The sequence below is a fragment of the Triticum aestivum genome, chromosome 7D, assembly GCF_018294505.1.
Source record: "Triticum aestivum cultivar Chinese Spring chromosome 7D, IWGSC CS RefSeq v2.1, whole genome shotgun sequence".
Taxonomy (NCBI): domain Eukaryota; kingdom Viridiplantae; phylum Streptophyta; class Magnoliopsida; order Poales; family Poaceae; genus Triticum; species Triticum aestivum.
Window position 1 is genome coordinate 58,576,495 of NC_057814.1, and position 71,692 is coordinate 58,648,186.

At 46.2% G+C, this 71,692-nt stretch overlaps 3 protein-coding genes and 2 non-coding genes across 5 annotated transcripts; 3 read left to right on the forward strand and 2 right to left on the reverse strand.

Annotated features, from left to right (window-relative positions):
• Window positions 1-16,091: 16,091 nt before the first annotated feature.
• LOC123171706 (small nucleolar RNA Z279/snoR105/snoR108) lies at window positions 16,092-16,197 on the reverse strand. The gene has a single exon (XR_006485376.1). It is a non-coding gene; the product is annotated as a small nucleolar RNA Z279/snoR105/snoR108 (small nucleolar RNA).
• A 243-nt stretch (window positions 16,198-16,440) lies between these two features.
• Window positions 16,441-16,513, forward strand: TRNAA-UGC (transfer RNA alanine (anticodon UGC)). Its single transcript has one exon. It is a non-coding gene; the product is annotated as a tRNA-Ala (tRNA).
• A 7,461-nt stretch (window positions 16,514-23,974) lies between these two features.
• LOC123166694 (uncharacterized) lies at window positions 23,975-25,369 on the forward strand. Its single transcript, XM_044584490.1, has 3 exons — window positions 23,975-24,278; window positions 24,628-24,707; window positions 24,783-25,369. Exons 1-3 carry the CDS (start codon window positions 24,183-24,185, stop codon window positions 25,033-25,035), a joined length of 429 nt encoding a protein of 142 aa, XP_044440425.1. The 5' UTR covers window positions 23,975-24,182; the 3' UTR covers window positions 25,036-25,369.
• A 673-nt stretch (window positions 25,370-26,042) lies between these two features.
• On the reverse strand, window positions 26,043-28,248 carry LOC123169992 (uncharacterized protein At3g49055). The gene is made up of 5 exons (XM_044587842.1): window positions 27,587-28,248; window positions 27,267-27,343; window positions 27,043-27,154; window positions 26,834-26,950; window positions 26,043-26,499 (listed from the first exon to the last, which is right to left on the reverse strand). Exons 1-5 carry the CDS (start codon window positions 28,127-28,129, stop codon window positions 26,125-26,127), a joined length of 1,224 nt encoding a protein of 407 aa, XP_044443777.1. The 5' UTR covers window positions 28,130-28,248; the 3' UTR covers window positions 26,043-26,124.
• Window positions 28,249-35,698: 7,450 nt separating this feature from the next.
• Window positions 35,699-37,328, forward strand: LOC123167188 (GDSL esterase/lipase APG). The gene is made up of 4 exons (XM_044585020.1): window positions 35,699-35,984; window positions 36,081-36,211; window positions 36,331-36,564; window positions 36,649-37,328. Exons 1-4 carry the CDS (start codon window positions 35,723-35,725, stop codon window positions 37,108-37,110), a joined length of 1,089 nt encoding a protein of 362 aa, XP_044440955.1. The 5' UTR covers window positions 35,699-35,722; the 3' UTR covers window positions 37,111-37,328.
• Window positions 37,329-71,692: the final 34,364 nt, after the last annotated feature.

Below are 71,692 nucleotides of genomic sequence, written 5' to 3' on the forward strand. Positions count from 1 at the left end.
CATTCCTGGCCTTAAGAAGATAGGTCTCCCTAAATCGCGGTATGATGGGAGACTGACTGGAAAAGGCACGCTAGGACCGGACTCAATAATATGCAGGGACGGGCATTTTTGGTCTCAAGCACACTACACAGTTCTACAGAACTCTACCTTGGTGACCCCGTATGTCGATGAACACAAGAACAGTCTGCGCTCCAAACTCCCGGAGTAGTGTGACGACTGGATTACATGTGAACACATCAGGACTTTCAGCAGTTGGTTGGAAACACGTCTCAGAGGTGACAACACTGTTTGTGATGAGCTGTACTCGTTGTCCAGGGGACCATCTTGGACTATATTGACTTACAAAGGATACAAGATAAATGGGAATACATTTTAGACGATCGCCCAAGATCAAAAGAGCACCAACCAAAACAGCGGTGTCCGCTTTGATGCAGCAACCGAGAGGAGAAAGGACACATATTATGGTTACATAGTGAACATGTGGGAACTTGACTATGGACATGGTTTTAAGGTCCCTTTGTTTAAGTGCAAATGGGTCAATCTGTCAGGAGGCGGGGTATAGGTAGACCCACAGTACGGAATGACAAGAGTGGATCTGAACAATCTTGGGTACACTGACGAACCGTTCGTCCTAGCCAATGATGTGGCACAGGTTATCTATGTGAAGGACATGTCTACCAAACCGAGAAAAAGAAAAGATAAGGAAGCGAAGACATCATACGATGAGCCAAAGCGCCACATAGTTCTTTCAGGAAAAAGGGACATCGTGGGAGTGGAGGGCAAGTCAGACATGTCTGAAGATTATGAAAAGTTTCATGAAATTCCTCCCTTCAAAGTCAAGGCTGACCCAAGCATCCTGATAAACGATGAAGATTATCCATGGTTACGGCGCAATAAGCAAAGCACACAAGCGAAAAAAAGTGAAGACTTTCTCTCCACAACTATTATGATGATACCATGCCAACTTTCAACCTTTTCGTAGTTCATTTGAAATGCATGTTGTAACAGACGAGTTTCCGTATGAAATCCTAATACTTCTGCACAGATTGTCCGTTTTATACACAAAGTGCATCCAGTTTTTGCCGTAACCCTCTCTACTTTCTTGCACATGCTATGTGAGTGAAATGCTGATACCATGCCAACTTTCAACCTTTTCAGAGTTCATTTGTAGTGCTTTTCAATTTCATGGTCTTATAGCTCAAAATAATCAGTAAATGCATGGAAAATAACAAATGAAGTCAGAAATGGTTGAAAATTGATGACGTGGCTTTGAATGGTGCATTTTCAACACAGAAAAACTATGAAGTTCAAATAAGTTCTAAAAAAATGAAATCCCTTTGTAACAAACGAGTTTCCGTATGAAACCCTGATACTTCGAAAGAGATTGTTCGTTTTGTACACGAAGTGCATCCAGTTTTTGCCGTAATCCTCTCTACTTTCTTGCACATGCTATGTGGGTGAAATGATGATACCATGCCAACTTTCAACCTTTTCAGAGTTCATTTGTAGTGCTTTTCAATTTCAGGCTCTTATAGCTCAAAATAATCAGTAAATGCATGGAAAATAACAAATAATATAAAAAATAAATAAGTAATTAGAAACAGAATAAAACAAACTTTAATAAAAATATATAAGTAGAAACAAAATAAAATAAACTTTAATAACATAAATAAAATTTATGAAACTAAAATTATCAACGTATTTTCTGTTCAAAACATTATAAGCAACCTCTAGTATTACTAAAACTAAAATTATATAAAATTTATGCAACTAAAATTATCAAAGTTTTTTCTGTTCAAAATCATTAAAAGCAAAAAGAATTTTCATAAAGAACGTTTTTTGTTAGAAACTTTAATAGCAAAAAGAATTATCATAAAATAAATAAATAAGTAATTAGGAACAAAATAAAATAAAATAAATAAGTATTTTGTTGTAAGTAGAAACAAAATAAAATAAATAAAGAAAAAAGAAAAGAAATAAACTGGGGAAAAAACGCACCTACTGGGCCACCACGGCCTGAATACGATTAGAAACCCACCCATGGACCAGGATTCAGGCCCGTAGAAGGCCCAATAGGCCCACAGGCACTTACAGTGTGTTTAGACCCGAAAGCCTGCATTTGAGAGGAGCTCGAGAGGGCAGCGGGAGTGGGGTTTATAAACCACTCTCGAGCTCCCTCAGCTAGCGAGGTGGGACTAAATTTTCGTGCCGCGATGCGGGCAACACAAGGCCTTTAGTCCCGGTTGGTGCCACCAACCGGTACTAAAGGCATACATTGGTACCGGTTCATGCCAACAACCGGTACCAATGCGCACCCTTTAGTCCCGGTTTGTGCCACCAACCGGGACCAAAGGCCTCTGATTCCCGCCCTTTGGGCTGCTGAAAATCGACCTCTGGTCCCGGTTGGTGGCTCCAACCGGGACTAAAGGTGTGCTTTGGTCCTGGTTGCTGCCACGAACCGGGACCAAAGGTCTGTCTATATAAGCCACACTTGTGAAATTTTCGGTTCAGTTCTTCTTCCCACTGCCCCGACGCCGTCGCCGCGCGCGCCCCTGCCCGCGACGCCGTCGCCGCGCGCCGCCCCTGCTCTGACGCCTTCGCCGCGCCGCCCCGCGTCGTCACCGCCCCAGTCCGCGCCGCCCCGCGTCGTCACCGCCCCGGTCCGCGCCGCCCCTGCCCCGACGCCGTCGCCAAAGCCGCCCCCAGTGAGCCCCGACCCCCGCGCCCCTGCCCTGCCCCCCGCCGCCGCCGCCGCCGTGGCCGCCGTAAAAAATATATGATTAGATGATTTTTTTTGTTCATAGATGTGATTTTTTTTGTTCATATATCATATGATGTTTTTATATTGTTCATAGATGATCGATCATATTTGTTCATATGTATGCAAGCGAAGTCGTTGTAGTTAGTTGTACTGTTTAGGGTTAGGGTTGTCGAGGAAAGAAATTAAGGAAAGAAGAAAAGAGGAAGAAAAGAGGAAGAAGGAAGAAGAAGAAAAATAAGAAGAGGGCGAAGAAGAAGAAAAAAAGTGGAGAAGGAGAAGGAATAGAGGAGAAGAAAAAAAAGATTAAAATATATTTTTTCTTCTTATCCTTTTTTTCTTCTTCTCCTCTTTTTTCTTCTTCTTCTTCCTCTTCTTATTTTTTATCGGGTATGTCGTTGTCGATATACCCCCTCCCCGATAACTTCGACATGAGGGGGTAAGTGCTTAGTAGTTGAACTAGTAGTAAGTGCTTAGTAGTTGAACTAGTTGATTTAATAAAACTAATTTATTTTACTATATATAGAAGTAGTTTATTTTTAGTAAGTACTACTTTATTTTATTTATAGTAATTGCTTAATTAGTAGTTGAAATAGTTGATTTAATAAAACTAGTTTATTTTACTATAGAAGTAGTTTATTTTTAGCAAGAAAATTAATGGAACTAGTTTATTTTTTTAGTTAAAGAAATTATTCCCGCATCAACGTCGACGATGCCTATCCCGCATCCTCGTCGTCGACTCGGCGGAGGAGGCCGGCTTGATCAGAGGGGCCATGTCCGGGACTGGGCTCCGCCGGGCTGGTTTTGGGAGGTGCTACCTTACGGGGGGCGTAGGTTGGTGAGGAGCCAGCCCGTCGTTGATCCGATCCTTGTTTGGTGGCGGTCGCGTGGGCCAGTGACGGTGCCGAGGCTTCCGGACACCGCGGAGGTGGTACGTCACCGTGTCAGCGAGGAGGACGAGCATGTCTGTCGCTACATGGTTGCGTTTGAGGGCAGGTTCGACAATACCTGGCAGGTTCGACAATACCTGGCAGGTTCTTCAGGGATCTCACTGGAGCTATGATCCTGTGATGGTTCCTTCCCTTTGGGTGTCCACCGCCCGCGTCGATACCCGTCGGGCGCTACGGTTCTAGCTGTACTAGCGATGCTATATGTATAATAGTATTCGAGATAATATTCGATGATGTACGGACGCAAGAGATGATGTATTGGAAAACTACTCCTACTTTGAATGCTAAAATTGGAGAGCACTATGCAAGGCGTATGCATATGATTAGTTGATAGCTTATAGGGTTTTTGTTTTTGCAGAAATCTAGGAGCCCCCCTCCATCATATATCCCCGCCGTCATCCCCGTCACCGACCCCCTCCGACCTCGAGGTGAGACCAGCCACGAACCGGTTTTAGAAAGATAATTAAACAATATTTCGGGTTGACTTTAAGTCTGTTGAGTCTCCACCATATATGAGAGGACGAAGAATCCCGACTGTTGTCGTGGGGGTAGCTTCTCCTTCGTTCCCGTGTGCTAGACAATTTGGTGTAATGCACTCGGGAACGAAAGGAGGAGCTACCATCACCGACGGTCGCAAATGTCAGAGAGGAATCAGTGAGGGAGAGTTCCACCATATATATATATATATATATATATATATATATATATATATATATATATATATATATATATATATATATAGAGGACGAAGAATCCCGACTGTTGTCGTGGGGGTCGCTTCTCCTTCATTCACGTGTGCTAGACATTTTGGTGTAATGCACTCGGGGATGAATGGAGGAGCGACCATCACCAACGGTCGAATGTATACACCACGTGAGCTGAGAGTTTTGAAGAAAAGACTCGACAGACCGATAGTCAACCCGTGATGAATAATAATGATCTAACTTAAGTTTTTTAGTACATATATTTAATTGTAGACGTTTAATATTTGAATTATGAACATAGGAAATGTCGTACTCGGACGACGAAAGTCTCTCGGGGGAGTGCGACTGGTGCCACGACGACCGAGGTCAGTGCGACAGGTTCATTGAGCTGGACGAAGATCGACGCTTCAGCATTAAGCTCGAGGAGACCTTCGATGTTGAAACAGTACGCAACGACGACAAGTGTTTTTTCGTAATTAAGCACGACTTCAACTATATATTTCAACGTGTACTTATCATCTTTTACAATTCGACTAGCTTATCCCATGCTATGCAAGACACTATGTCTTGGAGAGGATGGGTTTTGAAGACCATGAAAATTTTGAAACAAAGAAAATTCACCTAAGGACCCATCATGGTATGGATTTCGAAGTAAAACTGTACAATGTTGTGAGCGTAACCCATTTTGGTTGCAAAAATTGGGAAGCACTTTACAAGATGTATGATTTTCATGAGGATATGCTTGTCACCATGGATCTTGGTGATCCTGAAATCGAGCAAAACAATCTGGACATTTGGGTCCTTATTGATACGCCTCCAATTCTACCGCTATGTGAGTTTCTCAAACATAGTTATTAACTAATTTACTAGGACTAGTAGACTGCCCGTGCGTTGCCACGGGCTTTTCATAATTTGTATTGGTTGCATGTAAATTTCATATAGATAGAAAATATAGCCAAAGTAATTGTAATGTACTTCGCTTGCAATGTATTTCAATAATAAAATGTAACTCTACCCTATACACAAAAGGGTTATCATATCTGATGCACAAAATAAAGGTGGTACACAAATATTGACCTCTTTATTGTGCATTGCATTACAAATGATAATAACACTTGAATGTTTTTTTATGCTTAAGATCGATTGTCTCGTGAAAGCGTGTGCATTGCTATTCTCCTTTAATTAAAATTAACACATGGATGATTTTGTTCCCTTTTAAAAAATGTTCCAAGAAGTTACAACCAGAAACTTAATTGCAATGTGCAATTGGCTGGCAAACTATTGCATATGAACTTAGGCACTTGAAACCATACAATTTACCATTTAGAAACTGCTGCAGCAAAACACATCTTCTAGAACATGCTACTCCCAGCTATCTCGGGAGAGGTAGATACATCAATCTTTGATGACATTTGTTGATTAAAAATTTATTGGCATTTATTTATATTTTTATAGTAATTTTTAGTTTTGTTAGAATTATGTAACTTCAGATTTGGTGTATCGGCTCAAAATGAAATTCACATAAGACTCAAAAGGAAATGTGTGTGTTGTACTATGAACTATGATGTAAAGGGAAGCGACCAACTCCTATTCAAATACCAACCGGAGAAAAACCCTAATTATACATACACTAAGACATTAAAATCAAAAATAAGGGTGAAAGGGCGATTGCCATGCAGCATCAATTGTGAATAAGCAGGTTAAAACTTGCCCAGAGAATATTGCTCACGACTCACAAGTTTACAACATACTTTTTTCTGTATTAGCACAAAAGTCGAATAATATATGGTAGGATTGAGGAGGAGGAGGTCTATAATATTAGTCTTATCGATTGTTCATTATTCTATTAGCAACTAAGAGAGAGGGGGGAGGGAGGGAGGGAGAGAGAATCGGATCATCAAATTGTCTCCATGTGTCTACGCTATCTGAAAACCGCCATATGTGAGAAGTAATGGGGTCAAGACGTCTCAGGGCAGCATGCTAGATCAGGCCGGATCACATCATGCTGGAAAAAAAATATAGTTTTCTAAAATATTGCAAGGCATCCCGAAGATATTGACGTTACAAGTTGCTACGAGCTTAAATGCTTAAAAAAATCAACCGAAAATACCAACATACTTCTCCATTTTGAGCTAGTCCACCTAACGAGGACTTCTTCATTAATACCCACAATCGTTCCAGATAGCCAATAGGAGATAAAAGTTAGTAAATGTTGTACTCCCTCTGTTCCTAAATATAAGTCTTTTTTGAAAGTTCAATAAGGACTACATACAGATATATATAGACATATTTTAAAGTGTAGATTCATTCATTTTGCTCCGTATGTAGTTCACATTGGAGTCTCTAGGAAGACTTATATTTAGGAACGGAGGGAGTACAAATACTAATTTCAGTTGAGTTGAAAGACTTAAATTAAAAACCAACAAATATATGCAGGGTTATTTCATACTGTTATTTTAATGGGCACCAATAACGTCCTTTTCAGCATCATAATATATAATCCAAAATCATATTAACAATTTTGGGGTAACTTTATACTACTTATGAGTATAAATAATATGATTAATTAACAAATCTTGGATTGTAATAGATCTGAAAAAACATTTATATGTTTCAAAGAGTCAGATGGTGTGAGTATCGTCTGAAAGCTTTCTGGATAAATAAGGATATATGGAGTTGTTAAGTTCAAGAAAACAGAATGGCTCTCCTTACACAAAGTCTAAGTTCACCACCGTTAGATTTATAAATCGGGAAAAGATGCTATGAATAAGAGAAACAAAAATAAAGATAGAAAGGTGTTAAGTTCACCACACTCTTTATTTGCTTACTGGGTTGAGTAGGTAACAATATGTTTTAGAAGATGATGACTTCCTAATACTTTAGCACATAACTGTACTCTACTGAACCGTGGGGGACGAATCGGAGGTACAGTAGAAGAATGAACAAATAGATTTTATTTATATTATCCACACCCTACATGTACAACACTGAGAAGCTCCTCGTGAAACAAGCTTACAACAGTGAGCATTGAACAATCATACTCTCTTCTTGCTAGCCGGTGCTGAGAACACTTGTGCAGCAATTAGTATATCAATGTCCTCGTAGATAGGTTGATGAAGATTGCCAGCAATGAAAATATCATCCAGTTCATAGGCCTGGAAATTTCACCACTGGCACTCATGGGAATTAGTTAGTACTAAAAAGAATGGTATAGCTCTCGCAAGAAATTACATACAACTCCATTGCTGGTTCTTCAATGTCAAAATTTCAGCATATATGTGAACATTAAAAAGACTTCACATACCTAAATAAATTATGAAAAACACTCATGCTGCAGTGCAGCTCCCGTGTCCTCGTCAGTTTTGACGCCCTACCACGTACTTGCAGCTTGGGGCGCGACCCCTACATCCTTGGTGGCGGCCACAGCGCCCACATCCACCTACATCCACGCTTTGGCAGGAACCATATAACAAAAAAAATATTGTGGACCAAATGTTCATGGAATTTTGCAGTATGATATAGACTACAAATGGATATGATAGGCAAGAATCCTCAAATTTCCATTATACCATAATGTCTAGCTTAGGGATTTTGTTCCGTATCTTCTTATTTGGCACTACACCAACATTTAGCATGACGTCAACGACCACATAACGCCTTCATCACTGGTCAGCGATCTGATCATGTCTCTTACTACCTGAAAGCACAAATATTAAATTCTATTGTTAAAGATATATTCTTAACATGTCAATAAGAGGGAAAAGCAATATGGCAATTCAATGTCTCATCGACCCTGCAGTTGGCAACATCCCAAGTGATGATCAATTTTAAACATAATATTTAACTACAAGAATGACTACAATACAATTCATCATTTCTTTGTTCTGGGCATTTTTGCCCCTGAATACATGATAATACAAGGACAAACTTAAAGTATGCTGATACGATGTAGTGCCATCAAGCATGGATAATTATGCAAGGACAAACTCATGTTCTAGGAATTTTTTACCCTAAACGATGCATGAAACGACCAATAATAAACAGATTAGAAAAATTGTGCATCTCTCTTTGTCCATAATAAGTTCTGTTGCTTCTTCCAAGTCAGTTTATTATTTAACCATATCGTTCGGCCACCACTTTGTCCATGTAGGGCGAGCGCTAGCATCAGTAGCATTTATCTAAACTCTGTTACCAGCACGTACAATGATTAACACGAATGTTGGTGCAAATAGAACTCACTTGTGGTGAGAAACTGAATAAGTGTTGTCGAAGGGTTGAGGGAGCTCGAAGGGGTTGGTATCACTGAACAAGTTGTTCGTCGGTACAGCCCCAAGAAAACTTTAGAAAGGATGTTTCTGTCCACCCACATAAATAAAGAGATAAATCTGTGATCGTGCAGCAAGCCTGATAAGCCACATAAATAAAGAGATAAATCTGTAATCGTGCATAAAGTAATTAACAAACCCGGTGTTGTTCTCTTCTGTCCACGGTCCGCCCGCTCCCCACCCCCGTTCTACCTCACGCCCCGTCCATCCGCTCCCAGCTTACTCCCTAGCTCCATGTTGCTCATGCTCGCCCATGTGTGCGCTGTCAGCCAGCTGGTGGCCCCAACTCGTACGGCTCCGTCCGCTTGGTGCCAGATGATTAGCACATGGATGCATCCGCCGGCCGTACCACCTGCACATCAATGAACAGTGGATTACTACGTCGACAGGGATAGAAAAATATAAAACTCACACAAACGGAATTTACAGATATCAGCAAACACTAATCTGAATACCTTCTAAATCTCACGTAGTGCAGGGGGTGCTCTGAAAGTCTAAATATCATTGTGTTACAGAAACAATGTTCCTTTCTCAGTCTACTGGGTGCCCTTAGACAGGGCCACCTCATTGTCAACCACTCCCGCATCCCTCACCCTGTCAAACCGGGTCGCAGCTTACTCGGAATTCACGAATGCCCGTGTGGCGTCATCGAAAGAGCTAAGCAAATTCTCGCCAACCGCATCGCCTTCCAGCAGATGGTCATTACGAAGGATCGATGCCGCTGCCCCTATTCCACTTTTAATATGATGCATCCAGATTCTTTTTATAATAATTTCTCACATGTTTCAATTGAATAATTTGATTATCCGAACCAATTAATGAACCAGAGATGGTTTTTTATTGCTACCTTTAAGTCATACTGTATGTTTCAGTGGTGCTGTTTTTTCTTTAGGCAGCTTGCAGAATGAATGATGAAGTTTTTTGGGCCTGCATCGCAAATGGGTTTGGCCAGATGCTCGACTGGTTTTACGACCAACTATAGAAGTGTATTCATCATTTCCATTGGCATGACCGTAATTTGTGAATCAGAAAAGATAGAAAAGCAAACTTTAATGTTAAATATAAAACGAAAGAAAAAAAGAATCCAAGTAATTAGATTTGTAAAAAGAAATACATTCGAGATGTTTCATCGATACAATAAGCACATCAGTAGGACATTATAATCATGGTATAAACTTGCTTCCTTTTTTATGATATAGATACACGCATACTGGAAAATTTGCAACAACAATAGATAACAAGATTATTTTTAGCTCACCTTCTGATTCCATTGTCGCTTTATCATCAGTTCATCAAAAGTGAAATTAGCCTACGAAGATAACCATGTATACTGAACACACAAGAAAAACACAAGTTTAATCCATTGGCTTTAGAGATCCTTGACAGATGCCATCAGGTTGAGAAATTTGATGTTATGAATAAGGCATGAAGAGAATTGTCTGTTGGTCAACATTTGCAGAAGTAAGCTGGATCAAGGATGAGTTTTCGCCATCGGTAAACAGGGACCTGTTCAAGTACAAGCTGTAGGAATAAACTTTAGCATTAATTACTGAATAGCATACAAAATTGTCTAATGTACTGCAAACTATAGAGCAAAATCACATCCCTGGTGTTGAAACACCAGTGGCACAAGGCACTTTGTCCAATTTGTGCTTCCAAGGGTAGTCTCCGAACTCTGACACGGTGGCACCATCACCAACTTACACTTGCTTGTCAGCGCAGCTGTGATGGCCCTTGCTGGGGCTCATACCTCCGAGTCGTGCTCCTCTTTCCAAAATTTGTCCAAGGTGCCTGAAAAAAAATACTTAATTAACCTCCAATGAAAATAATAATACAGCATGTCAGCATGGATAGCTATATGACTGTATTAAAAATTACTCTAATGTGAGACAATGGTTTGAGTTGCTAGATATTGTGGGTCATCTAGTTAAATTCAGGTCTTACTTCCTGCTTGCTGCACGAACTTCCTCGGTGGTAAGCATCGCAGTCGTCAGCATACAGGTTCACCACCTGAACTTACGCGCACAAGACATGACCTGATGCCCGATGTAGCCACATGCATAGCAGAACCACGGCAAGCACCCGTACTGAAGTTTAAGCCCCACCCTTGTTCTCTTTTCCTTGATCGTTGCTATCATCGCAACTGAAATTTCCAGCGCCCGCTATATACAGGAAAAGCAACCCGTACACGAACAAAGTTTCCTACCTACTCCCCATCACGTAGTTCAATTTGGAGGATTGTTCTCATGTCCTTGCATAGAGCACGTACCATTACATCTGTTCTCCAATTCATCGAGACATCAAGAATGTGTACCCATATCCACAGCCAAAGTGCACAAAGTACTTATTGCCTCCCAAAAACGTGAACGTCAGATCCTCTTTGTCCTTAGCCTCCAAGCATCTTCTAGCTCATCAAACAGAAAACATATTTGCAGCGAAAAGTGATTCAATATATGAGCAATTAGGACAAGATTAGTGCTTTGGGAATTGAGAGAGTTGTCCTCCCACTGGTAGAAAAAAGGCCTTTAGTCCCGGCTGTGCAATCGGGACTAAATATGCGCGACTAAAGACCCCCCCTTTAGTCGCGCCTCTTACGAACCGTGACTAAAGGCTTTAGTCCCGGTTCTCGTGGCTAACAGGGACTAAAGGCCCGTCCTTTAGTCCCGGTTCTCGTGGCTAACCGGGACTAAAGGCCTCCTCCGCAGGTATTTTTTGCGAATTTTTTTAATTTTTTTTTATTTTCAAATTTCTGAATTATTTTAACCTTTAATCTCTAATCACTCCCCCTCATCACTGCTCAATTTAACCTCTAATCTCTAATCACCCCTCATCATTCCAAATCATCTAACTTCCCGGACGGTCACCCATCCTCTCACTACTCCAGCCTGAGCACGCTTAACTTCCGGGTTCTATTCTCCCTCGTTTCCAAGTCTGCACTTGTTGTTTTCCTGACAATAGTAGGATGTCAATTCTATTAACCCTCAGGAATTTAGCTTGAGCATGAAGTGACACATTTCACTGTTTGAGTTTGAAACTATTGTTTTAAAAAACAATAATTATTTAGTAACACTAATATTTCTGGAATAATTAGTTTGACCATTGTTTGACCACTGTTTGACCATAGTTTGACCAGATTTGACCAAAATTTAAAAAAAACTGAAATAATTATTTAGTAACACTAATATTCTAGAATAATTAGTTTGACCATTGTTTGACCACAATTTGAAATTTTTTGAATTTTTTTGCCTCTCCAAATCTTAAAAGCACCGTATCTTTTTTTCTGTTAGGTTTTTGAGGATTTTGAAAATGTTTAACGGGGTTCCCCTGGTTAAATTCGGATGTAACTTTTCGAGTAGATGATTTTTCATATAAAAAACTTTTTCATCCGAGTTCGTATGCAAAAGTTATGCCCATTTGAAGAAATTCCAGAGAGATTTTGCAAATAAAGTCGAAATTCATATTTGTTAATTTTCCCAACAACTAGACCACATATCACATGGGAAACTTATTTTATTTTATTTTTTTTGACATTTCCATCATTTTTTTTTGTTTTTTCTAAAACTGAAAAGGCGATCCAAGGGGGGGGGGTAGAGTTTGAAAATGAGGCCTCAAATAAAGGTCCCGGTTGGTCTGGCCAACCGCGACTAAAGGCCTTGGCCAACCGGGACTAAAGCCCCTCCCGTCCGCCAACGCGCGCTGGGCCCAGATAATTGGTCGCGGGTCTCCTCCCGAACCGCGACTAAAGATCCCTTTGGTCGCGGTTCGATTATTTTGGGGACTAATGGGGGCGTATGGAAGCCTCTTTTTCTACTAGTGTCCGTACTCATCCTTATGATAACATGCTTTGGGAATTAGGCAAGCTCGTGATTCTGTGGAGATGTTCGATAACATGCTTCTAGAAAGCGTCATGTTACACCACGCCCATCCTAGACACCACAGTATGATGTGAGGTTGACTCGTGCACCACATTTGCCCCCTGGTCTGGCCGCCCTGCCAACCCAAGATTGTTCCAAGCCAATATTTCGCTCGGTGTTCTGAAGATCTGCAGAAGAGGTTGTAAAAATCATCAGGTGTGTAACCTACATACAGAAGAAAGATTGATACGTGCATGTAAAACTGAGAACCAGCAAATCTGATTCAAACACAAAAGGAAAAGGGCAAGCTTAATTATGCTATCCTGCTGAGCCACGGCCGGCACTACCCCTCGTTGTTTCAGGAGGAACAGGAGAGCACGAGCAGAGGATACGGATTCAGGGGATGAGAGGGGTGGGGTGGGGATCACGAGAGCTTATCCATGTCTTGGGGCGGCCATCCATGCCGAGCGGCAGCAGCGAGGTGCCATCGTGGTGGTGACGGGCGATGCATCCAAGGCGCCGGTGGCGCCGGCGTTCTCGTGATCCATGATGGCCGCGTCTGCCCGGATGGTCGTGTCCGTCGAGGTCGGACGGACAGGGCCGCACGGGCCTTTGTAGAGGGGGAGGGTAGAGGGTTGGCGGATGGGGAAGGGAAGTACCAGGGATGTGGTGCCGACTTGTTGGTCTCAGATCACCGCCGGTCGCCTGTATCCGAGTCGCCGCGACGTATCCGAGGCGCGGCGGTGAATCAGTTGTCAGATCGGAGCACGAGGAGCGGGAGGCAGCGGATCACCATTGAAGGCCAAGGAGTGGGACGGGTAGAGATGAAGGCCGGAGGGAGGGAAGAAAAAGGGGTGGGGGTGCGGCCGTGCGTGGAGGAAGATGTGTGGTAGCCATGGGTCATGGAGTTCGGTGGCGGCGGCGTCTTCCGGAGTTCGGCGGCAGGGACTGAAGCCGCCCTGCCCTGGAGAGGCGGCGACGGCATCTCCCGGAGTTCGGCGGCTGCGGGATTCAAACCGCCCTGCCTTGCAGAGGCGGCGGCGGCGGCAACGATAGATGGGATCGAGAGGACGGCGGCGGTGACGGAAGGGGATCGAGAGGAACGGCGTTCCTCATGCGGGGTGGTTTTCTTGGGTGCGTGCGTGGGGTGGGGTGAGGTGGGGTGGGGAGGTGACGAAAAAAACCAGTGAAAAAACCAGTCAAAAAAACCGGACGAAAGTGGGGGACTATTCAACCAACTCGTCCATTAGGAGTAGAGATATTGTTTATTTTAAAATAGTTGACAGCTTATTTCCATTGAGAGCTTATTTTCATTTTTCAAAGAATGTGCGGAAGATGGTAGACAAAACCCACTACGATGACTGTGAAATAACTTATCAGGAAAAAAATCATCTGATCGTATTTTGTACTGATCTTGAGAATTACAATAACTACAATCAAACTCCTCAACATTATGGTCAATACGTGCCACTAGTGCACGTGTTGAACAACAGTAACTTCCATGGAGATACCCTGGTAAGATTTTTTACTATTATGACATCCTGGCATCTTTTGCATACTAGCTTCTCAAACTAGTACATCATTGCTAACTACGAAGTTATTACTATGTTTTTCAACAGATAATCCCGAATGATTGTGTGCCTCGTCTAGATTTCTAAACCGTTTTTTCGGCCTCACCCAAAAAAAGATGGAATCGAGAAAAAAAAATGCGATAGATCAGCCCAGCCTCGACCCTTGTTAGCTCCTTCACTGAAATCCAATCGAATTGAAGAACAGTGCTGGAGAGTAAGAGTATTGTGGATGGAAGACCACAAGTAGACACATCACGGATGGATAGAATGCAGTATCCACCATGGCAGCGTACGTGGCAGCCACAAGAATGGTGCATCTTTGTGCCACACGACCATCATAGGAGATTTCAGTGAAAAATCCCAAAAAAGCATCTCTTTATTTATGTTCTATACTTTATTCGTGAATAGAAAACATGTTATTTTAATATTCTCAAATAAATAGCACATATGCAAAATAATAATCATGGAAAATGCATTTTTTAGGGGGGGCGGGGGACTTTTTCATACAAAATAATAAATGTTTAAAAATATAACTATAAATGAGACTGAACCTAGACACTAGCAATACATGTCTCTCAAAATGTAAGATAACTATTGTACAAGACCGAGCCACCTGCTCCCCAGCGTCGCCCATTAGAGCACAACCGAGACGGGGAAAGAGCATAATATGAATAAAATGTTTAACCCTTTTTGTGTGCATGTTGTGTGTTGAAAGCCTTTTTCATACATAATTGCATGATGAGGTGGGATAGTTTCATGTTGAGATAGATATGTTAGTGGGGATCAACTACTTAATTATATAATATTTTTGTCAGGCATTCATATCCCCTCTACTCATCTCACACAAGGATCCTGCGCTCTCTCTCTCTCTCTCTCATAACTTGAAGCCATTAACCCCACCTTCCCTCCTGCTCTGACATGTCAGTGCTGCAAGACCCAGGGGCACCACAAGCCCTTCGAGTCATCCTACGAGGCCATAGGCCATGGGCCGATACGAGCCTATCTCGGCATGCTACAATTAGGTTCACTGGGTGGCTACCGAGGCATTGTTGTAGGGGTGCGGGGTGGCGCTACATAGGGCTATTGTTGTTGTTGTTAGCTACTCGCTGGCCCTGGGATGATGAGCTCAACTGGCAGCCAGGAGATGATATGAGAACTAGACACAGCAAAGGCGAGCCATGGCGGTATCCACGAGATGATGCGGTCGTCGATAGCAGGTGTTGCGGCCGTCGATGAGACCTAGGGTTTGCTCTAGTTTGAGCCTATTATTTTTTATTTTTTGAATTTCCTGAGGAATAATGGCAAGTCTTGCAGAAATATCCATGGTTTTGACTCTAACTTTCTTCTCCCCCAAAATCTTCGTGTTGCGATTTCTTCCTGAAAATTGACTTGTGTGTGAGCTGATGTCATTTAGACTGGTTCTCGTGTGCTGAGTCGTAAGGTTCAAAACCTCTACTTCATCGACATTGCATGCACGGACGAGAGGCTTCTATTTATCACCCGCTTCGACACGTCGTCACTACAAGACCGTGGGGAGGGATGAAGGGAGGTTGGTGCATTGTATGCTCAAAGATGCCGTGAGTACACGGCCATGGGCTCCTACGAACCCATCTCGGCGCTTACCAACAGGGGAGGTGAGGCGGCATTGCATAGGGCTACTGTTGTTGCTAGTGAGCTACAATGGTATCCTGCAAGGTAGTTGCTCGCGAGCTATGATATGACCGTCTAACAACAACCTCGACAAGGGAGCTGCACCAGTTTTAGCCCAAGCTATAAAGAGAGAAATCAGCAAACAAGAAAAAATGAAAGAAAAATAAAAAAACTTGATTTTATAAAATAATAAAGTCGCTAAAGCTAGGCAAAACAAAACCAAGGATAAAAACAAGGGAAAATGTTCTTGAAATGAAAAACATTTTAAATTGTGTATTCAGGATCAGATGGTAAATCAGAGGGATGCCCGAGTGTCGTAACAGGCTAATTGGGGCAGGCACCCCTCTCGCAAAATCAAGCAAGCCTGTACCACTCATCATTTCCCTTTGATGCCTGAAGGATCATGATTTTACGACGACGCACCCCGTCTCGTCTTAAAGACCTCGCATCCATGCGCTGGCTCCCTCCAGCCGAGGTGGGACTAATATGTCGCTGAACCCTCCCTCCTATAGATAATTTTTTACGAGGCCGATGCTAAACCTGCCAGCTGCCACGGACAGGCAGGCTTATACAAGTGGGCTCGTCATCCTTGATTAGTTAAAATTACGGTTACCATTTGTATAACGGTGGGGATGTAGCTCAAATGGTAGAGCGCCCGCTTTGCATGCGGGAGGCACGGGGTTCGATCCCCCGCATCTCCACGTTTTGTCTCCTTTTTCCTCGGCGCAAATAAAGTCTCATTTTTCCTACTTATTGTTGTCATCGTCGATTTTCTCGTGCTCTTCCTATTTGAGAGCTGATGTTTCCAACACTTTTCCTTGGGGGTTCCCAATGGCAAGCATGATTCTATCTCTCCATCATGACATCCTGTATTCATACATAGGGTTTGTAGAACAGAAATCAAATCCACGTACATAAGAATGTAAGTTATATTTTGTTTACTGCCATCAACCTACTCATAGCTCAGAGGAACTAACATCCAAACAAGTCTTTTTTTTCGCCGGGGATAAAATTGCATTACTCAATCAAAATGTCCTTACAATCATCAGCAACTATCTCCATCAGAACTCCGGACCAGCCCCTAGCCAGGTCATGGTCCTACCTTGATTTCTAGCGAAAACAGATAAACTATCACTAGCTTTAATTTGGGTTCTAGATACATAAGCAATACAAGTTTGTCTTAGAGACATCAGGTGTTTTATCTCCTGCACAATAGGTGCATAAACTGAGCGATCGACGTCCTCACATGAAATCATGGCCACTGCCTCTAGAGAATCCAGCTCCACCATTATCGGAAGATCACTGCGATGAATTGCCAAGGAGAGACCCTCCATACATGCACAAAGCTCCGCTTCCAAGGCATCTCGGCAGGAAAACAGAGCTCTGCAAGCTGAGAAATTGATGGCCCCAAGGTGATCCCGCAAAATCATTCCAGCTCCGGCTACCTCCGAGGAGATAAAGGATCCATCTGTATTAAGTTTATTCCATCCCAGAGCCGGAGGGCACCATCTTCTCTTGTCTGACTCATTAGTGGACCTCACAACTCGAACTGGTCTATCATAGACAATGCAAGATTTACCTTTGGCCGCGTCTGCTTGGGGATTAAGTTGGATGCCAATTAGGGAGTCAACATAACTCCGAAGAAATCTCACAGAGGCTTCCATATGTGGCACAGGTTTACAATGAACCACTTCATTCCGGACAAACCAGGTCCTCCAAAAAATCATCATTACCATCATCCGGCCAACCTCATTCAGGGGTTCTAATGCATGAAGCGGCCATTCTTTGCCATTATTTACCAGCGCATCTAACTCCGGATTCGCCCACACTTTGGCCATTGCAAGATACAGGTCGCGCCCAAACTGACAACGAGCAAAAGGTTGATAATTATCTTCTTCCTCCATCCCACAGATCGGGCAATAGCTCGTGATTTCAAGGCCAATTCTATGCTTTCTCTGTCAGGTCGGGAGTGAATTGGTAGCAAGCCTCCAAGCAAAATTACGTACCGAGGGCGGTGCCCAACTCTTCCAAATAAAGCTCCAGCATTTTCTTTGTCCTGACGGTGCCGAGCTCGAAGAAACATCAGACCACCTCGTCAAACGCCAAAGTATAAGCCGACTTAACTGTAAAAACACCATATTCCTCAGGGCCCCCAGCAACCATATCTTCCTCCAACCTGGGGGAGGCTCTAATCTTCATTATCTCGCGTATATCCTGGGGCGATATTGGCTTATACGAAAAGGGTCTCAGGATCCAATTGTCACGCCAAACTCGAATGCTTCTTCCATTACCAACTCTCCACACCAGTCCCTTCTTCAATAACTCCAAACTGTAACTGATAGCTTGCCATGACGAAGATGCATTGCCCGAGAAAACTGTGTCCTCCAACTTGCCCATTGGGTAATACCTTGCCTTTAGAACTTGAGCACACAAGCTGTCCGGTTTGGTTAGTAATCTCCATGCTTGGCGCGCTAGTAAAGCCTGATTAAACATCCAAAAATCCCGGAACCCCACTCCTCCCTTGTCCTTCGGCTGGAGCAAATTATCCCATCCCCGCCAGTGAACTTTTGTTTTGCCCTCCGTTGAACCCCAATAGAAGTTTCTTCCCATGCGTGTAAGATCATCGCACACTAAGAAAGGGACCTTGAAAACCCCCATTTATATAAGTTGGTAGTGCCTGAGCAACGGACTTGATCAAAACTTCTCATCCCGGTTGTGCCAAATGACCATCCCCCCACTACATTAAGCGTTTGGTGAGACTTGTTTGCAGATTCTGGAAGCGACCCTTTGACATACGCCCCTCCGGGGTTGGCAGCCCCAAGTACCTCTCCTCAAAATGAGGATTAGTAACCTGTAATGCATCCCGTACACCTTCCTGAACCACAGCTGGGCACGCCTCTCCGAAAAGTATTGAGCATTTATCAAAGTTCGGAATTTGACATGTAGCCTTACCATATGCATCCAATACTGCTTTCACCTTTTCTGCCTGATTTCTAGACGCCTCAAAGAACAATAGAGTATCATCAGCAAACAATAAGTGTGGTATATCCGGAGCACTTCTACAAACTTTAACTGGGGTAATATCTCCCGCTGCCACCTTCAGTAACATTGGTAGTCCATCTGCCATAAACAAAAATAAGAACGGAGATAGGGGTCACCTTGCCGCAGCCCATGCGATGGTAAACGAATCCAAGAGACTTCCATTAAATTTCACAGAGTATCTCACCGATGTGACACATGACATTATCCAGTCCACCCATCGTTGAGAGAAACCCAACTTTTGCATCACTTGCCTCAAGAAGACCCAATCTACCCTATCATACGCTTTGGACAAATCAAGCTTATAAGCGCAAAAACTCCTCGTCGGATCTTTCTCTTGTTTAATGTAATGAATGCACTCAAATGAGAATGCTCTACTTTGACTGCATTGACCCGACCAAAAAAGTTATCTTCTTCTCCAACCACCTCTACCTATTTTGTCATATCTTTTCATGCCATCATTAAAAAATCTATTTTTTTCTTATCTAATTAATGTCACCTTTAAGTCACTTTTTGCATACCATTTCATGTCGCCCTTAGAGTCTTTTTTTTTCTATCTATTTTGTCATATCTACCCATGTCATCATTAGGTCTTGTTATTCCTAGTTATTATTGTCATTGTTGTTTTTCTCATTCTCTTTCTCTTTGGGAGCAGATGTTCTCACTATTAGGTATTTTTCTATTTGTTTTGTCATATTAGTCAGGCCACTGTGAAGTTTCTCTTTTTCTTATATTTGTATGCCATCATTAAGTTTGTTTTGCCCATCTATTTGTTTTGGAAAAATCCGTCCCAGTTTATTTTTTGCGAGACAATTGCCGTGCTTACAAACTAGATTTGCCATCATCGCACCAATATAAATTTGCCACCGTCCTAGTTCATAAAAAAACTTCAGATTTTTCATGCTTAAAATTTTGACGGCAGATTTTTTGGTGTTTATGTTTTTTTTTACTTTGTGTAGAATGTTTGTCTGAAGTCAAACTTCATAAAGTTTGACAAAATGTATTAAATATTATCAATATTAGACAAATACTCCCTCCGTCCTAAAATACAAAACCATTTTTGACACTACATAGTGTAAAAATGGCCTTACATTTTGGGAGGAGGGATTATAATATAAAAATATATTTCATGATGGATCTAGATATTGATTTGTATTGTGAATGTCAATAATCTTTTTAGTAATAAACTTTTCAAGTGCTTTACTTAAGACAAAATTAATATGCGAAGTTTGCACCGTAGCTCCGAGTCAACTCGGAATCCAACTGGACTCCGATTGGCCCTGGTCGTGTCCGACTCGGCTATGTCTCCCCAGTCCCCACCGAGCCGTCTGTGAAATTAAGCCCGTGTCCGTGTTTGTTTGATAGCCATTACCTAGTAGGATTAGAAATAATACTCGTGTAGGTTAGCTTATTATGTCCTGCCTACTATATATATATATATTGATCAAGTCGATTATAGTTAGCTTAGCTACGTTTCCGGCCGTCGGCGAGATCAGGCGCGTGAGCTTGATTCGTTGGTATACTAATACGCTGTGCAACTCGCGACATGTTGGACATCCATCGGCCAATGGCGTCCCAGCCCCGGAGCCCCGTCGCTCCGGGCGACAACGGCGCCAACAACGGCGACTTTCTCCCCGCGGACGAGCTGCAGGAGGTGTTCTTGCGGCTGCCGTCAAAGTCTCTCGGCCGCCTCCGCACAATCTGCCGGTCGTGGCGGTCCATGCTCTCCGACCCGCTCTTCGTCGCCGCACACGCTACCCGCTCCCGCGCGGACTCCATCTTCGTCGTCGTCGCCGTCCACCACCCTGGTCATCAACTAGTCGACATCAACCTCGTGGACGTGTCCACCGGCGCCGTGCTGAGGTGCATGGACGGGCTAGCCCTAGCTAGGCGTCGGTTCTGCATGGGCGGCGAGCTCCTCTGTTCCGTGGAGCCTAGACCTGGTGGCGGCGCAGGCGCAGTCCAGATGCTCGACCCGGCCACAGGCGCCATCACCGACGTGCTCCCACCCGCCGACGCCACAGACAGTGGCACCACGACCTACGTCCTCCAATCCGGCGACGCCACGGCGCCACAAAATCACACTGGCTGCACCGCCACGTTGTACTTGGTCGGCCACGTGCCCGCCACGGGAGAGCACAAGGTGCTCCACATCACCGACGTCCGCGGCAAGCAGGCATGCGAGGTCTTCACCATCGGCGCCGCCGGCCGCAACAACGGCCACCAATGCCAGCGCTGGAGGCCAGCGCAGAGCCCTCCGATGCGCGTCGACTCGATTCCCCGGCGCAGAGCGGTTGTCAACGGCGTCGCCTACTTCCTGCCCTCCCACCTGAACGGGCGCTGCCTGCTGGACTACGACAGCGTCGCCGCGTTCGACCTCGAGAAGGAGGAGTGGAGGCCCGCTCCCATCCGGGGCCCGCTGAGCAGCGAGCGTCCGGGCCACTGCGACCAACTCCTGTGTTTCAGCCTGGCCGAGCTGAATGGCCACCTCGTCATGGTCCATCATAACAACCTACGCAAAACTGTCGACATGTACTCCCTCTCCCCGACGGAGGGGGTAGAGTGGTCGATGGGGCCATCTCTGCGTCTCGACTCAGTTCTCGACCGTAACCGTAAAGGGGAAACTCTGGTGCAGCCATTGATGGAGCTCGACGACAGGAGGATCGCGCTCTTTGTACCAGGGACACAGCACAACGTCGTGCGGGTGTATGATCCAAGAAAGGAGACTAGGACGGACGTGATGGAGATGCCTCGGGGTCATATTATTGTTGGGTGCTACAAAGGTAGCCTCCTTCCGTTTCATGGGATGGGTGAAGCCCGGTGTGTTTGTGGATGAACTTGTACTCGAATTTAGTTCTACTCTAGTTTAGATAAAATTTTACTTTGGTATCTCAGTTTTCATGGTTTGTCTGTATTCGTGGCAATGAGATTCTCAAGTCCGCTCTCATGAATCAATAACCATCAGCATTACATTTCTTTTCTTTCATATTTTTCTTCCAATAAGTAGTTGCGCGCACACCACATCAATCCACTCCTTGAGCTTTCTTAACACATCCCTACAACCCACGGAAAAGAGAAACTAAATCTCTAACTCACAAAATTTACACGCAAACTACGGATCTTTCAAAAATTTAAACTTAATGCACTTGGGTCTTAACATGAAAAGGGGGTGGATCGCACACTTGGCTAGCGTGTAGTTTCTTACATATATATCATCTTAATGCATTCCTACGACCCAATGAAACTAAAATAAATATCGAAACACCACATATATGTTGATTAGTCCATTAAAATGCCGCGTCGTGGAAGAACCAAGTGCCAATTGTCTAATGAGGGAAATGGTGGGCCTAGGAACGTGATGAATCCATTGCAAGATCGTGACAGAGAGATCCAGGCGGTTGGGCGTGGGCGTGACTCAAGGAATTGACATGTGAGGTGCATAGCCCAGACGGTTGTGGAGAGAGAAAAGAGAGCTCTACATTTCTTCGTTTTTATCGTCGTTCGTCCTTCAATTGGATTGACGTGGCTTCAACTTACAAGCATCTCTCTTTCTCTTCAGTCTACAACTTCCCAGCCCTAGTCGATTTCCATATCTGTCGCAGCCTCCTCAACCTCCGCACCTCCTGCACATGACGATGGCGCTACTTCCAGCACACTCGGGTATTCGTATGAGCTCTCGTGTATCTGGACCACGCCAACCCTTATATCCCATCTCCACCCCACCAGCCACCACCATCTCAATGTGTAATTTTAAAAATGTTGAGTGGTGTTAAAAATATACTTTCTTCAATCATGTAACTTTCAAAAAATAACAAAGACGAACAAACATAAATGAAAAAGCAAACAAAACACAAAAATAACAAGTAAAGAGAACAAAAATGAAAAATGAAAAGAAAGGAAAGAAAACCACAAAAGCCAAATGCAAAACGTGAAAACTGGACATAAGGGACATGGAAATCTAGTAGAGAAAATGGAGAAATAACACGAAAAACCCTAGAGAACTGCCTAAGCCACATATCGGTGCCCATGGGCGATTGCCTCGCTATATACATTGTGTGTTTAGTGTTTCCACCACATTCAAACCCACATTAAATAATACTAACCTATAATTTCAAGAAAAAAAAGTGTCAATCTATTATGAGTTATAAAAACGGAAGACCAAAAGGCAAAAGAGCAAACCATCTGGTCATGTATACCGATAATTTCCGTTTCACACACAAGTCCAGAATTGCAATCATGTGCACACGCTACTCCTCCGACGTGTCTTGGGCTAGCCCATTGCGGGGACGGCGGTTTCTTTTTCGTTTTAAGCGATTTTTATTGGTTTTTCTTCTTTGATCTTTTTCTAGGCAAAACCATATCCATTTTTTGTTTTGTTTTGTTTTATATGTGTCTCCTTTCTAGGTGTTTCACGCGTTCTTCTTTATTTATTGATTTATTTTCCTATAGATTTATCATTTTTTCGCGAGGTAAATGTAGATTTCATTAAGCCAAGGAGGCTTCTCAGGCTTCGAAAGGTTTACAATACAGTCTAAACCCGATCGCACGGGGTACTACGTCCATACGCGGCGAGCGTGTAACTAACTTTATTTTTGTGAACGACTAATATGAACATGTATCATGCGTGCATGGATACATTTTTTCAATCTACAAACTTGTTTCAAAATACTCCCTCCGCCCCAAAATAATTTTCTCAAGCTTAGTACAACTTTATACTAGAGCTAGTACAAAGTTGAGACACTTATTTTGAGATGAGGGGAAGTATATGAATAGTTTAAAAATATATTTGGTAAGCATTTTTAATACATAATGAACATTCACAAACATGTAATTATTTTTTTAATACACGATAAACCCTTTTACGTACATGGTAAACCTTTAAAAAATATGTGATGCACATTTTCAGATATGGGATGAACATTTGTTAAATACGCAAAATACAGGACAGATATTTATACACACAAATCTAAATATTTATTTACATGCCTTAATATATTGTTCTCTATTTTAAACTGTTTTTATTTTAATAATTTTATTAATTTAATAAAAAAGGTGAAAAATATAAACGAGTAAATTGGGCAGCGGCCCACTTACGCTGGGATGTGCGTTGCTCTTCGTATCCGGCGCCCTACGCGCGGAATAGGAGGTCCCGGTCGTCGTGGGACGTGGGAGACCCAAATCACCTCCTCGCCCCAAAATCTTGTCGACGGCGCCGCCGCCGCCGCCGCCGGCACCTCCTCCCGAGGTTTGTAGCGCTTCGCGACGGCAGCTTTTTAGCTACGACGCAGGTCCTCTTTGGCGCCCTTCGTGTCCAGTCTAGCTCGGCCGGCGATGGCAGCGGAGCAGCGGTCGGAGAAGAAGAATCCGCCGCCGGAGAAGAAGGCCCCGCTCCCGAAGGTGGTTACGCTCAGTAAGGCCCTCAAGTTGGTGAGCCCCGCATCCCCCGACCCCTCGGTTCCTCCTCCTCCTCCAGTTACCCTCCTAGCTAATAAGATGTTTTCGATGCAATCCTCTGCTAGAATTTCCTTTGACTGTACATAGAACCTGCAGCGCTCTCTGTTATTTCTATTTAGGTGATTGCTGTGTCTCCAAAGCAACCGATGCTGCGCCGAGATCCATCGCCACGATGCCGTATATGTTTTTGTATTTGTTGAGTGCTTGATAGGATTGTGTATCAGTGTATTTGTTGAGTGCTTGATAGGATTGTGTATCAGTGCATTTGTTGAGTGCTTGATAGGATTGTGCCATACTCACCCATTTCATATGTCATTCTCAGGCCCAGACATGGGTGGACAAAATGAGTGCGCTGGAGCCGGATGAGCTGAATGATAAGGATTTTGAGGGTCGCCCGTCAGGGTATATAATTCATCTATCCTTCTTTCTTAGTATTCATGGGTAATTGGTTTATGAGGCTGACCAATTTGGTTGTAGGCTTGGCCTTGGTGCTAGAGTGGCGCCAAACGCGAAGCGGGCAGCTCCCACCGATCCAGTGGAGAGGAGGCTGCTCGGGAAGGTGAATGCGCAGAAGAGGAAGTCAGCGGAGGAGGAGAAAATAAACACTCAGGAGGTGGATGAGGCGAGCGATGATGATAGCGGTGAGCCTCAAGGTAGAACCAGTGCCTGTAGCAAGAAGAGGGAATTGCCTTCAGTTACTTCAATGCCATTAGGGAAGAAGACCAAGTGACAGTTTGTATGCACGGAACCATCTGAATATTCATACATGGCTTGATGTTCTAGTGAGATTTTGACAAACCCCTAGGCGACTCTATTTTACCAGCTTACACCCTACAGTGGGTATTTGTTAAATATAAGGGCATAGCTGGGCTGGATAGTTGGCAACTCAATTTGAGCAGTTCCAGTGTTGTCTGTCTGAAGTTGAATAGAGCCTGATTTTCCATTTGATTCCCTGAAATTTCTGCTCCATCCATTCCAACTTCATGTCAGACTTGCTATTACTTTATATATCCTAGAATTTTTATTTCTATTGACAAAATTTCTTTAGATGTTGCCTTATAGTATAGGTGAAAGAAATAAACCCTTGATTCTCAAGACCAAATGTTTAAAGGTGCATCCAGTATTCGTTGTTATGACTGTTGAAGGAACATAGTTTGTAAGGTGTTTCTTAAAATTGTTTTTCCGCTACCAATCTCATTTCCTAAAAGGGGAACCCATGTGGAACTGAAGGATGAATGGTTCCTTCAAAGTGGACACCTCCTACAGGTTAGTAGTTTCCGAACCATCTTGATGCAGTATTGTGGCTGGGGTGCAGAGGATGCTAGAGAACCCCTACGAGTACATTAGCAGATGGCCCTCTTAAGGCTACCAGTGCAAGGTTTCTGAATGTTTTGAGTTTTGACATAATGTATGAGTGTTAGGCTTCAAATTAACGGATGAGTCCATGCTGCTGTGCCGCACAACGCCAACCCTGTAAGTATCAAAAGTTCCAAATACATACTTTTTGTAAGTATCCCATGATGTTATATTTTCTTGTCCATTTCGTAAGCTGCCCAACATCCTAGTTTCTCTGCACTGTTCCATTAATGCATTTGATTTATTTATTTATTTTAGAAGGGGGGGGGGGGGGTGTTATTCACACTCAAAAGAGCTGCAAGTTGAATGACTTCTCTAGATGGTAGTAGCCAGACAAACTAGATTCACTGAGTAGTGAGAAAACCATATGAATCTATTGCAAAAATCTTAGGTGTATGCTTACATAGAGAAAATAGGGGAACAGGGAGGGATATGTCTAGTATGGGAAATTGTGAGAACTTAGTCAGATCCTCATTTGAAGTGGTGCTTCTGTCCTTGGTAACAATCTTCCGTTCTGATCAACAAACCATGTCCTAGCACGAGAGGATGCTGATATGACTCGAAGTCGCTGCCATGGCCAGCAGGCGTATCTTATTCTTCTTCGAGCACTGTCTCTCCCTTTTCTTGCATGTGTATCTTCTTGCTCTATCTGCCTTGTCAACTCTTCTATTCTCTGTTGTAACCCAGCAGATCTACTGTCAGCAAGCTTAAGGCATGCATCTGCAGCAGCTTGCGCTGCCATTGCACTGGCGGCTAATTTCTCTTTTAGCTGTATCTTGCTGTTTGCAGCATCTAAATCTGCTTTTACTCTTCGCAGTTCTTCTCTGAGCAAGGTCACCTGAAAAGGTAGCTCGTTAGAACATGTACGGCTCCTCTCATGAATGACTAAATGAGATTATGATATTGTGCGCACTAGAGATGTTTTCCTATTGCATTAACTGCAAAGTGTAAACTCAAGGATTTCAAACTTGCAATTTTTGAATTAATAAAAGTTGGACATGCTTATATCTTTCAATTTTGTTCTAATTACTTTGAAGGAGCATCATATATTCATATCAATTCTCTAATGACGTTATCCTCAATTGTCATTTATCAGTCTGAGAAGCGCATTTCTTGACCTCAAGAGGTCCATTTTAATGAATCTTAGGTCAAACTTATTCCTCTTGGGTTACCTCCTGGTTTAGTTCTTTAATGGCCGCTTTTCCAGCTTCCACCTCCAATGCACATGCCTCTTTCCATCGTGCAGCTTCCTGTTCTACTTCCTTTACCCCGACATTGAGCTCTTCCACCTTATGTATGAGAAAGAGACTTCAGATCCTTCCCAATTACAGGGCTAGAAAATAAAAGAATCTACATAAATAAATAATAGATATTGTTATACACTTTGAAGTAGGAGAATTTCCCGTTCTCTTAGATCCTGTATGTGCGACTCGTGTTTGATTATCTTCTGAGCCTGTTGAGCAGCAAGGAGTTGCAAATGATCGCAGCCTGACCTGTTGTTGCAGTTTAATATTAGCAGTTAGCACATATTTCAGGAAGGCCCTTTGGTGGTTCATCACAAAAAAAAAATGGTAGACATCTTTGGTCGACGACTTAATAGTTTACCTGGACTCGTCTAAGGCCTGTCTGAGGTCATTGATGTCATGATGCAGGTTTTTCAGTGTCTTACTAACCATTGAAGCCTGAAAGGAAACAGCTTGAAGTAGTTTATTAGCTGACAAGTTTTCCAGTACATGATGATTTCGTGGACAACTTCTGAACATAACAATATCAATAGTTTCTAGCTGCATTGCGTGCATGATCATAAAATAGGGATTAGATGACAATTACTTCACAAGTAACAAGTATGTACTGTATTTTGTAGTTGGTGCTTGGGGCTATTATCTAGACAACAGACTACCGAGGAGTGATGTAGAAATACTTACCAGACTGTCAACCTCCTGTTTACTTTCTCTTCCATTAGATGCTGCACTGGCACTGGAGCCACTCATGTCATCTCCTTCTGATTCTCCACTTATCACCTCCATGATGAAGCCAAAGCCAACCTTCTGCAACCCCTTCTCAGCAATCTGCAGGATCGAACTTCTTCTCTGATCGCCATCGCCCTTCAACACACGAAGGCTATTCTCCACCACCTCCTTCTCAGTTACAGCAACTTCCAACATGCTCCTAATATCCTGGTTCTCCTTCTTTAAGCTTGATATCATACTCTCCATCCTGCATCTCTCCTTCCTTTCCTTCTCCCTGCACTCCGAGAGCCTGATCTCCACCTCCTTGGCCAGATCATGGATGTTATGAGCCTCCAATCCCAGGAATTCCAGCCCATCCTTGGGATCAAGATTCGATCGGCAAGAGATGATTTCTGCTTTCTCTTCAGAAGCTCTGTCCAGGATATTCTCCAAGATCTCATCCGCCGAGTGGAGCGACACAACAATCTTCTGCACGGCAAACTTGGTTTGGTGATCCATGGCTGGTATCTGCAGACATTTGGTGCAAGGGAAGAGAAGGGATAGTTTGTCTGGTAGGGAAGCAGTACATAGCTGACAGTCAAGGGAAACCTTGAAGGGTAGCTGGCTGCTCCACTGGCCTGCGTTTCTTCCTTGGCACATGTTCAGGTTTGGTTCCCTTGTGCAGATGTGCTATGCTGTATGTTGCAAAGACCCAAACTCGTTGTTTTTTTTTGTTGCTTCTTTGCACTGCCTGAATTTGTGCAGATTTAACTCTTTTTTAGCAACAGAAATGCAGCTTCGGTGTGCAGGAAGCTGAGTCGAGGCGATCTTAATTAATCCTGCTCTGCTTCCAGTAAGAAATGTTCGCAACGGCATTTCCCTGTTGATGCCTTCAACAGAATCGTCAAACAGATTTCGGTAACGGTCATATTCTTCCAGAACCAATTATGCTCACCAACTTGCTCTCATGTGATGATTATGTAGCAAAACAAACCGCCAAAAGAGTTTTGGCGACACATTTTTTCCGTCGAATAATTAATTATGCTTTTGACTCGCCCTCATTGTCCCTTTGAGTGATTATGTGCGATGGTTATCTAGGAAAATAAATTGCCAAAGAGAATTTTGGTAAGATATAGTACTCCGTAGTACTAGTATAGTATTTTCCTAGCTGAATTAGTTATGCTCGCCAACTCCCTGTGGTTTCTTGTAATGATTAGGCCTAATGGCTATCTAACAAATTAAATTTCCGTGTCCCCTAAAGTTGGAAGCGACGTATAGAATGCTACTGCATATGGTGGCCGAGCTCCACGGAGCCCTCTATTTTGGCTCCTTTATTTTTTTCAGCGAAAATACTATTTCCACATCTAAAAAAGTTCTGAAAATAGTATACACAATCACATATTTGAAGAGCATGTATATGCATTCGTAGAAAAAAATTATATTTTCTGAAGCTTTTAAATATATTTTGATTTCCTTTTTTAAAGGGCTCCCTCGGGCCGTCTTTTATAACGCCGCTGTCGCTACTTGGAGTATACTACTACTAGCACTGCGTCCATTTCAAAGTGGATGATGCCCTTAAATACGTCCGGTCTTTTTCTTACCGGGAAAATACGTCCGGTCTAACTCTCATAATGGTGTTATTCTATTTGTCCCCCAAATTGTTTTTTTTCTTTCAAAAAAATTCTTTACAACATGTTTACGTTGGGAAATAAACGTCAAAGTTGCATCCTAGAGACTGCCCATATCTCCAATATCATGTACTTGAGAACGAACAAATACCAGTAATTTGTTGACGAAATTTGCTGCTGCGGTAGTATATATTTCTTTTGTTTGTTTTTACAGTTATATTCCTTTTGAATTTGGAGAGCTAGCTTCATCGTTTTCTCCTTTTGTTATTCATCATGTTATAGCCAATCTGTCGGTCCATCTTGGTACGAAGCATGCGTCGGAAGAACTCAGCACCACCATTATTGACTGATTGTCCCAGCAGCTCTTTTGTTGAACTAAAGCTCTCTTATTATCTGACAATAAACAAACAAATGGCATAGGCTTCAAGGGCACACCCTGGACATACGACAATAAACAGAAGGGGATTTTCAATGTAAAGGCTCGCCTTGACAGAGAGGTGGCTAGCCAAGAGTGGTGCAGACTGTTTAGCAATGCTACAGTGGAACATATTGTGTCTTCGCGATCTGACCATGTACCTCTATTGCTCCGTTTCGGTTCCAGGAGAGAGTGGCGCCCAGTCAACAATAGTTTCAGATACGAACATATGTGGGAAAGAGCTGATAACCTGTCAGAAGTAGTGGCTAATGCATGGTCTGGTGGAGGGCCAGGTCATTCTCTGGAAAAAATCACTAAGAAACTACGAAGTATGCAGGGGGTGCTTAGCAAATGGGCGCAAAAGGAGTTTTGCTCTGTACAAAACAGTATAAAGTCGCTAAGAGATGCTCTCAAGGGTCTCCGTATGTTGCATCAAACTCCGGAAATCGAAGAGAAGTTGAGGCGAACAGAATCTGAATTAGATGAATGGCTCTACAGGGAGGAGATGATGTGGAGACAACGGTCTCGGATAACCTGGTTAAGGGAAGGGGATAGGAACACGGAATTCTTCCACCGCAAAGCAACCTGGCGCAGGAAGAAAAATAAAATAACAAAACTGAAACGTGAAGATGGAAGTTGGGCAGAGAATACAGAGGAAATACATGTGGAGATTAATAATTTCTTCCAAGGCTTATATACGCGAGATGACAAGGTCATACCACAGGAGTTAATTGACCTTTTCCCGAAGAAGGTGGATGACAAAATGAATGAAACACTAGTCAAAGCGGTCACGGATGAGGAGATAGGTGATGCCCTTTTTCAAATTGGACCATTCAAGGCCCCGGGGCCCGATGGTTTCCCGGCTCGCTTCTTTCAGCGGAATTGGCAAACCATGAAGGAGGACATAATAGATGGACTAAAAAAGTTTTTTGAGGATGGAGTGATGCCAGCAGGTGTGAACGATACTACAATTGTGCTCACTCCTAAAGGAAACAATCCTATTAGTATCAAGGATTACCGCCCCATAAGCCTCTGCAACGTTATATACAAGGTAATCTCAAAGGTGCTAGTAAATCGCTTACGCCCTCTACTTGATGATCTCATTTCTGAAACTCAAAGTGCCTTCATCCCGGGGAGAATGATCACTGACAATGCGATCATCGCTTTTGAGTGCTTCCATAAAATCCACCACAGCAAGAACCGGAGAGATACCCATTGTGCTTACAAATTGGACTTGGCCAAAGCCTATGACATGGTTGATTGGGATTTTCTTGAGGGTGCTCTTATACAACTGGGCTTTGATCGTAAGTGGATTAGATGGGTGATGATATGCGTGAGGTCAGTCACTTTTTCGGTTAAATGCAATGGTGTGCTGCTGGATGCATTTGTGCCCTCGAGAGGCCTGAGGCAGGGGGATCCGTTGAGTCCATACCTCTTCTTATTTGTGGCTGATGGATTGGCTACCTTACTAAACAGAGAAGTAGAAAAAGGTACTATCTCCCCACTGAAAATCTCCCGAGGCAGTCCGGGTATATCAAATCTCCTCTTCGCGGATGACAGTTTGCTATTCTTCAAAGCCACTGTCGATCAAGCAAGAAAAGTGAAGGAGCTCTTAGACCTTTTCCAGAAATGCTCGGGCCAACTAGTGAGCCAAAGTAAGTGTTCCCTACTTTTCAGTGGGGCATGTCCAGACACTATAAGGAAAGATATTATGAGCACCCTAGGAGTGGAAACTTCAACTTTTGAGGGTAAGTATTTGGGGCTGCCAACACCGGAGGGAAAAATGAAAGATGAGAACTTCCAACCGATCTTGGAAAATTTTGGACAGAGATGTAATAACTGGAATGAAAGATTCATGTCCCAAGCAGCAAAAGAAGTCAATGTTAAATCAATCGTACAATCTTTGCCAGTATACGTCATGGGGGTTTTCAAGATCAACCAAAGCTTCTGTGATAAGTATGAAAAATTAATCAGAGACTTCTGGTGGGGAGACAAGGATGAACATAGAAAAGTTCATTGGATGTCATGGGAAAATATGACAAAACCTAAGCGGGATGGAGGCATAGGTTTCCGTGATATGCATTATTTCAATCAAGTGCTGCTAGCCAGGCAGGGATGGAGGCTGCTGCAATTTCCGAACAGCTTGTGTGCCCGGGTCCTAAAATCTAAATACTACCCCAACGGAGAATTACTGAATACTGTATTCTCCTCAAATGCTTCCCCCGCGTGGCGAGGCATTGAATTTGGACTCGAGCTTCTGAAAAAGGGTCTCATCTGGAGAGTGGGCAGCGGAAGGAAAATCCAAATTGAGAGAGACCAATGGATTCCACGAGACGAAGGCCTAAAAACAGCACGTTTCATAAGCCGCTCTAGACTGAGATGGGTCAACCAGCTAATGCTTTCGGACACAAAGGAATGGAACGTTGACCTCATAAGGAAAAATTTTCATGCTTTTGATGCAGACGAAATCTGCAAAATCCGAATCCTCGCTGCTGAAGTAGAGGATTGTGTGGCTTGGCACTATGAAAAGTCTGGCGTCTTTACCGTCTGGAGCGCCTACAAACTTGCCGTCACACTAAGTAGAAATGGAAGGGAGGCTCCCTCTAGCTCGTCGAGTGAACCCGGGAACAGAAGCATTTGGGATGTCATATGGAAAGCAAACATCCCAGAGAAAATAAATTTTTTTGGGTGGAGAGTGGCGACCCAAACTTTGGCAACAAAACATAACACTTTCAGAAGGACCATTGTGAAGGAAGACACATGTGCTTTATGTGGAATGGAAAGTGAGTGAGTTCCATGCGGTTGTTTCATGCACAAGAAGCAGGGCGTTGAGAGCTGCCATGAGGGCTAAATGGGACATCCCCAAGGAAGTTGAGTTCAGACGAACGGGAGTGGATTGGCTGCAGAACCTCCTTCTGCCACAATCAGCTAGCATCAGAAACAGGATCTTGATGATACTGTGGAAAGCCTGGAGTCTCAGGAACAACACCATCCATGGGGATGGGAAGGATACTGTCACGGGAGCAATGCATCAACTCCTCAGACTGGGCGAAGAATTGTTAGCGGCCGAGCAGGCTGTTAACATGCCTGTTAGCAAACAAGCAATCACACTTTTTGATCAGAGCACAGCCAAGCCTGCACCCCCGGAAAATAATCGCTGGATAGCACCTGCAACTGGGTATATAAAAATCAACTGTGATGCGGCCTTTCTTAAAGAGTCAGGGGACACTTGGGGAGGAGCAGTAGCTCGAGATCATCGGGGTTTTGTCCACTTGTCCGTCGGACGTCGGCTGAGCCAGTGCAACTCGGTAGAAGAGGCAGAGGCAGCTGCTGTACTGATGGGAATGTCTGAACTGTTGAACGTTTATGGGGGACCTACAATCCTGGAGGTGGACTGCGCTGCAGTGGGCCGGAACTTGATCTCGGAGGACCCCTGCAAGTCGTCTAGCTATGCAATCATAGCTGACATAAAGAAAACCTCAAATGCCTTCCAAAGGTTTGAGGTCAGGGTGATCAACAGAGCTCAAAACGAGCTGGCTCACCAGATTGCAGCCACAACAAGGGCATCAGGTGACCACAAAGTGGTGGCAGGAGTGCATGATTCAGTGAGGCAACAGATGGTTAAGGAGTATACTACTACCATTGCATAAGTGTATGCTTGGTTCTCAAAAAAAAAATTATCTAAAGAAGAAAAAAATACTGTAGGATCGATCATATCAATGTAGATTTTCTTCGTGTCATATTTTTCAGCGGTTGACGGTTGAGTGTCATTAACTGAGGAGGGCTATATTTGCAACCGGAGTCTAGAGGTCTTGAGTTACGGCCAACTGCAGGCTTTATGTCTGACACCCTCCAAGGAAAATAATGCACAGGAGGTCTAGACCTCTGTCTACCTGGCAATAACTGCAAGGCTAAAAAATATTCAAAAGTTTGTGGTGCACATATTTCGTACTACCGGTAGAAAAACTGTCAAGATATCTGAGGTCAATTCATAGTCGCATTCAACACTTGCAAGTAGCCCAGTGGACTCCATAAAAAAAGTAGCCTCGTGGAGAGTGTAGGTCACTGAATACTACTACCTCCGTTCTGATTTACTAGTTTTCTTTATATTTTGAATCATATTTAATTATGATTTTAATTAAGAAAATATGAGCTATATGTAGCAAAAATAATATTATTGAAAACTACATTCAAATACGAATCCAACATTTTTTTGTCGACATGCATTAAATTTTTGCTAAATATATGGTTCAACTTTGGTCCAAAATACGATGAGGACTAATAAACCCAGATAGAGTAGTATCTCATGGAGAAAAATTGTTCAGATATCTGAGCTTAATTAGTGCTTCCTTCGTCCGAATTTATCAGACCCCCTCGCTTTAAGGTTAAACTCTGACTATAAAATTGAACTAATAAAATAAAAACTATATATCACAGTAAATACATAGTTGGAACCCTCTTTCAAAAACAAAATTCAATAGTATATTTTTATAGCATATACTAAATCATTTTTTTAGTCAAATAGATGGTCAAAATTTGACGAGGTAGCCTAATAAACCTGAACGTGGAAGAGAGCAGGCCATTAATTCCACAAATAAATAGATGGGCATCCATACAGAACTTGAAAAGGTTCTTTCTCTCTTTTTTTTGCGGGCAATTGAAAAGGTTCATTCGATGGGTACTTTTCTACTCAGGGAACCTTTTCAATGTGCATACATGACTTTTTCTGTTTTTCAGTGTTCTTATGTTTTTCAGTGTGCATACGAACTTTAAATTTTGTAAACGTAACTTCTGAATAGCAAGTAGCCCCTGTAAAATTTTGTAAACGTAGTCTACATCATGTAAGCAAGTAGCTCCTGTAATTAAAGTTGGGTGGTGTCAACATTCGGCAGTTGGGAGTCAAGAGTGAAATGGTACGTGTATTTAAACGTGTCACGTCGGCACAGCTCGGCCACATGCATCACATTCCGACGTTGGACAGTAGTTTTAATTAAAAAAATTGGCAGCAAGCTAGCCAGTAGCCAGCTCCATGCATCCATGCATATCTGACACCCTCGACTCGACCGGGGAGGAAGAAATAAATAAAATAAAATAACAAAGGAGCACCTATTTAACGGGTGCCTCAAAAAAAAAATAGAGTTAGTTGTCTTTTGGAATGTCCGATCAACATCCAACGGCCATATGACGCCCAGCTCTGTCCTACTTCATCCGTTCTTTTCCTCCTCCGCGTGCCGTCAACCTGCCCCGCCTTATCCGCCTGCCTCGGCAGCTAGCGTTATCACGCGCCGTCTTGCCGCCCCGATCTCCTCTCAACCTTCTCCCACCGATGTGCTTGCTGCCGCTACGATCATCCCCCTAAGCCTCTCAATCTGCAGCAACGCTGTCGGGTCTGTCTTTACCCTCGTCGCAAAATCGCCTGACGCATGCAAAATTTAAGAGCACCTAATTAAGATTTAACAAACGCAAGTAAATAACTCTCTACCTGACAATATGAATATAATAGCCAAAGTTTTGGGACAGGATCTAACAATAACAGCAGCCATAACGCCAACTGCAAGCTAGCTAGCTCCACGCATGGATCTCTGACCCCCTCTAGGTCGGTTGGAAAAATAACAATTTGAATATCTGTCCGGACATAGGCCTACATGATCTAGACTTGAAACTTTAGCAAAAGTCATACGGTATTATTTAATTTTCAATAAAGTACAAAAGCACATTCATGTAATGTAGAGAATGGACACAGGGTACATATGTTTATAAAATTTTTGAAACATAAACATAAGCATTTGTCTTCTCGTAAAAAAAAAACATAAGCATTTGTGAATGTGCAAAAATCACAAGAACAAGTTAGGTAACATATATTGCTAGCATGTTTGTAATATTTAAATTTTACATGAGCATATGTGTATCCATATTCCCTTTTTTTGTAATTTTCTTTAGAACAAAAAATAAAACATACCAGCGCAGTAATAGAGATACGGACTTTTCCGCTTATGGCTGGCTCTATATATAAGGTGCCAGCGGTTCGGTGTTTGGCCACGCACGGTGCACGTACGGAAATCGAAGAGCATGTCGTCGTCCAGGAGCAGCTCACCGGCGATGCAACGGAGGCTTGTGCTGGTGGCACTGCCTCTGCTCCTCTCCTGCGTCGTCGACGGGCAGGTGGTGCCGGCGGTGATCTCGTTCGGCGACTCGACCATCGACGTGGGCAACAACAACTACCTCCCCGGCGCCGTCTTCAAGGCCAACTACGCGCCGTACGGGGAGAACTTCCGGCGCCACAGGGCCACCGGCAGGTTCTCCGACGGCAAGATCGTCACCGACATCACCGGTACCACGTCGTGACATGCACACACCCATGCATATATATATATCCCTGCACCTGGTCACCCTTAGTGTGTAACGTGTTTGTGTGTGGTCTCTGCAGCTGAAACGCTCGGCTTCGAGGGCTACGCGCCGCCGTACCTGAGCCCGCTGGCGTCGGGGAAGAACCTGCTCACCGGCGCCAACTTCGGCTCCGCCGCGTCCAGCTACTCCGACGACACGGCGGCCATGTATGTAAGTATACAACGGTCACATCTTCAAAAGCAGTTTGTTTTGGACTACACGAGACGGAGGCATGTGCATTCGTGGAAAAAATTGTTCCATAATTATCAGTTGTGTATGTTTATGTGTAGGACGCAATCACGCTGTCGCAGCAGCTCAAGTACTACAAGGAGTACAGGTCGAAGCTGGCGGCGGTGGCCGGTCGGCGGCAGGCGCGCACCATCCTCGCCGAGGCGCTGTACGTCGTGAGCACCGGCACGGGCGACTTCATCCAGAACTACTACCACAACGCCTCCCTGTCCGCCCGCTACGACGTCGACCGCTACTGCGACCTCCTCGTCGGCATCTTCTCCGGCTTCGCCGACGTCGGTACTCCGACTCCGACAGCGCCGGCCTCGCCTCACCGACGTCAGTACCTTACGTGACCTTGTTGTGACTTGCATTTGCAGGAGCTGTACAGGCTGGGGGCGCGGCGGATCGGCGTGACGACGATGCCACCGCTGGGGTGCCTGCCGGCGACGATCAGGCTGTACGGCAAGGGCCGGAGCCGCACCGGGTGCCTGCCGAGGCTCAACCGTGACGCCGAGACCTTCAACCGGAAGCTGAACGCCACCGTGGGGGCGCTGGTGAGGCGGCACGCGGGGCTCAAGGTGGCCGTCTTCGACGTCTACACGCCGCTCCGGGGCCTCTCCGAGAGGCCGGCCGCGCACGGCTTCGCGGAGGCCAGGAGGACGTGCTGCCGGACGGGGAAGGCCGGGACGAGGGTGTACCTCTGTGACCCGGCGACGGCGGCCCGGATGTGCCGGAACGCCAGCAGCTACGTGTACTTCGACGGCGTGCACCCGTCGGAGGCGGCCAACCTGGTCGTCGCCGAGTCCCTGGTGTCGGCCGGCATCGACTTGCTCACCTAGTAAGCGTGAGGCGACAAGGGCGTACGTACTACTTGCAGCTGCAGCTGCTGCAGATCGACCAACTTATCTGGAGTGTGTGTGTATCCATGAGTGTAGCAATTAATGCTTCCAATATGTTTCCTACAATGTGTGAGCCCTTGTTGCTATAGCTATGTAATTTGTCGAAAAGCATAATTTGTGAAAAAATGTATGTTAATATATTTTTCAACTCAAGTGAAGCTCTCGCTATCAGCTATATATACAACTCCCTCTCTTCACAAATATAAGATGTTTGTTGGGCGAAGTCCCTCCACATGGAGGTGTGTTGGCAGCCCAACATCAGCCCATAAGTTCAACACATGTCAGCTATTGATCCTCGCTGCATCCAACGGTTGAGAGTGCTTCCAAAGGAAGTGAAGCAAGGAAAAAACCCTAGCCACTCCACCCCTGCTGGTGGTGGCTGCCATTCGTGAGAGTGTGAGAGAGAACACACAAGAGAAAACACAACCTGAGAGAGAAAGAAGAAGAAGCAGAGGTTCTGTCCAGATTTGCTGCATCTGACTAGACAGTGTTCAAGCTAGTGGTTGGAGGCTCAAACGTGCTTGGGTCGACCCCAAACTTGGTGAGCTCGTTCCTTACTTTGAGTACTTCGATCTGGTTAGCTGGTTTGAGGATTGGGTTAGTGGAGCATCAGATTTGAGAGTGGTTTTGTCAGCTCTGACTGCTGCAGTTTCAGAACAGAGTAGTTTTGGGAGACGAACGGTTTGGGTAGGCAAATGATGTTCGATTGAGCTGAAATTTGGAGGGGATGTCAAGAACTGATGTGTCTACTTGTCTGCCAAATTTGGTGCTGTTTGGTTCAGCGGTTTAAGAGCAGTTTGCAAAACACTGAAGGGTACAGAAGCTGTGTAAACTCTGCTTTGCTGAAATCTTGCCTCTTGTGGCTGTTGTTGCTGTTGCCGGTTGGCAACGCGGAGAGTGTGTTGTAAATCTCTCTAGAGGTTCTAAATCGGACTTTGTACTCATCATTCTCATAGTGAAGTTGCGTGGAACGGTCGGTCCACAGCCATGGTTTTTTACTCCTCAAGTTGAGGAGGTTTTTCCACGTTAAATCATGTGTCACTTGTGCATGTTGTCTGTGTTATTCCGCTGCTTACTTGTTAGTTGAAGCTATCCTCAAAGTTCATCACAAGTGGAGGGGGCTGTGTAGTGTGCATATTTGCCATGTTGTGTAGCGCATTGTTGCTGTCCAACCCCAACAAAGTGGTATCAAAGCCTTGGTTTGCTTGTGCAAATTGCTAAGTTTCTTGTGGTGAAAGATGGAAGTGAATATCAGCAGGATGATATCTTTGAATGGTACAAATTATCAAGCATGGAAGGGCAAGATGGAGGACTTGTTGTATGTGAAAGAATACTGGAAGCCAGTGTTCTCCACTGAGATGCCGGAGGGCATTGAGGAAGGTCAGTGGAAGGTACTTCATCGCCAAGCTTGTGGGTTTATTCGGCAATGGGTCGATGACAATGTTTTGAACCATATCATTGATGAGAGACATGCACGCACCTTATGGCAGAAATTGGAAGAGTTGTTTGCCCGAAAAGAAGGTACAAACAAGATGTTCTTGATCAAACAATTGATGTGCTTGAGGTACAAAGAGGGCACTCTAATTGCAGATCGTGTGAATATATTCCAAGGCATTATAAATCAGCTTTCTTCAAAGGGAATAACATTTAAAGATGAAGTGAGAGCTTTGCTGCTACTAGGCTCATTATCGGACAGCTGGGAGACCTTTAAGTTCACGGTTTGTAATTCAGCACCTAATGGAGTTGTCACTTGGAATCTTGTGAAAACTAGGGTACTAAATGAAGAGTCCAGAAATGTGGCTAAAGCTAGTTCTTCCTCACATTCAGTGGTGTTGGTCACTCAGTCTAGGGGAGAAGCAAGAGCAGAGGTCCAGGTAAAGGGGCAGAAAGAGGTAGGAGCAAATCAAAAAGTAAGTATGCTGATTATGAGTGCCATCACTGCCATCAGAAGCAAGTTGACAGTGATAGTGACACAGAGGGCAACCGAGTTACTGCAGTAGAAGAGGACATCATGCTTGTTATGCATGAAGAAAATGAGGGCAGATTTGGTTCCACTGTTGAGGTGAGGATCACTGTTGTTTCTGATGAAACCGTCAACCTTGTGGATGATGACGAGATGATTTGGATACCTGACAGCGGTACTACCATTCATGCTACATCTCGCAGAGAGCTCTTCACTAACTATATATCAGGTGATTTTGGTGTTGTGAAGATGGGGAACAATGATAGAGCAGCCATCAATGAAAAAGGAGATGTGCAAATGGTACAAGGTTAGTCCTTAAATCTGTGAGGCATGTTGAGGCACTTCGTCTCAATATTATCTCGGTTGGTTTGCTTGATGGAGATGATTACTTGAGCAGTTTTGAAAAAGGGCAGTACAAGCTCACCAAAGGCAACATGATTGTTGCAAGAGGTAAAATGGTCTCAGTGTTGTATCATGTTCATGCTAAGCTCTTTAGTGCTTCTGTCAATGCACTAGAGAAGGATGATCATTGTGCTCTATGGCACAAGAGACTTGGGCACATGAGTGAGAAGGGGGTGACAGTACTAGTGAAGAAAAAATTGTTGAAGGGTGTGAATGGAGTTCACATCAATAAATGTTCAGATTGTCTAGCAGGGGAGCAACACCGAGTTGCCTTCAAGACTCTACCTCCTCACAAGAAGCCCGAGAAGTTGGACTTGATACATTCCGATGTTTGCAAAATGTCGGTAAGATCTCTTGGTGGTGCTAAGTACACTACAAAAAAAGACACATCCATGACATTTTGGGCCGAACGAAAAAAAATTCTGTCATACTTATGACACTTCTATGACGATAATTGTGACAAAACCCGGTATCATCATAGATGTGGTGGGGTCCTACTTCTATGACAAAAAATAATGATAGAAAATGGGCTTTTCGTCCTGGGCGGGCCGGAGACGCAGCTGCATGACATTCTTTGGGCCGTCCATGACAGAAAAAACCGTGGTAGAAGCGAGGGCGAGGAAAATATCGGGGTGTTCCCGGTTACGGTGGGTGGTCGGGGCCGAGCGATGCGTGTTTCTCTCGTACATGCACGCGCGTGGGTGCGAGGCGTTGGGCTCTAACTGAACCCGAGCGAGGCGTTGGGCTCTAACTGAACCCGAGCGATTGCACTGCAGGCTACGCGTTACTGAACCCGAGCAATCGATCGATGGCTGTTAACTGAACCCGATCGAGCGATTCTTTCGCTACTGCTGCTAACTGAAGCCGATCGATGCTGCCTTTGGATGAACAGTGAGCGTTGCTGGGGGGTTTGGATGAACAGTTCCCGGTGGGGGTGGATGAACAGGACCCCGTGGTGTTGCCTCTGGATGAACAGGACCCCGATCGATCGAGTCGGTTGGGGTTGGATGAACAGGACCCCGTGGAGGGAAGGATGAACAGGACCACCTCGTGGAGGGCAGGATGAATAGTAGACGGTGGAGGGCTGGATGAACAGTAGCCCCGTGGAGGAGTGGTTGAACAGGAGCCCATGGAGAGGGCTGGTTGAACAGTAGCAGGTGGAGTAGCGCGCGGTGGAGGCTGGATGAACAGGAGCTCGTGGATGAACAGTCGCAGGTGGAGGCTGGAGGAGGTCGACGGTGGATGAACTGTAGCCCGTGGAGGCTGGAGGGGGTCGACGGTGGAGATGAACAGTATCCCGTGGAGTCCCGTTTTGCGGTACGCCACACCCCTCTCGATGAACAGGACCGCCGTTTCGACCGTAGCGCTCCAACACAAGTCCGTTTCCTCCGTTTTGCGGTACGCCACACCCCTCCCGATCAACAAGACCCCCGTTTCGACCGTAGGAGGTCCGTTTCCTCCGTTTTGCGGTACGCCAGACCCCTCCCGATGAACAGGATCCCGTTTCGAACGTGGCCGGTCGAACACAAGGCCGTTTCCTCCGTTCTGCGGTACGCCAGGCCTCGTTTCCATCGGCTGTTCCGTCCAAGCCCTCCCGATGAACACGACGACGCATTCCGTTCTGACCCAGCCGGTTGGCTCCCCATGAACACGACGACGACGCTGTTTCTCCGTTCCGACCCATCCATGTACACGAGCCCTGGCCATACGTACGCGCGAGTAGGCGTTCGAGACCCTGCCTGTATGTACGTACGTGGCCGTATTTACTTTCTTGCACCCTGACCGCTGTAGGTACGTGTACATGCTACGTGCGCGCCTCTACATCGACTAGTATGTTCGTACACGGTCGCGACCAGAATGACAACGCTACATACGCTTCGACCAGGTGGGTCCCGACTGTCAGGCACTTCCTTGCCTACGAAGATGTAGCTGGTGGGTCCCAGCAGTCAGGGGGGCAAATCGTTTTTTTTTTGCCCGGACGCACTTCCTTGCGTGCGAAGATGTAGCTGGTGGGTCCCAGCAGTCAGGGGAAACATTTTTTTTCGTGAAATACTGTGGCTCGTCCGGTGGGTCCCCGCTGTTAGGTGGAGAAATAATTATTTTGCGCGTAATAAGGAGGCACTTCCTTGCTGCGGCCGTGGACCCAGTTGTCAGCCTCTCCACGTACAGTACTCTTCCGATGGAAGTCGTTCCTTGACCACGTTGACCAAGCTGCGCCGAGAGCACCAGGGCGGTGGACGACGGCGAGGCCTAGGAAGGGGACGACGCGGAGCCGGGGAAGACGCGGCAGTGGAAGCCCGCGGAGAGAGGAGTACGAGGGTTCACTGGTTCAGCTGCGTGTGAGGCTGCCGTTGCCGCAGGGCCTGGCCAGCGGTGGGAATAGTAGGGGGCGGTGAGACCTCCGCGGCAGCACCGCCAGCCACGGAGGCAGGAGCATGCGGCACGACCGACACTGCTTTGGGCGGCTCGAGCAAGAAGACCATAGGTTGAAGAAGCACTACGGCCGTTGGATGGACATCGTACGGTCACTGGAGCTAGAATCGTTCATATTGACTAAGTTGACAAAGCACTCTATCCCCGTCAACTTAGTAGGCCCACAAGTCAGCCTCCCACCAAGGTGGGTCCCAACTAGCAGGGGGAGTATTCATTTTTTTGTGCGTAATAAGGAGGCACTTCCGGTGGGTCCAAGCTGACAGCGGGGGGGGGACGTTTTTTTCGCAAAATACGGCGGCCCGTCCGGTGGGTCCCAGCAGTCCAGGGGAAAACGTTTTTTTCGCCAAATACGGTGGCCCGTCCGGTGGGTCCCTGCTGTCAGGTGGAGGAATAATTATTTTCCGCATAATAAGGAGGCACTTCCTTGCGTCTACAGTGGACTCAGCTGTCAGCCTCTCCTCGTACAGTACTCTTTCGATGGGAGTCGTTCCTTGACCACGTTGACCACGCCGCGCCGAGAGCACCAGGGCAGTGGACGACGGCGAGCGGCGAGGCCTAGGAAGGGGACGACGCGGACCAGGGAAGACGCGGCAGTGGAAGCCCGCGCGAAGAGGAGTATGAGGGTTCACTGGTTCGGCTGCGGTGTGAGGCTGCCGTCGCCGCAGAATAACAGGGGGTGTGGGTGAGTGGAGGGATGACCTGGCCAGCGGTGGGAGTAGTAGGGGGCGGTGAGGCCTCCGCGGTAGCACAGCCGGCCACGGGAGGAGCAGGCGGCACGACCGACGCTGCTTTGGGCGGCTGGAGCAAGAAGACCAGAGGCTGAAGAACTACTACGACCGTTGGATGGACATCGTACGGTCACTGCAGCTAGAATCGTTCATATTGACTAAGTTAACAAAGCCCTTGGTACGCGTCAACTTAGTAGGCCCACAGGTCATCTTCCGAAATGGTGCGCCCCAGATGTCAGGGGGAGGAACCATTTTTTGGGCGGGTGAAGCTAGAATATCCGAGATTGAAGAAGAAGCACGGCATCCGTTGGATGGACATCCAACGGCCACTGCTGCTAGAACCGTGTGTTGACTATAATAAGTTGACAAAGCCTTGCATACGCGTCAACTTCTTTTTTTTAGGGGACGCGTCAACTTAGTAGGCCCACAAGTGTGTGGCAGAGAACTTATAGCCCATTTGCGATTTGTAAGAATGTACAACCCATTTTTGAATTCTAATGGTGTAACACCCTGGGAATCATGCTACAGTAACTCCCTGTGATTAAGCTAATCATGTTGCTAAACAGGGCTTGTTCACATTTGGATCACCTTCCTTTTCTAACTCCTAGTTCAAACTTCAAATATAATTAAAGTGAAAATTAAAAGTTTTCAAAAACTCAAACAAAAATGTTCTGTGGGTGCTAAATAATACACTGGCAATTATGGTGGAGAAAACTCCTTTTTATAAAATACCTAAATACTTTTAAATGAAATAAAACAGAAAAGAAAATAAACAAATGCAAAACAAAACAGAAAACAAAGAAAAAAGCAAAAGCCCCCCCCCACTGGACCTGGCCCAACTGGGCCAACCCCAGGCCCAGCCGGCCAGCACCATTCCCCCCCCGGCCGAAAGGCCCAGCTCCACCCCGGCCCACCTCCCTATCCCCTTATCCACTCCCCAACCACCCCCCACCGACAGCCACCCCACTCGCCCCCCCACTCACTCCTCCCTCTGCCCCCGATCTGGATCGGGAAAACGGCGCTCGACCCCATCGCCGACCGCCCCGCCGGCCTGCCCTCGCCTCCTCGCTGGCCTGGATCCCGCCGCTCATCGGACCCGCCCCGACGCCGTGCTCGTCGCCTCCCCGACCCCGCCGCCACCGCCGCCCGGATCACCCGTCGCCTCCCCCGCGCCAGGACGCCGTCGCCTCGCCGGAGCGCTCTTCCCCACCGGCCTGCTCCCCAACGCCGCCATCCCCCTCGACCCCCACTGCCCCGTTCCCTACGAATCGCCGGTGAGGACCGCGACCGCCCGTCTCCCTCACCCCGCGGTCACCGCGCTCCGCCCGCGCGCGCCCGCACTCCCCCGCGGCCACTGCCCCTCATGCCGTCCCTGTCCCCGCTTCGCCGTGACGCTCGCCGAGCGCCGTCACCGCGCCCGCCGTCCACCCCGCACGCGCTCGCCCCACTGCTCGCCTGCCACTGCCGCGGCCACACCGCGCCCGCGCCGTCCGCGGCCCCGCTCCGTCCACCCCGCCGCTACCTCCACCCCCGCGCCGCCCGCAGCCCTCCGCCGCCCTCCTGGCCGGCGTCGTGGGCGCCGGCGGCCTCGTCCACGGCCACGCCTCGGGCGTGTGCTCGCGGGCCCTCGCGGGTTCGTCCCGCGCCCGCGCCCGTAACCGCACCCGCATCGCCCCCCTCTGGGCCGCTGCCAGGTGGGCTTCGCCCCACCTGGGCCACTGGACAACGGGGCCCAGCCCACTGGAATGATTTATAAAAATTAAAATAATAAATAAAAAAAATTAAAATAATAAATAAAATAAATTAGTAATAATAAAATAATAATAAATTAATTAATAAAAATAAATAAATAAATAAAGAAATAAAAATAAAAATAATTTAGTTAATTAATTAACTAAATTAATTAAGTTAATTAATCCTGCTTAATTTAATTAAATAATAATTATTTAATTAAACACTAATTAACCTAAACAGTGAATGACAGGTGGGTCCCACTGGACCCACATGTCAGTTGACTTAGTCAACCCCTGTTGATTGCTGATGTCAGCATGACATCATGCTGATGTCATAAATCCTAATTTCGAATTAAATTAAATAATTAATTAAATTCAGAAATTAATAAAATCTTTAGAAAATCATATCTTTTAATCCGTAACTCGGATTAAAATATTTTCAACATGAAAGTTGCTCAGAACGACGAGGCGAATCCGAATACGCAGTCCGTTCATCCACCACACCTCCCTAACCTATCGAACTAGCAACTTTCCCCCTCCGGTCCGTCTGTCCGAAAACGCGAAACATCGGGAATACCTCCCGGATGTTCCCCCCCTTCACCGGTACCACCTACTGTCGCGTTAGGACACCCCTAGCACCGCTCATTGTCATGTCACGCATCGTCATGCTTATGTTTGCATTGTATTTACTGTTTCTTCCCCCTCTTCTCTCCGGTAGACTACGAGACCGACACTGCTGCTGCCCAGTTCGACTACGGAGTCGACGACCCCTCCTACTTGCCAGAGCAACCAGGCAAGCCCCCCCCCTTGATCACCAGATATCGCCTACTCTACTCTCTACTACTTGCATTAGAGTAGTGTAGCATGTTACTGCTTTCCGATATCCTATTCTGATGCATAGCCTATCCTTGTTACTATTGTTACTATCTTTACCTGCAATCCTACATGCTTAGTATAGGATGCTAGATTTCCATCAGTGGCCCTACATTCTTGTCCGTCTGCTGTGCTATACTATCGGGCCGTGATCACCTGGGCGGTGATCACGGGTATATACTTATATACCATATACATGACACATGTGATGATTAAAGTCGGGTCGGCTCGTAGGAGTACCCGCAAGTGGATCTTTGTGGCGGAGCGACAGGGCAGGTTGAGACCGCCTAGGTGAGAGGTGGGCCTGGCCCTGGTCGGCGTTCGCGGATACTTAACACGCTTAACGAGATCTTGGTATTTGATCTGAGTCTGGCCATTTGGTCTATACGCACTAACCATCTACGTGGGAGTAGTTATGGGTATCCCGACGTCGTGGTATCAGCCGAAGCTCTTTTGACGTCAGCGACTGAGTGGCGCGCGCCGGATTGGACTGGAACGCCACTAGGCTAGGTCTGCTTCCGGCCGCGTACGCAACGTGCAGGTGTGCATAGGGCGATGGGCCCAGACCCCTGCGCGCATAGGGTTAGACCGGCGTGCTGACCTCTCTGTTGTGCTTAGGTGGGGCTGCGACGTGTTGATCTTACGAGGCCGGGCATGACCCAGGAAAGTGTGTCCGGCCAATTGGGATCGAGCGTGTTGGGTTATGTGGTGCACCCCTGCAGGGAAGTTTATCTATTCGAATAGCCGTGTCCCTCGGTAAAAGGACGACCCGGAGTTGTACCTTGAGCTTATGACAACTAGAACTGGATACTGAATAAAATACACCCTTCCAAGTGCCAGATACAACCCGGTGATCGCTCTCTAACAGGGTGACGAGGAGGGGATCGCCGGGTAGGATTATGCTATGCGATGCTACTTGGAGGACTTCAAGCTACTCTCTTCTACATGCTGCAAGATGGAGATGTCCAGAAGCTTAGTCTTCGACAGGACTAGCTATCCCCCTCTTATTCCGGCATTCTGCAGTTCAGTCCACTGATATGCCTCTTTACACATATACCCATGCATATGTAGTGTAGCTCCTTGCTTGCGAGTACTTTGGATGAGTACTCACGGTTGCTTCTCTCCCTCTTTTTCCCCCTTTCCTTTCTATCTGGTTGTCGCAACCAGATGTTGGAGTCCAGGAGCCAGACGCCACCGTCGACGACGACTCCCACGGCACTGGAGGTGCCTACTACTACGTGCAGGCCGCTGACGACGACCAGGAGTAGTTAGGAGGTCCCAGGCAGGAGGCCTTGCCTTTTCGATCGTTGCTACTTTTGTGCTAGCCTTCTTAAGGCAAACTTGTTTAACTTATGTCTGTACTCAGATATTGTTGCTTCCGCTGACTCGTCTATGATCGAGCACTTGTATTCGAGCCCTCGAGGCCCCTGGCTTGTATTATAATGCTTGTATGACTTATTTATGTTTTAGAGTTGTGTTGTGATATCTTCCCGTGAGTCCCTGATCGTGATCGTACACATTTGCGTGCATGATTAGTGTACGGTCAAATCGGGGGCGTCACAAGTTGGTATCAGAGCCGACTGCCTGTAGGAACCCCCCCTTCCACACTCCTTGGCCGAAGTCGAGTCTAGTCATTGCAAAACTTTTACTAACATGGCTGTGCGGCTTACGGGCCCACGTCGCCATTGGGTGGTACTAGGATCTTTTACTCCTCGACCTTTACTCTGGGACTCTGAACTCTCTTCTACTCGGGTTAAACGAATTTACTAACTCTAACACTAGGATCCCGTGACCGCGTTCACCCCAAAGATGGATAAGCCATAGTTGTTTCTTAGAATAGTATTTTGAACAATTCACACACTGTCATTTGACTCCTTTGAAACGTCTTTGCTTTCAGATGGAACCCACGAGGCAGGTCGTTCGCCACACGATGGCCATTGGTGCCTCGGGATCACCTGCGGTGCTAGCTGAGATGATGACCTATCTGGGTTATCGCTGGCACCCTGAGTTCACCGTCTACGAGGAGTTCTAGGACTTTAACCAGGAGCAGTACCGTGCCATCGTCCACCTCTACTCTCGGGAGTACGACTCCACTACTGTGCTGCACACCGCACATGGTGTTGGTGTGACCATCGATATGGCTGTCCACGATGCAGCCTATGCTGCTCTGACACGTCTTCGTGGAGAGTATCAGGAGTTGGACACCTCCCCTTTCAGGCACATTGCTATCGCCTCTGATGTTGGTACGGAGGGATACTATACTGCTGCCTACTCCACTGTCACCCGGGAGCCCTTCTACCATCAGCACCTGGTTCTGCATGCTGATGGGCTGGATCGAGCTAACCGAGCTCTTCGCCACGAGATGTACACCACCCGTCAGCACCTTTACCGTGCTCTGACGCTGCTGCACCCCTTTGTCCGGTCTGGACAGGTACCGCGTGCTGCGATCTACCCAGCCAGGACCGTGATGCCCCACGGTGTCGGTTGGCCAGAGGTGGGAGGCTACTCTCCCGCACTTGGTCCTTTTCTGCCACCTGAGCACCGGGCTCTACACCTGAGTATCCGCGGCCCCCAGTCTGCTGACGTGGAGGATTATCCGTTACCTCACTACCAGCTGTCAGGCTACGATTACCTCCACAGTACCTCTTGGGACTGATGTAGGCTTGCTTGTAGTATTAGTTGCAGTCGCCGCGAGCCTGTGTGCCGCCTATGATGTTTTAGTCTATGTACTGAACTCTATGTACTGAACTCTATGCATGGCCCCTTTTGTAAGTTATGCCGACTACTATGTAGTAGCTATCGTGCTCCATTCATTGTGCATGTTTCATCATGAATGATTCTTGTCATTGCAAATTTTCTCAATGCTGAACTACCCCTGTTATATATTAGCAGGATGGTTAGACCAGGTGGTCGTGGTCGTGGTGGCGATGCCCCACCACCACCTGAGTACATGGCTGGTATGATCCAACAGTTTGAACTGAACCGCCAATTCATGGAAAATATGATGGCTCAGTTTCCTCGCCCCAATATGAACCAACAGCCAGCTCAAGTGACTCTTCAAGATTTCATACGCCTCAACCCAACCATCTACCGCAGCTCAACTCAGCCCCTGGATGCTGATGACTGGCTCCGTGACATCACCTATGAGTTGGAGTCTGCTGATGTAGCCCCTGCCAGCTATGTCAATTTTGCTTCCTTCTTCTTGAAGGGACCCGCAGCTCAATGGTGGGACAGCCACAGGCGTACTCTGCCAGCTGGAACAATCATCACCTGGCCAGACTTCCAAGCTGCTTTCCGTGCCCGCTTCATTCCTCAGGGAGTCATGGACCGGAAGAAGCGTGAGTTCCGCAACCTCACCCAAGGCAACAAAACTGTCGAAGCTTATCAGCGGGAGTTTCTGGACTTGTCCCGCTATGCTGAAGAAGACATTGCAACTGATGCACGCAGACAGGAGAAGTTCCGTGATGGCCTTCAAGCTGACATCAAGCTCGCACTTCTAGTGCATGACTTTGCTGATTTCGCCACCTTGGTGAACAAGGCCATCAATGTTGAAACTGGTCTGCAGGAATACCAGAGCTCACACAGGCGCAACCGTGACACGGGCTCATCTTCGGGCCCGCCCTCACAGAAGCGTAAGATATGGATCCCGAACAGCATGTATCGTCCAAATGCTTCTGCCCCAAAGCAGACCTATGCTGCCCCTCGTCTGCCTACACCACCGTCCAGGCAGTCAAGACTTCCAGCTCCACCATCCCAAGCTCCTGTTCCCACTCCGAATAATGGCTTGTGCTTCAGGTGTGGTCAACCAGGGCACCGTGCTAAAGAATGCAACCAGAACCAGAATCAACTGGCCCTTCCAGCAACTGGCCGTGGTAACAATCAGCCCCGCAACAACAATGCTAAGTCTTATGGTCGTGCTCATGCCAACCACGTTGATCTCAACGAAGCTCAAGACCAGCCTGCTACTGTGATGGGTACACTCCTCGTAAATTCAGTACCAGCATCCGTTTTATTTGATACAGGTGCATCGCATTCATTCATGTCAGAAGATTTTGCATACAAGCACGACGTTAAATGCGAGGAGATGAACACCTCTGTATTGGTCAAAACCCCCGTGGGACAGTGTCAAACCTCCTTGGTTGGCATCGATGTCCCCGTGGAAATCGAAGGGCTGGAATTCTATGCCTCTCCCATTATCCTGAAGACGTCTAACATCGACCTCATCTTGGGTATGGATTGGTTGAAAGCGCATACTGCTTCTATAGTTTGCGCCACTAAAACCGTCCATCTGCTACACCCTTCAGATGAAATAGTTGCTTACCAAGCTAATCTGGTGCAAAATGCCGAGGCAAGGCTCTATGCATTGAATGCATTGAACGCTGCACCACTCGAGGGCATTGAAAATATTCCCGTCGTGCGTGAATTCCTCGACGTCTTCCCTGAAGAACTTCCAGGGATTCCCCCTGCTAGAGCTGTCGAATTCATCATCGACTTGAAACCAGGCACCACTCCTATAGCCAAGCGACCCTACAAAATGCCGCCGCATGAACTCCTTGAGCTTAAGGAGGAAATCGACAAGTCTCTTCGCAAAGGATTCATTCGCCCAAGTTGCTCTCCTTGGGGAGCACCTTCTCTCTTTGTCAAGAAGAAGGATGGGACAAACCGGTTAGTTCAAGACTACCGTCCTATAAACCAAGCTACCATTCAGAATAAATACCCTCTTCCTCGGATCAATGATCTGTATGATCAACTGGCAGGTTCGTCAGTGTTCTCTAAGCTCGACTTGAGGTTGGGCTACCACCAGATCCGTGTTCGCGAAGAGGATATCCCAAAGACCGCCTTCGTGACTCGCTATGGTTCATACGAGTACACCGTCATGTCTTTCGGTTTAACCAATGCTCCAGCCACCTTCTCTCGTCTGATGAACTACATATTCATGGATTACCTCGACAAGTTCGTCGTGGTTTACCTGGATGATATCCTGGTATTTTCCAAGAATGAAGAAGAACATGCTGAACATCTTCGACTTGTGCTGGAAAAGCTACGAGAGCATCAACTATATGCCAAGTTCTCCAAATGTGAATTCTGGCTACCCGAAGTAACCTATCTCGGGCATGTCATCTCTAAGGATGGTATTGCCGTCAACCCTGAACGAGTTCAGGCTATCCTTGATTGGACTCCTCCCAAGAACGTTAAGCAAGTCAGAAGTTTTCTCGGTCTCGCCAGCTATTGCCGTCGATTTGTCGAGAACTTCTCCAAGATCGCCAGGCCTCTGACTAACCTGTTACATAAGGGCGTCAAGTTCCAATGGACAGACAAATGTCAGGAAAGTTTCCAGGCACTCAAAGACAAGTTGACTTCTGCTCCAGTTCTAGCTCCACCTGATACTAAGAAGGACTTCGTCATTTACTGCGACGCTTCCCGTCAAGGGTTAGGCTGTGTCCTAATGCAAGACCGCAAAGTGATTGCTTATGCCTCTCGACAATTGCGCCCTCACGAAGAGAACTACCCAGTTCACGACCTCGAACTTGCTGCAGTCATTCATGCGCTGAAGCAGTGGCGACATTACCTTCTCGGTAATCGTTGCGAGATCTTCACTGACCACCAAAGTCTGAAGTATCTGTTTACTCAGCCAGATCTGAACCTCCGCCAGCAGAGATGGATGGAGCTTGTTGCAGACTTCGACTTGGGTATTTCCTATACGCCAGGCAAGGCTAATGTAATGGCTGATGCCTTGAGCCGCAAGTCTTACTGCAACCACCTCCAGGTTCATAAAGTTCAGCCCTCGCTTGTTGAAGAATTCAGGAAGCTGAACCTCCATATTGTTCCTCCGGGTGCACTCGCTCCCCCTCCTAAACAATTTGGCAAGGTGAACCTCCACGTTGTTACCCAGGGTTCCCTCAATACCCTAGTTGCTAAACCAGATCTCGAGGACAGCATCAAAAGGCTACAGGGGTATGACTCTGAAGCCCACAAGATTAAGCGCTACCTCGCAGAAGGAAAGCCCTCATTCTTCACCATTTCTGAAGATGGCACCCTATACTTCAAGGGCCGCCTAGTGGTGCCATGTGCAGAGAAAAACCTGGATATGACACAGGAAGTTATGAAAGAAGCTCATGATACGCCTCTTTGTATCCATCCTGGTAGTACAAAGATGTACCAAGATATCCGTCAGAGATTCTGGTGGACTAATATGAAGCAAGACATTGCTCGTTATGTTGCTGAGTGTGACGTTTGCCGTCGTATCAAAGCAGAACATCAAAGGCCTGCTGGAACTCTGCAACCTATCTCTATTCCTGAATGGAAATGGGACCATGTTGAGATGGACTTCGTCACTGGATTTCCCAAATCGCAAAAAGGTAATGATGCTATTCTTGTCGTCATTGACCGGCTTTCCAAAGTTGCACATTTCCTGGCAGTCAAAGAAACGATCACTGCTAGCCAGTTGGCAACGCTCTATATGTCCAGGATTGTTTCACTCCACGGTATTCCATTGGTTATCAGTTCAGACCGTGGCAGCTTATTCACTTCAAGATTCTGGGCAAGTTTCCAAGAAGCTATGGGAACTCATCTGTCATTCAGTACTGCGTTTCATCCTCAATCGCAAGGACAAGTTGAACGCGTCAATCAAGTTCTCGAAGACATGCTTCGAGCTTGCGTTATTTCCTTCGGCAAGAAATGGGAGGAATCTCTCCCGTATGCTGAGTTCTCTTATAATAATAGCTATCAAGCTAGTCTGAAGATGGCCCCCTTCGAAGTGTTATATGGACGAAAGTGCCGAACCCCTCTGAACTGGTCAGAAACTGGGGAACGTCCACTCTTCGGTCCGGATATTATCCAAGATGCCGAAGAACAAGTCCGCATTATTCGCGAGAATCTCAAGACTGCTCAGTCACGTCAGAAGAGTCAGTATGACCGTCATCATAAAGACATGGTCTATCAACCTGGCGAAAAGGCTTATCTTCGAGTCACACCTATGAAGGGTGCTCACCGCTTCGGGATCAAGGGCAAACTAGCTCCTCGCTATATTGGCCCATTCACTATTCTCGAAAGGCGTGGAAAAGTGGCATACCAACTGGAGCTACCGCCGAACCTTTCTCAGGTTCACGATGTGTTCCATGTGTCACAGCTCCGCCGTTGCTTCAAGGATCCAATCCGAGCGGTGGATCACGAAGTGCTCGAATTGCAGCAAGACCTCTCCTATAAGGAGCATCCGGTCCGCATTCTCGATCAAGCTGAACGCCGCACACGTCAGAAGGCGATCAAGTTTCTCAAAGTCCAGTGGTCACACCATTCTGAAGATGAGGCCACTTGGGAACGAGAGGATCGTCTGCGCGAAGAATACCCCGCACTGTTTCCTTCTACCTCCTAAATCTCGGGACGAGATTTCTTGTAGTGGAGGAGATTTGTAACACCCTGGGAATCATGCTACAGTAACTCCCTGTGATTAAGCTAATCATGTTGCTAAACAGGGCTTGTTCACATTTGGATCACCTTCCTTTTCTAACTCCTAGTTCAAACTTCAAATATAATTAAAGTGAAAATTAAAAGTTTTCAAAAACTCAAACAAAAATGTTCTGTGGGTGCTAAATAATACACTGGCAATTATGGTGGAGAAAACTCCTTTTTATAAAATACCTAAATACTTTTAAATGAAATAAAACAGAAAAGAAAATAAACAAATGCAAAACAAAACAGAAAACAAAGAAAAAAGCAAAAGCCCCCCCCCACTGGACCTGGCCCAACTGGGCCAACCCCAGGCCCAGCCGGCCAGCACCATTCCCCCCCCCGGCCGAAAGGCCCAGCTCCACCCCGGCCCACCTCCCTATCCCCTTATCCACTCCCCAACCACCCCCCACCGACAGCCACCCCACTCGCCCCCCCACTCACTCCTCCCTCTGCCCCCGATCTGGATCGGGAAAACGGCGCTCGACCCCATCGCCGACCGCCCCGCCGGCCTGCCCTCGCCTCCTCGCTGGCCTGGATCCCGCCGCTCATCGGACCCGCCCCGACGCCGTGCTCGTCGCCTCCCCGACCCCGCCGCCACCGCCGCCCGGATCACCCGTCGCCTCCCCCGCGCCAGGACGCCGCCGCCTCGCCGGAGCGCTCTTCCCCACCGGCCTGCTCCCCAACGCCGCCATCCCCCTCGACCCCCACTGCCCCGTTCCCTACGAATCGCGGTGAGGACCGCGACCGCCCGTCTCCCTCACCCCGCGGTCACCGCGCTCCGCCCGCGCGCGCCCGCACTCCCCCGCGGCCACTGCCCCTCATGCCGTCCCTGTCCCCGCTTCGCCGTGACGCTCGCCGAGCGCCGTCACCGCGCCCGCCGTCCACCCCGCACGCGCTCGCCCCACTGCTCGCCTGCCACTGCCGCGGCCACACCGCGCCCGCGCCGTCCGCGGCCCCGCTCCGTCCACCCCGCCGCTACCTCCACCCCCGCGCCGCCCGCGGCCCTCCGCCGCCCTCCTGGCCGGCGTCGTGGGCGCCGGCGGCCTCGTCCACGGCCACGCCTCGGGCGTGTGCTCGCGGGCCCTCGCGGGTTCGTCCCGCGCCCGCGCCCGTAACCGCACCCGCATCGCCCCCCTCTGGGCCGCTGCCAGGTGGGCTTCGCCCCACCTGGGCCACTGGACAACGGGGCCCAGCCCACTGGAACGATTTATAAAAATTAAAATAATAAATAAAAAAAATTAAAATAATAAATAAAATAAATTAGTAATAATAATAATAATAATAAATTAATTAATAAAAATAAATAAATAAATAAAGAAAATAAAAATAAAAATAATTTTAATTAATTAATTAACTAAATTAATTAAGTTAATTAATCCTGCTTAATTTAATTAAATAATAATTATTTAATTAAACACTAATTAACCTAAACAGTGAATGACAGGTGGGTCCCACTGGACCCACATGTCAGTTGACTTAGTCAACCCCTGTTGATTGCTGATGTCAGCATGACATCATGCTGATGTCATAAATCCTAATTTCGAATTAAATTAAATAATTAATTAAATTCAGAAATTAATAAAATCTTTAGAAAATCATATCTTTTAATCCGTAACTCGGATTAAAATATTTTCAACATGAAAGTTGCTCAGAACGACGAGACGAATCCGAATACGCAGTCCGTTCGTCCACCACACCTCCCTAACCTATCGAACTAGCAACTTTCCCCCTCCGGTCCGTCTGTCCGAAAACGCGAAACATCGGGAATACCTCCCGGATGTTCCCCCCCTTCACCGGTACCACCTACTGTCGCGTTAGGACACCCCTAGCACCGCTCATTGACATGTCACGCATCGTCATGCTTATGTTTGCATTGTATTTACTGTTTCTTCCCCCTCTTCTCTCCGGTAGACTACGAGACCGACACTGCTGCTGCCCAGTTCGACTACGGAGTCGACGACCCCTCCTACTTGCCAGAGCAACCAGGCAAGCCCCCCCCCTTGATCACCAGATATCGCCTACTCTACTCTCTACTACTTGCATTAGAGTAGTGTAGCATGTTACTGCTTTCCGATATCCTATTCTGATGCATAGCCTATCCTTGTTACTATTGTTACTATCTTTACCTGCAATCCTACATGCTTAGTATAGGATGCTAGATTTCCATCAGTGGCCCTACATTCTTGTCCGTCTGCTGTGCTATACTATCGGGCCGTGATCACCTGGGCGGTGATCACGGGTATATACTTATATACTATATACATGACATATGTGATGATTAAAGTCGGGTCGGCTCGTAGGAGTACCCGCAAGTGGATCTTTGTGGCGGAGCAACAGGGCAGGTTGAGACCGCCTAGGTGAGAGGTGGGCCTGGCCCTGGTCGACGTTCGCGGATACTTAACACGCTTAACGAGATCTTGGTATTTGATCTGAGTCTGGCCATTTGGTCTATACGCACTAACCATCTACGTGGGAGTAGTTATGGGTATCCCGACGTCGTGGTATCAGCCGAAGCTCTTTTGACGTCAGCGACTGAGTGGCGCGCGCCGGATTGGACTGGAACGCCACTAGGCTAGGTCTGCTTCCGGCCGCGTACGCAACGTGCAGGTGTGCATAGGGCGATGGGCCCAGACCCCTGCGCGCATAGGGTTAGACCGGCGTGCTGACCTCTCTGTTGTGCTTAGGTGGGGCTGCGACGTGTTGATCTTACGAGGCCGGGCATGACCCAGGAAAGTGTGTCCGGCCAATTGGGATCGAGCGTGTTGGGTTATGTGGTGCACCCCTGCAGGGAAGTTTATCTATTCGAATAGCCGTGTCCCTCGGTAAAAGGACGACCCGGAGTTGTACCTTGAGCTTATGACAACTAGAACTGGATACTGAATAAAATACACCCTTCCAAGTGCCAGATACAACCCGGTGATCGCTCTCTAACAGGGTGACGAGGAGGGGATCGCCGGGTAGGATTATGCTATGCGATGCTACTTGGAGGACTTCAAGCTACTCTCTTCTACATGCTGCAAGATGGAGATGTCCAGAAGCTTAGTCTTCGACAGGACTAGCTATCCCCCTCTTATTCCGGCATTCTGCAGTTCAGTCCACTGATATGCCTCTTTACACATATACCCATGCATATGTACTGTAGCTCCTTGCTTGCGAGTACTTTGGATGAGTACTCACGGTTGCTTCTCTCCCTCCTTTTCCCCCTTTCCTTTCTATCTGGTTGTCGCAACCAGATGTTGGAGTCCAGGAGCCAGACGCCACCGTCGACGACGACTCCCACGGCACTGGAGGTGCCTACTACTACGTGCAGGCCGCTGACGACGACCAGGAGTAGTTAGGAGGTCCCAGGCAGGAGGCCTTGCCTTTTCGATCGTTGCTACTTTTGTGCTAGCCTTCTTAAGGCAAACTTGTTTAACTTATGTCTGTACTCAGATATTGTTGCTTCCGCTGACTCGTCTATGATCGAGCACTTGTATTCGAGCCCTCGAGGCCCCTGGCTTGTATTATAATGCTTGTATGACTTACTTATGTTTTAGAGTTGTGTTGTGATATCTTCCCGTGAGTCCCTGATCGTGATCGTACACATTTGCGTGCATGATTAGTGTACGGTCAAATCGGGGGCGTCACAAATGGAATTTACTACAACCCATTTCTAGCTAGGACAACGATTAATAATTTCAACCAACCATTCAAGACAGAATTCAATAAAAAAATTCACATTTTGATGGGATCCGAAATATTTTTATCCTGAAATTTCTAGCCAAATTAAATATAAATTTGTATTACGTAAAAATCTAACGAAACATTGCGCGCGCAATAATTAAAAATTAAGATTTTCAAAATCCATAAATAATATTTTATAAACTAATTTCGTGCTTGGTGCATTTTTTTATAGTTACTGCCCAGTTTTTATAATTACATTCCATTTATTATTTTTTAAAGCCCATTCTCCTGTTAAGCCTAATGCATCCCTCCTAGGAAAGATTTGCAGCCCGGCGGGGCGGAGAATAACAAGTTGACCTTGCCTGGGTATTCCTCAAAAAAACGTATAGCTGGGCTAGCCATTTTCATCTTGAAAAAAATTAATATCTGGGCTGGATATCTGTCCTGGGCTAGACGGGCCACAACCCGCCCAGTTAATACCCTGCTCTCCTCTGAACAACAACGAAAACATCGCCAAGAAAAACTCTGCAGTGCTCACGCCTCAAAAACACAAATACTGCTCGAGCTGCTTGGTCCCAGCTGTCGGCCGCACGTTGTGCAATTCTCTCGTTTATATTGACTACATAGGTTGACAATGGTGTGGGACCGTGATGTCAGGAAACCAGGAGGAAGCAAAAAAATATATAGTTATACATAATAAGGAGGCACTTGCGTACGTACGGCTATGGCCCTAGTGGGTCCCTACTGTCAACCAGTCAAAATAAAGTCATCTCCTGAATCCTCATGTTCATTGACCATGTTAACAATGCTCGACGCCACGGCGAGCGCAACATCTCGAAGGACGACGGAGAGGGCCTCGCGGGCCCTACGGATGGTCTGATACAGCGTCCGCTGCTCATTTAGGAAGCCAGGATCATCGGACACCTATGAGCACATTCGAGAGACTGAGACAGCATGAAACGGTAAGGCCGCGCTTGGGAGCTCTGGTTTATTTCACACCTGTATTAAGATACAAGTGTAATTTACTCGTCATCGGAAACAACGCGTAAAATACAGGCGTAATGAAATCGAGGGCCCGAGGTCTGTAAGTAAAACCGGTGGGTTACACGTGTAATTTGAGAGACCGGTGTATATTTTACTAGTCGAAATTGACCAACCAAGCGCTTCGCCCGAGACCGTCTGCTTTTATTTACAAGCGTCAGTTTTACAAGCGGTTTAGGTTGGAAAATGACGATCCAATCACGGCCTAAGATGATGAGTTGGTCGGAAGATCATATGGTTTCACGTCTAACCAACCTGACTTGTCGTATAGGCTATGAATGAAACATAAGACGATGAACTTCTTAAGCACGGAAACAACAGAAGAGGATGATCTTCCTAACAAGCAAATCACTGGCATTAGATCGACATGCAAAACAATACAAAGCATTATTCTCAGGAGGCACGGTGAACAGCTCGTGATGCCGCATGCCACAATATTCCAAGCTCAACTTTGCAATCAAACACAAGGCCTGGCATTACATAGACAATATTCAGAACAAACTCTTAAAATATCTTACATAAGTCAACATTCATGTGACTATGCATCTCAGCAGGGTAAATATTTACTTCTGAACTGAAGACAGGAATAGGAAAAAACGATCGACGTTGCTCACGGCAAAGGGCGTCCCACACAAAAATATCAAATGCATGTCTTCTAGCTAACATCAATGAGCAAAAATTGACAAGGTTTTCCAATTCCAATATATTAAACTAATGTCAACTTTGACAAGCTTTTCTCATTCAAAATATGTAATGCCTATGATTGTGGAACGGGCAGGGTTTGTCATCAATTTGTCATCTGATAGTCCGGTGGCTCAAGGTGACGACGAATGATTAGAGAACCATTCGATGTATTGCGCATGATGAAGTATTATTATGGAGGACACGAACCATCTGAACATTTTGTACAGTTCCACTAAAATCAAGCTGAGCATCCTTGTGGATTTCATATTTATATGCTGCCAGAAAACAAAGACACATCAGCACACACATGAATATTGGCCGCAGTGTCAACCCATCAATCGGTGGATTAACAAACTGAAAGTACGGTAAACAGATTACCATACCTAGATGCCCCATCATTGTTGCTTAGAATGACATTGACAGATTTGGAGTCCTGTCCTGGCTTCCTGTACTTGTTTGGGCACTTTTTGCCCAGTGCACTCCACGTGTTGTAGAGTTTCCTATGTGCTCTCTGCAGACTAGTCATGTCACCAGCGTCTACTAATACTCTGTAAAGCTTCTCGATCATTCCTTGTGTAATGTAGCGCAAACAATGACTGCTTCTTTCTGCAAAGTGGTAAGACCAACTGGACCCACTAATGCAGCAGTTTTCCTTGGACACATTGGCTCCTTTTGTGCAGTTCAACTAAAATCAAAGGCGGAATAAAACCGAGCTTTAATTTTGATATCCCTGTAAGCAACAAAAGGTATAAGGGAAACAATTATTGAGAAATAACGGTTGATGACTTGTACTCCCAGAAGAAAAACATCTACTGATCTACCTTATCTTAATGGGAAACAAAGCAGGAGAGTAGCAATTCTCAATCAGTGTGATTCATTCATATTAACTGAGACATTATCTTAACAATGCCTTGTTTCAACATGTATAAAGAACGACAAAGCAGAAAAGTATCATTCCTAAAACAATGCGACTGATTCATTTTAACGGAGACATTATCTTAACAATACCTTGGTTAAACATGTAGAAAGAACTACAAAGCAGGGTAGTACCATTTGTAAAACACTGTAACTGATATATAATAACAGAGACATTATCTGAACAATACATTTCTTAAACATGTACTCAGGCCGATCCCTAACAGAAATGGTACTCCCGCCGATCCCTAACAAGTGTTGCAGTTTTGAACTAAGATTCAGTAGTTAATTCTGAGGAAAGTCGGTACTGACCTTTCAAGACCAAGATTTGAAACAACGCCCGAGGAAGATCTAAAAGAGATCTCAACACATATATGGAAATCTGGTCTCATTTTGTGTAGTTCCACCAAAATTAAGCGAAGCAAAATGTCGCAATAGCAACAAGTTGAATAGATATCCCTGTTTTAACAGAGGCAAAAAAGGAATCAATTATTGGCCAATAAAGGAGGATGAAACATGCGGCCACAAAAATGGTAATCCCGCCAATCCCTAACAAGTGTTGCAGTTTTGAAATAAGATTCAGTAGTTAATTCTGAGAGTGGCATTGCTTAATTTTACCAGCGGCATTAGATTAACAAAAAGCATAAACAGTTCCAGGGGAGAGTGGGCGCAACAACAACATGTGCTTCCATCTACTTATAAAGGGGGTGATGCAGAGTTTGTTGTAACAAAGCAACAAGCATAATGTCTGGGTTGGTCCCATTTTTGTTCACTACTTAATGGGGAAAGACAGCAATACAATAGCTTCAATTCAACATTTATTTAAAACAGTACCAATACAACTAGCACAGCATCTCAAAACACACTGCACGATCATGTGGATGAAGGCAAGTGCCCACCTGTCATGACGCACACAAGATCACGTACGAATCTGCCAACACGAATAGGAAATCCAATCTCGTTTTGTGCAGTTACTCTGAAATCAAGTAAAGTCGCCGGTGTGACATTTAAGTTTGCTATAGCAACAAGTTGAATAGATATCCCTGATTTAACAGAGGCAAAAAAGGAAACAATTACTGCCAATAAAGGAGAATGAAACATGCGGCCACAAAAAGAAGCATCTACCTTATCTTGATGGAAAACAAAGTATAGGACAGTAGCATTTCTAAAACGGTTGCATTGATTCATATTAACAGAGAAATTCTCTTAAAATAGTTCAGTAGTTAATTCTGAGAGTGGCATTGCTTAAAATATAATAGCTTCAATTCAATATTTATTTAAAACAGTACCAATACACGTAGCACAACATCTCAAAACACACTGCACGATCATGTGGATGGGACATGGGACATGCCAGCACCATGTGCGTCCACACGTATAAATGGGTGATGCAGAGTATGTAGCCAAGCAGCATATCTGCGTTGGTCCCATATTTGTTCTCTTTGAAACTTTGTCCGATGTGAGGGCAGAAAATCTAGTCCTGCACAAACTACCTGACCCCCCAGTTTCTTTCCCTTTTCAACAAAGAGTTCGGTTCCTTACAGATGTGTGTACTGGGTTACCCCCTTTTTCCCTTTTCGACCAACAAAGCGGCTGGATAGCTAGTCTATACTACTTTCCCTCCCTCCTTTCCTCATTGAACCATGTCCTAGATTCATGCTCCACCCCACCACACCCTTCTTTCCTCTTTGAACCAAGGCCTAGATTCGACTACAGAATCGAAAAAGATCAGCATGCAGCTAGACCAATGACGGTTTCAAAGAAACTTATACCTTAGGGTCGTCGGGATGTGGCAAGGCGTGCGGCGAGAGGTCGGATCTGCCCACACTACGTACGACAGCGAGGAAGAAGGGGTCGGTGGCCCTCCCGCATAGGCGCTGGGTGAAAGAGAAAAGCGCAGCCGACAGTGGATTGCCTCCCTCGCCGAAGGCGATAGAGTGAACGCTGCACCTCCTCCCCTTCCCGGTGCGACGGGATCCGGACGCCTCCTTCGCCAGCTGTCTGTGAGGGGGGTGAGAGAGACAGAGGCTGACGGTGTCATGGACTAGGGGGTACTCACCACGTCGTCTCCCGACCAGCTGGATCGAGCCGAGGACCCCCATGGCGGTTCACTCATGGGCCAGTTCGGACAGCCCATGCCGCATACAAGAAGGACTCCACAAGACTTAGCGCCCAAGACAAGGACTCCCCTAAACCCTAGGCCTCTGGTGTGTTATATAAACCGAGGCTAGGCTAGTCAATAGACAATCTCATATTCATTACTACAATCTCGTGGTAGATACGTGTACTCTGTACTACGTCCATATGAAAACAATCAAAAGCAGCATGTAGGGCATTATCTCATCAAGAGAGCCCGAAGCTGGGTAAAACCCCGTGTCCATGTTACCATCGCTCCAAGACGCCTAGCTCAGGACCCCTACTACGAGAGACGCCGGATATTGAACCGACATTGGTGCTTTCATTGAGAGCCTGCTGGGCGATCGCCCTGGATCGATGAATTATCAGGTGATATTTGTCAGTTAAATCCGTATGGAATAAGGCAATTTCTTCTGGAAGTATTTCTACTGCCTTGCTATATTGTTTCCAGATAGGTTTTGGTCTCGCGAGCGGCGGCGATTTTTTCACATGATCTGGCCACAGCAGGATGGCCGAGGTATTCGCGAGGTGCGTGTGGGTACGGCCGAACATACAGGAGCCGCCGTGCACCTCTGCTATGTCGGAGAAATTAGGCCAAGGCAAACCCATGCATGCAAGCATGGATTGAATAATGATTCTTCTGCACGCGGATCAAGGGAACAATTCTTTTTGTGGGCTTTGTCCCCCTCTGCACCTGAGCCATCAGGTAAGTGCACCAATTTGCTAACTAGCACTTATTAGTTAATTAGAGTACAAGATGGTTCCAATGAATTGTGCGCCTCAGCCCTTGCTATACTAGCTACGTAAAGGCCAAACTAATATTTGGTTCTTCCTATTTTTCACCAATTGTCGCGGCAACTTCTCGTGGAGATCAACCCGGCCAGCAGGATCCGAGGTCGGCTGACAGGGTTCGGCTAGGCGGCGTTCCAGCTGAGGGCGCGACAGAGCTTGCACCATCGCATGCGGACCAAGATGTATCAATCCCGTTGGTCGCTGACAGCATCAGGGAGATTCACTTCCTTTTTCGATTCGGCTTCTAGTCGTTCTGCTACCTTTTGACGAGAAGTACTATGAATCAGTTCTTCTTGCTTCCGTCTGCTGCGGTCATCATCGTCGAACAGTGTATCCGGATTTTTGTCCGCAGTCTCACAAACATCCCATCTACAACCGGATCCGCCCTATAAAATAGATGCTATTACTCCTTCGCCACCGTTGAGCTCGGCCCTAGTTATTTTTTCTTTTTTACTTTGCATAAACTTAATAGTGCAAATAATCATTTTTCTTTCAGTTATTATTATTGTTGTTATTTCTTGCTTGCACTATTTTACGTGTGCAGGTAATCAGCTCGACCGCATCACGCGGTCAACTCTGTGGACCGACATCGTGGTCCTGCCTGCATCGACCAAGTTGAGGCATCGCCTCAGCACGCGTCCCTGTGTTAACGACTTCGGCTGTGTCACGCGTTCACCTTGGCGTGTTGACGTCATCATCACGCCTCGGCCGGACTGGGGGCTTCGCCTTACCACATCTTTGCTCGAACATCTCGGGCTTAGGGGCTGGGACCTCGGCCATGCCGAGGACTGTGAACGTTGCCGGATCTGTCACAGATCAATGGGCGTGTTTGTCCCGCCACAAGCCCGAATCGCGTCATCAATACCGAGCACATTAACCAGCTAAGTCGCTTTCATTCCCAAAAACTCCCAATTTTAAATTTTGTTCGGTTCGATCAAGCACTATACTTTTTTGGCAAAAAGCTGTTTGTGAAAAACCTCCTCATCAAAACCTTGTTTGTGACACACAAATTCAAATACCCCGTTTACTTGGGGGCTTCTTTTATGAAGATTTCCCTCTTGCATATGATTATACTTGTATGGCTTCGTTCCTTGTTCATGTATTACGCCATAATATGCACCATGTTGACTTAAGTGTTCCGCAAGCTGGTTTGTCTTGCTCCTGTGTTTACCCCTACGTTCCCGATTGTTCGGCTAGGGAGTAAAGGGAGCACCTCTGCGATTGTCACGATCGGGTCATCCGAGCTCGGACCTCAGACTGGGTGAAGCCGAAAGCTAGCGCTCTTATTGTTTTCAATCATGGTCGGCACACAACGGAACTCATGAATACAAAAAATCTATTGCACAAGTCTCATAATAACAATGAGCAACCGAAGAAAGGTATCGGTGGGGGTACTATTTTCTTCGAAGATGCTTCTTACACTTCGTCAGTAATATAGCATAAGTTCCCCGAGCGTGCTTTGTCTGTTACAGCCCTATGGCCTGATTGCCTGGTTATCGGAAACACCGTCGATATTCTTGACAGGTGGAGTACATAACACTTTTGGCCCTTGACCGAAGAGGGAGAAGCCGACGGTCGGTTAAGACGCGTTTAAAGTTCGGGCGAACATAGATATGATATAAGTACTTCAGTACATATGATCATTATACATAAAATTCTTCTGCCCAAGTCACTTGGGGGCTCTTAAATTTACATGAGCCATTTTATAGTAAATGTGTTTTCTTCTTGGTCGTTGCAAAGTCTTTTTATACCGCTCCTTTTTCGACTCGAGTATATGGTCAATAGCCGGATAGCCTGTCTTCTCTCTAAAAGCCACTCGAGTGTAGTTCGCTAAACTGGCTTTGGAGAAGTACTCCGCCTTTGGGATAAGGAGCTTGAAGCCGTAGGCCGACCCGCGTGAAGTCTTGAGATCGGATGTGTCATGTTAAAGCACGACAGAAGCACAATTTTGTTTTCCAATTTTCGGATTGGCACCGAACACTTGATCTTGTTCGGACGTCAAGTTTTTACTGACGTTTTTTGGTTTTCCAAGCTTATGGCACTTTTGAACTATTTGTGTGTTTGCAGCATAAGTCTCGCAGTGCAACGCCGGACACCTTTAGAGATTCGGCAAAAACATTCCCGGATATTGCTATATATGCATCGGTTTCGAATTGTGTCTTCGATCAATAGTTGGGTTGCCCAGCTCCTGTGCTTGCCTCCTACGTTCCGCTTTGTTCGGCTAGTTGTGCAACGGGAGAACCACTGCGATTGTGCTTCCAGATCGCATGGTTAAGCACCTCGGTGGAGAAATCCGACAACTGACTGACACAATAAGCGCGAACTTGTCAGTGATCCGATGACTGTGTTAATGATGGGCCATTCATAACATTGGCCGAAGTGTTTACGGCTTGACCTCAGCTGTCGCTGAACACTAACCGGGGGCTCATAGCTAGCTTCCCCAGTTTAAAGCTCCTATGACTAAGTGAAAGTTATAAAGCCCGGATATCTGATTGCCTCGTTTCCGCTAACACAACCGCCTTTGGGCACCGAGACGTCGGCTAAGGGTTGTCTTGTTATTGCGGAAACACCGTGCGTAGTATCTACAAAGGGGTAGAAGCCGACGATGGGCCACTTTCAACTGATAAACGGTCACAATGGAGTCAAAATAAGTATATATCATCAGCATTTGCATTCATTATACAAGCGTTGCCTTCTATAATTATCGTTATATAAAGCCATAAATATGCATCAATTTGACTTAAGATTTTTGGCCAAGCTGGGTTGCCTGGCTCCTGTGCTTACTCCTACGTTCCCGATTGTTCGGCTAGGTGGTAAAGGGAGCACCTCTGTGATTGTTACTACCGGGTCATCCGAGTTAGTACCTCGGACTGGGTGAAGCCAAAAGCTAGCAATCTTAAAGGACCACATTGTTCGGCAACGACGGAAGTGAAAATTTTGGTTCATTAATACCATAGAGTTCGGGAACTTTCCCCGAACTAAATCCTCAATATTTTCCTCCCACATTGATCGTAGGTGAGGTTTCATGATCATGATAAGCATGATGACCCAAAGAAAGGAACCGATAGCAGGACTATTTTCTTTGGAAGATGTTTCTTACGTTAAAAAGTAATATAACACATCTCTCTGCGTACCTTTGTTTATAAAACCGTATGGCCGAATTGCCTTGTTTGCCGTCAATCTTTGCCCTCATAAAGGCTTTATAAAGTAGGACAAGCACTCCTCGACTGCTGGCCGAGGAGGTTGAAGCCGATGGTCGGTCAACAAAGTTTTGTCCAAATGCGGATCCGAGCATTAATGATGTAGAAGTACTTGGATACATAGAATCATTTCACATAATTTGTGATTTTACTCTGGATATCGATCCTTAATTCGGCCACCCGTGCCCACATTAAGGCTCGGGGGCTACTGGGCTTCTTGCTTATAATTTACAAATATTAAAGGGGTACATCGATCCCCTGATCTGGTGTTGCCACCCGACCAGTGGCTTGGGGGCTACTGCATTGACAATCTAATGCAGAAAATTTAAAGTGCAATATAGTTTTTGAGGAGATTATGATCCTCAGATTGGTCGGCCGCACCCAACATGAGTCTCGAGGACTTTGCACACCGCTCTTTGTGTCCCGAAGTATTCTGCCGAGCTAGGAGTTGATCCTCAGACCAATTTTGTGAATCAACCTGAGTCTCAGGGACTACTGGGAACAGCGGTCTTGTGTCATCCTTCAGGTGCATCTCGGGTTTTAGACTGATACACACCTTGAGGGCTACTGGCTATATATCTCGGTAGAGAATAAATTGCACCAATAAAAAATATTGACAAAAAATCGGCCCGTGGTCGGGGTGGTGCACCACCTCGGAAGCAGTCCGGCATAAAGCTCGGGCGCCAGTGGCTGGCTCCATAGAGGGCATTTCCGACATTAAGCTCGGCTAAACTCCTTCAACTTTTTTTGAACCAAGGTGATCTATGACACCTCGGATACAATACGGCGTTGGGGCTTGGACATAGTCCGGCATTGGAGCTTGGATATAGTCCGGCGCTGGAGCTCAAATGCAGTTCGGCGTTGGAGCTCGGCTGTAACAATACTCTTCGGACATAGTCCGGCGGTGGAGCTTGGATACATTCCGGCGTTGGAGCTCGGAAGCAGTCCGACGTTGGTGCTCGGCTGCAAAAGATACCTCGAATGCAATCCGGCGTTGGAGCTCGGACGCAAGAGGACACTGCCGCCCGGGAACAACTTCATACCCGAGGTGCGGCATAAAAATAACAAGGCATTGATAAAGGCCAGAAACTTAAAGGGGCTCCTTGGATACCCGACGTGTAAACTCTTCGGATGCACTTTCGCGATCCTCAAGATCGAAGATGAGAAAATTTGTTGAACCAGTTTTCAAGACCGACGACCGAAGATGAAGAACAGTTCGGAAGAATCGAGGAGCGTCCCCAACTTGAAGACCGATTCAGGGGGCTACTGACGGTGTCATGGACTAGGGGGTACTCACCACGTCGTCTCCCGACCAGCTGGATCGGGCCGAGGACCCCCATGGCGGTTCACTCATGGGCCAGTTCGGACAACCCATGCCGCATACAAGAAGGACTCCACAAGACTTGGCGCCCAAGACAAGGACTCCCCTAAACCCTAGGCCTCTGGTGTGTTATATAAACCGAGGCCAGGCTAGTCAATAGACAATCTCATATTCATTACTACAATCTCGTGGTAGATACGTGTACTCTGTACTACACCCATATGAAAACAATCAAAAGCAGCATGTAGGGTATTATCTCATCAAGAGAGCCCGAAGCTGGGTAAAACCCCGTGTCCATGTTACCATCGCTCCAAGGCGCCTAGCTCAGGACCCCTACTACGAGATACACCGGATATTGAACCGACAGAGGCCACAACGCAGTCTTGTTTAGATCTGGTGAAGAGGGTGAGAGACAGTGAATATAGCAAACCCTAGCAAAGGAACGCTGAGCCTCCAGCGTGCATATATATATATATGTAGTGCGGTGAGAGTGCGGAGAGTGCAAACCCTAGCGAACAAGCACTGAGGCTCCAGCTTATATACATACTGTAGTACGGACTGAGCTCCGGTGCCTTAACTGCACCTGCTTTTGGCTGTATGACAGGTGGGCTAGCCACATTTTGGACCCACCTGTCATAAACACAAAGGCAGGTGCACTAAAGTCAATGAAGCTGCGTCCATATAGTACTCGTGTATACGACTAATATATAGTGGAGTGGTTTTCTTATTCTCTCCATAACAATAGTTTTAAATTGTGTAAGTATGAAACGAAACTCTTTATTTAACGTACCAGTGAAGAAAACTACTACTCCCTCTGTTCCTAAATATTTGTCTTTCTAGAGATTTCAACAAATGACTACATACGGAGCAAAATGAGTGAATCTACACTGTAAAAAATGTCTATATACATCCGTATGTGGTAGTCCATTGCAAACCACTTGAAAGACAAATATTTAGCAACGGAGGGAGTACTTCCGATGAATTAACGTCCACGCGTCCTGGTCGCACTTCCTGTCCTTCACGTGCGGTACACTACCCTCCCTTATGTGAACAACCACACTTGCGCCAAATTATCGGAAACGTGTGAGAGTGTGTACAAATAAATAATTTTAATTTCAATTATCGGAAAGGTTTGAGAGTATGTAGAGTTTGCCCTCTCTAATAATTATGGTTTGTTGTGTTCGGCCTAAACTTGGTCAAACTTTACAAAGTTTAACTTCAGTCAAATCTAATATGCGGAGTAAATAAAAATGGAGGGCTACTACGTCCATCCGGGTTTTTAGTCCACACCATTTTTTTAATCAAAGTTAATAGCTGGACAAATAAAATTATAGGGGAGCTAGAGACAAAGTTGTGAGAAGGCTTAGAAATCAATACAAAACTTATGCTCTTAGTACCAACGTCGATCCTTCATCGAGGAAACATTTGGTTCATAGCCAATTGTGTGATAAAATTGCACCAACGTGAAAGAAGATTGCGTCTCCAACGCAACCAAGGAAAACTGACGAAGGATATCATCTTTGTGGGTAACAAGCAAAGAGCACTGATGGAAGACAGCTTGTTTTTCATTGAAAATCGATCAGCTTCACCAGCCGACGCAACCATGAGGCGCAACCATGAGCATCGATAGGTCATTGTGGTGATGCATCATCCATTTGGCATCAAGTTTGGGTGAGGCACCTATGAAGTTCGACAAATCCTTACTGTGGTCTGTTTCTTCTCAGTAGTCAAGCTCGAGGAAGGAAGAACCACGTGGCAGAGGACAGTGAGGCGGAACAACAACGGCCATCCAATTGTGCAGTTCCACTAAAATTGAGGAAGACATGCCCGGGTATGGAGATACGCATCGCTGTTTCCAAAAATATAAAAAATGGATATAGTGTTGTTACTTTGTTTTACAAGATTAACAATGACATCTCAATTGTCAATAAGAATTATGAAAAGTACACCAACAAACAGAAGCATCATGATTATCTTGATGGGAACTAAACCAGGATACCCGAGAAAAAAAAGCATTTCTTCATTTAACCAGTGATAGTATTAGATTAGCAGCAGCAATAGGAGCATATGGACAATGACCGCACAACCACCATGTCCTTTTTGTCGAAACAACATGTATACCTCCACCGAGGCATAAATCAGGACAACTTTTCGAGTGGCATTTCCTCTATAATAGTAGATGATGTTGGACCAGCCGACGAACCCTAGCTACTATACATGGGGAGCCGGGGAGTAGTCGCATAGAAGAAAACCCGCATGCAGCGACCTGGGGAGCTGGACTAGTACAAGAAGTTATACCTAAGGTGGGCGAGATGTCGCTCAGGCGGGTGGGCGGGATCTGCCCACACGACGGCAGCGAACAAGGGCGCGGAGGACCTTCGTCCGCGCCAGCGCCGGCTCCGAGAGGACGGTGTGCATCGGCTTCCTCCATCGCTGATGGCGACAACGTCAATGCTGCACCTCCTCACCTCCCGCAGCGGACGGGATTCAGCCGGATCTGTGACCACCGGTGAGGTGAGAGATAGTGTGGACACTGTCATCTTGTTTTGATATGGAGAGGGTGAGAGAGCGAGACGCGAGAAACTCTATCAAACAAGAGGCTATAATGGAGTAAAACAATCTCTCCATAGCAGTGGTTTTAAATAGAATACGCGCATTCCCGAAAAAAAGAAACGAAAACTGGCGGACAATTTTTTAACGTACCAAGAAAGAATACTCGATCAAAAACACGCCCCCGCTTCCAGGTCGCGAGAGTCGTCGCACACACACATAGACATAGATATGCATATCCATGTTTACGTAAAATTCCATTTCCATCTCCATCTCCAATCATATTTGTCCAACTGGCACATTATTTACGTTGTTAATTATATACGCGGCAATATTAACGTACATCATCTCTTGTTTGCGGGCGTCTGGACTGCTGACACGGCCGCTCCTGACCAACCCGAACCCTCTTCATCACCCGCGCGTGCTTCTCGCCCGAAACGGTCAGTGCCGCATTCATGCCCGGCCAGAGCGGACGCGACCTCTCACTGGCGCCGGCATTGAAGCGACGCGCCGGCCGAGAGAGCGTCGCACGCGCCGCTTCCTGGTGCACGCGACTGCTCCGCGTTCAAAGGTCGCAATAGCCGGCCACAACATGCATGTAAAAAGTTCTTGGGAGTCCATGCTACAGCTAGCTGTCCTCCCCCAACTCATCAATCTCTTCCAGTAGTACTGGTACTCCATGGCGCGATCCATCGACAAGCAAGCGGGAAAGTTATTGTATACTCGGTTTGCGGTGAGTGGCATGCCGAGCGACCATGTGGGGTCGAGCCGTGGAGGAGGGTGAGACACGAACGCGACAGACGTGATTTAAACGTTGGTTTTGCTCGATGGCGCGATCCAACGAAACGAAACGTTCGTTTCTCTCCGTTTCCATTTTTTCTCCGGAAAAACGGAAACTTTCCACTCTATTTTGATTCCTACTCCAAGGTTGCCCCGTTACAACATTCCATCAAATACAAAGGAAATAACACGCATGCTGATGCATCTCAATGATTCACAGATCATAGCCAATATTTACTTCACAACTAAAGACAAAAGTTGTGAGAGCGTGTACAAAAGAAAAACTACTGATGGGGTCACTACGACTTAAACCCTAAACATGATTTAATTTCCTGGCCAGGTAGAACCTGTCGAAGGAAAGGCGGCTGGCACCTCGGATCATACGATGCTTTTGTGCAATTCCACTAAAATCGAGCTGAGCATCCCTGATGGCAAAGATATTGAAGAAGTGTGATTAGAATAATAGTACTGCCACTAGTTCATGAGACATAAACTCATCACAAGTAGAAGCCGGTAGAAGTAGAGAAAGATTGACATGGAGATGGAGCTACGTGGGGAGCTGCGGCAGTGGAGCAAGCCGGCTCCAAAAGGAAGATGGACTACCTGGGACGTCGGGCTATAGCTAGAAGGACGGTTGGGACGCGGCATCGGCCCATACCGCAGTGACCCCCGATTGGGACGCACCGACTGTGGATTTCCTCCCTCGCCGATGTCAACCGCGTCTATGCAGAACATTGTTCCCTTCCCCCAGCTGCGGGATCAGGCCGGATATGTGACCAGCGGTGTGGCCACCGTCGTGCTATGCTTGTGAAGAGAGCAACCCATGCAAGCAGGCTTGTAGATTAGGCTCCTGCTAGTGTATATATAGTGGTTTTCTTTTTCTCTCCATATCAACCATTTTATATTGCGTACGTGTCATTGAAGAGTGAAATGATGGTTGTTTCTTCCGACTAACTTACTGTGTGATTTGTCTGCTCCTTTAGTCGCCCCTACACGTACTCCCCCTACGTGTATGCAACAGTCACACGTACACATGGATGCAAAAACGCGCGCGACGCCCTAATGCATGCATGTCCGAGCACATGACGGAACACACACGGTCACGCTCAAGTGCTCAACCTACACGTGCATGCACACACATACTCAGCCAGGGTGAGCTAGTGACCGTATAAACACCGGAATATGTATATATTGAGCGCAATGAGCGTATTATGAAGTCCACTGACCGTATTTTTACAAATATACAGTGACAGATAGTGTATTTATCTCGTTTGAAATTAAGCCATATTAACCGGAGAGGAGGCAGTATGGACTAGCATTACTTTGTTGTGTCCCATCAACTTGCCGAACGAGGAGAAGCTTGCAGGACGGGATAAGCTTGCGCGCGGTGGCTCGTAGGACAACGAGAAACTTTTGACTAATGCAAGCTGTCCTTCGCTCAAGAGGTGGACGTGCAACAGTTAATTCGGTGTCAGATTGCCAGAAGCATACACTATACTAGTACTATTATTGTTGCACTTCCCGAAGAGGCGAACAACCAAGCACAAAGTTTACTAGTACTAGTACTACTACTATAGTCTATAGAGTACTATACTAGTACTAGGAACCGGATGGAGGAGCGTCTGCACTCTTATTATATTTTTTAAATGTGATAAAGCAGTCTTCAACACATTTGGTTCTCTTTGAGGGTTCTCGCATGTGATAATGGAAGTTGATTGCATGGAACACTCGCCACAATTCTCGCTTAATTCTGGCTCATATCCTGTTACAAATAGGAGCGCTCGGTAATATTTCCTCTTTTTTTGTTATTCAGCATGTAAACAGGCCAGCAAACCTTGCGGCGCATCTTTGTGCGAACC

Excerpts from the sequence above, each read along its gene's own strand:
- LOC123169992 (XM_044587842.1), bottom strand. The coding sequence starts at position 28,129 with ATGGATCACCAAACCAAGTTTGCCGTGCAGAAGATTGTTGTGTCGCTC. Across the intron at positions 27,344-27,586 it reads AACAGGAGGTTGACAGTCTG|GCTTCAATGGTTAGTAAGAC; the intron begins GTAAGTATTTCT and ends GTTTCCTTTCAG. Across the intron at positions 27,155-27,266 it reads CAGGCCTTAGACGAGTCCAG|GTCAGGCTGCGATCATTTGC; the intron begins GTAAACTATTAA and ends CTGCAACAACAG.
- LOC123167188 (XM_044585020.1), top strand. The coding sequence starts at position 35,723 with ATGTCGTCGTCCAGGAGCAGCTCACCGGCGATGCAACGGAGGCTTGTG. Across the intron at positions 35,985-36,080 it reads GATCGTCACCGACATCACCG|CTGAAACGCTCGGCTTCGAG; the intron begins GTACCACGTCGT and ends TGGTCTCTGCAG. Across the intron at positions 36,565-36,648 it reads TCTTCTCCGGCTTCGCCGAC|GAGCTGTACAGGCTGGGGGC; the intron begins GTCGGTACTCCG and ends TTGCATTTGCAG.
- LOC123166694 (XM_044584490.1), top strand. The coding sequence starts at position 24,183 with ATGGCAGCGGAGCAGCGGTCGGAGAAGAAGAATCCGCCGCCGGAGAAG. Across the intron at positions 24,279-24,627 it reads TCAGTAAGGCCCTCAAGTTG|GCCCAGACATGGGTGGACAA; the intron begins GTGAGCCCCGCA and ends TGTCATTCTCAG. Across the intron at positions 24,708-24,782 it reads TTTGAGGGTCGCCCGTCAGG|GCTTGGCCTTGGTGCTAGAG; the intron begins GTATATAATTCA and ends ATTTGGTTGTAG.